The sequence below is a fragment of the Streptopelia decaocto genome, assembly GCF_964273445.1.
Source record: "Streptopelia decaocto genome assembly, chromosome: 1".
NCBI classification, from domain to species: domain Eukaryota; kingdom Metazoa; phylum Chordata; class Aves; order Columbiformes; family Columbidae; genus Streptopelia; species Streptopelia decaocto.
The window spans coordinates 210815113-210870884 of NC_138663.1; the positions used below are offsets into that span (position 1 = coordinate 210815113).

General features: G+C 49.3%; 1 protein-coding gene across 5 annotated transcripts; it reads right to left on the reverse strand.

Moving 5' to 3' along the window:
* Positions 1 to 24904: 24904 nt before the first annotated feature.
* Positions 24905 to 55359, reverse strand: POLD3 (DNA polymerase delta 3, accessory subunit). 5 transcript variants are annotated; one of them, XM_082051395.1, is made up of 13 exons: positions 55191 to 55359; positions 54779 to 54835; positions 53587 to 53642; positions 51846 to 51948; positions 48924 to 48963; positions 47045 to 47177; positions 43202 to 43469; positions 41965 to 42037; positions 39662 to 39824; positions 38303 to 38415; positions 32360 to 32454; positions 31463 to 31544; positions 24905 to 27066 (listed from the first exon to the last, which is right to left on the reverse strand). In XM_082051395.1, the coding sequence occupies exons 1-13, from the start codon at positions 55248 to 55250 to the stop codon at positions 26861 to 26863; spliced, it is 1449 nt and encodes a 482-aa protein (XP_081907521.1). In that variant the 5' UTR covers positions 55251 to 55359; the 3' UTR covers positions 24905 to 26860. The 5 variants fall into 5 exon arrangements, with proteins under 5 accessions (XP_081907521.1, XP_081907520.1, XP_081907523.1 ...); XM_082051394.1 differs by having other exon boundaries at positions 32360 to 32457; XM_082051397.1 differs by lacking the exon at positions 54779 to 54835.
* Positions 55360 to 55772: the final 413 nt, after the last annotated feature.

The following is a 55772-nucleotide window of genomic DNA, read 5'->3' on the forward strand; positions in this document are numbered from 1 at the left end:
GGCTTCCATCAAAGAATGGGGAGAACGAACAAAGCTGCAGTGGACCCACAGGAGGAGCAACTGGGGATAACTGGAGCAGCTGGTGGACACCAACGCGGCACCGCTCACCGCAGCCGTGCGATGATCAAGAAGATGGGGCCGATCTGGTTAAATTTATCCAGGGAAAAAAATCCTAGTGATGTTTTGGGTATTGGGGGTGTCCCCCGTGGCGTGGGGCAAAGGGAGGAGGCTGAAGCCACCCTCTCGCCCCATCACCATCTGCATGACCACAGTGGGGAGGATGCTGCCAGTCCCCAGGCAGAGCCTGACCCCTCACTCATTAGCCTAATTAACGCTCCTTGGTCTGCTCTAACTGAAGTAGAGCCAAGGCCCAATTTACACTCGTTTACCAGAAGTGGCTGCATTTGAAATGAAGATGCTCGGTTGGGTTTCTGGGGATAAAACCAGCACAAAACCTGCGCTGTCCGACTCAGAGGAGGTTTCCTGCAGGTATCTATAGATTACTGAGTCCAGTATAGGTTATGCTGAGCCCATTAGAAGTTATACTGAGCCCATATAGGTTATGCTCAGCCCATATAGGTTATGCTGAGCCCAGACATGGGCAGGAGACCTCTTAGAATCATAGAATCACAGAATCATTTTAATTGGAAGAGACCCTCAGGATCATCAAGACCAACCATAACCCAACTCTGGCACTAAACCATGTCCTTGAGAACCTCACCTAAACGCCTTTTAAACCCCTTCAGGGATAGTGACTCCACCACTGCCCTGGGCAGCCTGTTCCAATGACCGACAGCCCTTTCTATGAATATTTTTTTCCTAATACCCAATCTCAACCTCTCCTGACGTAACTTGAGGCCATTTCCTCTCGTCCTATCACTTGTTACTTGGGAGAAGTGACCAACACCCTCCATGCTCCAAGCTCCTCTCAGGCAGCTCAGAGATCAGAAGGTCTCCCCTCAGCTCCTGTTCTCCAGCTGAACCCCCCAGGTCCCTCAGCCGCTCCCATCACACTTGTGCTCCAGCCCCTCACCAGGTTCGTCGCCTCCTCTGCACTCTCTCTAGTAACTCAATGTCCTTCTAATGATGAGGTGCCCAAAACTGAACACAGTATTCAAGGTGAAGCCTCAGAAGTGCTGAGTACAGTGGCACAATCACTTCTCCAGTCCCGCTGGCCACACCAGTGCTGGTACCAGCCAGGATGCTGGTGGCCTCTTGGCCACCTGGGCACACGCTGGCTCATGTTCAGCCGCTGGCACCAACACCCCCAGCTCCTTTTCCGCCGGGCACTTTCCAGCCGCTCTTCCCCGAGCCTGTAGCGCTGCCTGGGGTTGCTGTGACCCCAGGGCAGGACCCGGCACTTGGCCTTGGTGAACCTCAGACAATTGGCCTCAGCCCATCGATCCAGCCGGGCCAGACCCCTCTGTATGGCCTTCCCACCCTCCAGCACATCAACACTCCACCCAACTTGGTGTCATCTGCAAACTCACTGAGGGTGCACTCGATCCCCTCATCCAGATCATTGATAAAGAGATTAAACAGAACTGGCCCCAACACTGAGCCCTGGGGACACCACTCATGACCAGTCAACAACTGCATTTGGCTCCGTTCACCACAACTCTTTATGCACAGCCCTCTAGCCTGTTCTTTATCCATTGCACCTTGGGTGCAAACCAGCTGGGTGCCATGCACACAGAGCTCCTAAACCATGTTCAGGAGGCTGGTGGATGCTATTGGCTGCTCCACAGCCAGGAGAAACCCTTTGGTGAAGGAACCTGCCTGGCAGAAGGTCCCCACTGTCCCTCACTGAGTAGTCTCTACCCAGAGCATGGGGCTTTATATTTCTTCTAAAAAAGCGTGTTTGAAGTAATCGCAAAGCTGTAGCATCACTGTCAGTGCTGCATCACCCTGGAGCCCTGGCTGAGCTTTGCCTTGGGCATAGAGATTTGGAGATTAACGGGCAAGAGGGAGTTTCTTTGGAGAGAAATTTCATGGAGACCATAGAATAGTTTGGGTTGAAGGGCTCCTCAAAGCTCCCCCAGTGCCCCCCCTGCCATGAGCAGGGACATCTTCACCAGCTCAGGTTGCTCAGAGCCCCGTCCAGCCTGGCCTGGGATGTCTCCAGGGATGGTTCATCTACCACCTCTCTGGGCAAGGTGGAGATGAAGAAGTCCATCCCAAGGACCTTCCCACCAAGAGATGATGTTGCTGCCTGGTCCCTTCCTGGGAAATGTGAATGGCATTGCCCTGGTGTAGATGCTCCAGGATGGATTTGGTATGTTCTCCCCCTGCTGCTGCCATTGTCCTTTCACTGATGTTGGTCCTAGGAAATGGTGTTTGGTGCTGAGCGTACCCACCATGAAAGGAGGACCTGGAAATCTCCAAAGATGACATTTTCATGGTGTGGCTGCAGATGTGATTGTCCCACCCTCCCATAACTTTCTTTATCTCCTGCACCCATCACACCTCCAAGCAGCATCTCAACTTCTCCAGTGTCAGCTTCTCCACCTCCATCAGGTGTTAGGCCACTGCCAGCACTCTGTTGTTGGGAGTCAGGCTTTCTGCTGCCTTTTAGACATCCATTTACTGCAGCTCTGCTTCGGGACGCTGTCATAAAAGGCACCCCATAAATTTTATATGGAACAGTAAAACATTTTCGCCTTGGCTGCTGTTCCCCCTCACTCGCTGCAGCAGCATAGGGGTGAGCTCCAGGGAGGCAGGAGCCAAGGACCATATCTCAGCTGCTGGCTCCTGGCAGAGAAAATTGGGATGACACCGATTTTTGCCTTTTTGGTTGGAGGAATAAGCCTGGAAGCATCTTGCCTCGCTCCAGCCCTGGAGCAGCCTTGGTGTCTGCTGTCTGAGGGACATGGCCATGGGTGGCATGGGACAACTTGTCTCCACTTGAGGAGACCCCAGAGCATCCCCTCTGCTTTCTATGGTGAGCCAGGAAGGGCTGCTACCCATCTGAAGGGATCCTGAGCCAACAGGGATATGAGCAGTGGGCTCAGCTCTCCACTTGACAGAGCTGCAACCATGGGTTTCTTAGATGGGATCCCCTTCCTTCCTTCCTTCCTTCCTTCCTTCCTTCCTTCCTTCCTTCCTTCCTTCCTTCCTTCCTTCCTTCCTTCCTTCCTTCCTTCCTTCCTTCCTTCCTTCCTTCCTTCCTTCCTTCCTTCCTTCCTTCCTTCCTTCCTTCCTCCCTCCCTTCCTCCCTTCCTCCCCCCCTTCCTCCCTTCCTCCCTTCCTCCCTTCCTTCCTCCCTTCCTTCCTTCCTTCCTCCCTTCCTTCCTTCCTTCCTTCCTTCCTTCCTTCCTTCCTTCCTTCCTTCCTTCCTTCCTTCCTTCCTTCCTTCCTTCCTTCCTTCCTTCTCATCCATCCTTTGCCATCCATCCTTATCCATCCATCCTTATCCATCCATCCATCCATCCATCTTTCTCCACCCATCTGTCCTTCTCCAGACATCCATCCTTCTGCATCCACCCATCTTCATCCACACTTTGCCACCCATCCATTGATCTCCATCCATTCATCTATCTCCATCCATCCTTCTCCATCCATCCCCATCCATTCATCCATCCATCCATCCCTCTACATCCATCCCTTTTTCCCTATCTATCCCTCTCCAAACATTCTTCTCCATCCTTCTATCCATCTATCCTTCTCCATCCATCCATCCATCCATCCATCCATCCATCCATCCATCCATCCATCCATCTCCCCTTCTCCATCCATCCATCCTGCCCAATCCATTCTTCTCCAGCCATAATCTTTTGGACCCTCTGGCTTTTCCTTCCCTGCAGTGCGACGGGAGGGAGAAGACATCAGCTTCACCCTGGTTTACCCTGAATGCTGGCCAGTGCCAGAGACCTTCATTTCTCCCAGGATGTTAAAAGCACCCCAGAGGAGCACTGGGGACATGCACAGCGGCCAAGTGGGTTGGTGACCAACCTCTGCCTGGTGACGTGTGGCCAAGGAGGGGCAGAGGGACTTGCTGTGGGGCTGAAGGTGGCTGTGAGCGGTGGGTAATCTCCTGCAACGGTGTCAGTGATACGCCAGACCCGGCTGTCCCAGGAGCCTGCCCTAACTACGGTACCTCTCCGTGGGAGACCTCATAGAGGCTGCTTTCCCCACGGGGGGTATCTCTGGGGATTAACCCTTTTAATTGGATCGGCAGCCAGAGATCAGAAGCCAACATTTCGCGGTCGGTGGCACCACCTCCCTCGCCCCGCTCCTCCTCCCCGCGTCCCTTTGCCTCTGCAGGAATCACCCCGTTTCCACCCCGAGCCGTGAAGACGGGGTTGATTTGGGGGCAGAGCTGGCGAAGCGCCGTGGGACATTTAATCTCTGGTGACACTGTTTGCAGAGCAGGGCTGGGCTTTCTGCAGGAGGTTTGTGGGGTGGCAGGGGACGTTCTGGGGCTCTGAGTAACCTGAGTTGGGTGAAGATGTCCCTGCTCATGTGAGGGGATGGACTAGATGAGCTTTGAATGTCCCTTCCAATCCAAATTATTCTATGATTCTATGACTACCTGGGGACATTCCATGTGTCTCACTGCTGCCTCCGCTAAAGGTGTCACCGTGTGGGTGCCATTCACCACGGCTGGAGGACCAGCAGGGATGGGGACCTTCCCATCACGTGCAGAGCTGGGGGTTGTTCCAGGGAGACCTTAGTGTGGCCTTTCCAGACTTAAAAGGAACCCATAAGAAAGGTGGGGACAGACTTTTGAGCAGGGCCTGTTGCCATAGGACGAGGGGTGATGGTTTTAAACTAAAGGAGGGAGATTCAGGCTGGACATGAGGAAGAAATTGTTGCCCCTGAGGGTGGTGAGAGCCTGGCCCAGGTTGGCCAGAGAGGTGGTGGCTGAACCATCCCTGGAGACATCCCAGGCCAGGCTGGACGGGGCTCTGAGCAACCTGAGCTGGTGAAGATGTCCCTGCTCATGGCAGGGGTGGCACTGGATGAGTTTTGGAGGTCCCTTCAACCCAAACTATCCTGTGTTTCTATGATTCTATGAAAAGGTCCCTGTGTCTGTGGTCATGCCATGCCAGTCATGTTTCCTCCACCTCCCACTCCTCCGTCAGCTCCAGCCCCACCAGCCACAATCTCCAAGGATTTCCCTGTTTTTCTCATCACCGCTTTCTCAACGCCCACCTTCCAGGGGGCTTTTTCCAGTGTCCAGATAGTCTTGACTTGCTGGCAACACTTTTCTCTACAGGGATCATTTCTTCCCCAATTTTGGGAGTGTTAAGCTTCGACAAAGCTGAAGACAGGGAAATGTGATCTCGTTTCTCCAGCAGCTCGGACAACCTGCTGGATTAGGCACATCCTGAGCTGCTCCGGCATCCAAAAACAATGCAGAAACAGGAGAAAAGAGCGATTACAGACACATTTCTATGTGAGAAGGGACAGGAAATATTAGGACTGTTTAGTCTGGAGAGGAGACAGGTCCTCAGTATTATGAGAACTACTTGTGAGCCACTCAACACGGACAGTCCTCTGGTTTCTCCATTTCTCATCACCGAAAAAGAAAAGGATGTTCAGGATGCAGGGAAGACACCCACCACATGTCTCTGTGGAGAGTTGCAAGCGCTGTTTTAAGAGAAATCCCATCCCTTTGGGGAGAAATCCCATCCCTTTGGGGAGAAATTACCCCCTTTGTCTGGGGGAAGGTGAAGTGAGAACACACACCCCAATTCATTGGGAGATGCTTCACCTACAAGCCAAAAATTCAAACCATCTCCAGAGCTATGGGCTTCATACCGGACTTCCAGGGCAGCACCAAACCAAACAAAAATCATCTTTTATGTGACTTAATTTCTCCATGGCAACTTAACGGTGCAGTGACAGCTCGAATTGAGCGGTGCACGTCACCAGCGCCGGTTGTCCCGTCATGCCCGGTGGGGAACGAGGCTCCAGCAAATGTATCTGAGAGGTATTGGCTTCCCCTCACTCCCGAGCCGCCCGCAGGGAAGGGGGCTTCATGCAGATTAAGGTGAAAGTAGATATTTTGCATGACTGAAAATCCAATGCAATGGAAAACAGCAGGAGCCAAGGAAGTGAGTGTAGCTGGCAAATTATATAGACATATAGTTTAGAGAAGTGTTTTGACTAACCTGATAATAGAGCATGAAATAGCATGGCTCTGACGTAAAAAAACCCTGAGACCCCGGAGGTAGAGCCAAGATTTCTGATGGTGACTTGCCATCCGTCCTGGAGCACACAGCCACAGGGTAATTCAGGTTGGATGGGACCCCAGGAGGTCCCAGGTCCAACCTCTGGCTCCGAGCAGGGAGAGCTTTGAAGTTCCACCAGGTTGCTCAGGGCTGCGTCCAGGCAAGGGCTGAGTTTCTCCAAGGATGGAGATGCCCCCCCTTCCCTTGGTCTCTGTTCCAGTGTTTGATCAGCTTGAAGGGGAAAACTTTTTTTGGCGTATCTTCCAGCTGGGCTGGGTCCAGCCTGTCAGTGCCTGCCTGGTGCTGGGGACCTAAACTGGATCTTAGAATCACAGAAGAGTTTGGGTTGAAGGGACCTTCCCAGCTCCCTCAGTGCCACCCCTGCCATGAGCAGGGACATCTTCACCAGCTCAGGTTGCTCAGAGCCCCATCCAGCCTGGCCTGGGATGTCTCCAGGGATGGGACATCCACCACTTCTCTGGGCATCCCATGCCAACCCAAATGTGGTCTGCAGAGACCAAAGGTGTCTCAGCACAGGTTGCACCAGACATAGGATATGCAATGAACTTATTGCACACAAAACAAACCACAGCAAGAGGAGAGAGGGCTTGCAGTAGGGCTGGCAGAAGATACGTGTCCCACAGATGAAGCAGCAGGAGATACGGGTCCCATAGAAGAAGTGGCAGGTGATATAGGTCCTGTAGGAGCAGCAGCCGTGTGCAATTAGAGCACAGCACCTTCCCCTGAGGGACAAGAAGGGACTATGGCCAGAGAATTGCCCCAGCCAGGGATGTTACATTAAACACCCCAGGGATCCAAATCCCTTCCAACTGGAGAGGTGCTGTCGAGGTCTAACTGCATGGATACACCTGCACGTACCCTGAGGAGACCCCAGAGAGTTCAATGGAGCCATTACCCAGCAATTCTCAGAATTATCTGCGTTTAACCCACATGCAAAATGTTACCAGAGGCCGAGCAAATGCAGAGTGGCAAAACCCATCCAAGACACTTCAGCCCTCATGTGAAAACCCTTCTCCTTGCAGGGCTGGGCACACTGATGTCCTCCTCTCTTCATGGCTCAGGGCTGGCATCTGGGTCCATGCCAGGTTCCCTTGAACAGGACATTTTAACCTTGAAAGCCCTTGGTGCCATACAAACTGCATTTCATGGAATGATATAATCATTTTGGTTGGAAAAGCCCCTCAAGATCGAGTCCAACCATTCCTCCACCCCTGGCACTGCCCCATGTCCTGAGAACCTCATGTCCGTCTGTCCAGCCCTCCAGGGATGGTGACTCCAGCACTGCCCTGGGCAGCCTGTTCCAATGCCCCACAGCCCTTGGGGGAAGAAATTGTTCCCACATCCAACCTCAACCTCCCCTGGCGCAACTTGAGGCCGTTTCCTCTGCTCCTGGCGCTTGTTCCTGGGGAGCAGAGCCCGACCCCCCCTGGCTCCAAGCTCCTTTCAGGCAGTTCAGAGATCAGAAGGTCTCCCCTCAGCTCCTGAATTTTTTGCTCTCAAGACTTCAGGCGACCTCTGTGTGACAGCATCGAGACCCGTGGTGCTCATCCAGCTTGGTGGTGTCACCAGCAGGTGCTGACTTTCCACTCGGAGGTTTTATCTACATCAGCAAAGGTCCGAGCTGGCTGGAACTCCTCATGCTCTGTGGCTAGTTCAAGAGAACCATGTGGAAAGCAGTCCAGAGCCGGGGGATATCAGCCAGATTATTCACGGAGGTGTCTATCCTTCCCAAACTGCACATCATCTCTGCAAACACAGGCTGAGCTTTTGCTCATAGATGTGCAAACAAGGGATTGCAAGATTTTGTTCCCAAGCCTTGAACAGATCAGAAAGGAGTCACAGCCAGCACAAATGGACAATGTCAGGACTGCAAACCCTGATAAGAAGCTGTAAGGAAGGTGGCCCAGCTGTAAAGATAGACTACAAAGGTGCTCATCTACCCTGAGGTAAGGGAAGAAAATACAGCCGTCATTGAGGGTTCACAGACACTTATAGAATCACAGGAGGGTTTGGGTTGAAGGGACTTTCCCAGCTCATGTCTGGCCTGAATCTCCCTCCTTTAGTTTCAAACCGTCACCCCTTGTCCTACCAAGGTGCGATGCTTGGGCTCTCTGCCCTGCTCATGTCCCGTGGTCATCCCCAAAAGTGTGGTTTCCAAAGAGGAGGTAGGGCAAACTGGTGGTACAAAGGAGCTGGTGGAGCATCCCATGGACCTCCTGCCCCATGGGATGCAGGAGAACCACCAAAGCCACCTCTGCCTGCCCTCTCCACTTCACAAGGGTTCTTGCCCTCCTATTTTTTGCCCATGGGACCACACAGCACCCAGCAGAGATCCCTGTTTTTACAGGCTAGATAAATCCCAAAGAAACCACTTACTTCTCACCAGCGCTGCCAAAAGACCATGATTCAGTGCTTTTTTTATTTTTTTGGGTAGAAATTAATTAGTTCAGGCCCATCACAATTATCTAACTCAATGAGCACAACAATAACCCACTGTTTAAAGTTCGTTCATGGCCATTTAGCACCATCTGGGTCGTCTGATCAGGGGCTTTGAAAACAGCTGAAAATGAAGTAAGAAGGATTGCTTGGCCCGGACACCCCTTTTTGCCTCCAAGCTGCACAGACAATGAAAATAATCCTGATGAACCCATTAGACACAGAGTAAACATCACCCCCTATCTCGCCATGCTCCTCAGACCTCCGTGTGTGTGTCCCCAAATGGAAAAGTGGTGGCCTTGGAAGAACTAACATGCAAGAGCTTGGCCATGTGTCCAAATAGTGAAGACCTCCACCCTGGACTTGTTTATCTTCAAGCTTTGGGGGTTGAGTTTGGGCAGGTCAAGCTTGAGACGTTCCCATGGAAAGGTTGGGGTTTGCAGAGGTCTCAGTTGGTGCTCAGAAGGACTCGAACAACTTGGAGATTGGGCAGTTTCTTGTGGAAGATGGATTTGAGGGTTTGCCAAGTTGGGCTTAGGCTTCCCCGAAGCTGGGCTTGGGCTTGCCCCAAGTTGGGAAGGCAGCAGGGAGCACTGTTGATTTTTAAGGGTGAATGGCTTCTCACCATGTCCAAACCTGCCTCAAGAAGAGTTTGTAGCCTGCTGGAAGTCATGACAGGGCTAGATGACCTTTAAAAGTCCCTTTAAAAGTCCCTTCCAACCCAAACTTTCTATAATTGTATGTATAGTCTATCCCTGGGGTGGCCACCTGAGAAGTGAAGCTCACCATGTTGTATAAGTCAGGAGATGCCACATCTTGTAGCCCATGTGCACCCTGATGGCCTTCCCAGCACCCAACCTCCAGGCCCCACAGTCTCTCCAGTAGCTGACTCGGACCTCCCAGTCCCACCAGTCCCAACTCACCCCCCCCAATCTCTCCAGTATCTGATCCAGCCTGACAGCTTCTCCAACACCTGTCTGTGACATGTGGTCTGGCTGTTGTTGACACACGAACACAAGTGCACACACAGGAGAGAGCCCCTCACCCAGGAAAATAATTAGAAATCGAGATTAATGAGGAAACGGAGTCTAATTAATGAGACAAACTGCACTGACTGGGGTCGTGTGCAGTGACCATCCACCTGCTTAGATGGAGCTGGCCCATTTATCACCTTATCCCTTCATTTTCACATGCTTGTTCCCCTCCAGGCCCTGATCTTCCCTCACTTTGCTCACTGTTGGTCCAGACGCTCAACATGGTCTTCTACAATCCCAAATGCTCTTCCCTTGAGGTCCCAGCACCTTTCCCCACCTTCCTGCCTGGGCATGTATCCCTGAGGCCCATCAGCCCCTTCCTGCATCATGGGAGGAGCAGTGGTGGCACCATGGGTTTCTGTGTCCCCAGTGCCACCACCTTGTACCAACCACGTGGGATGCATGTCACCCATGTCACCCACACCTCATGTCCCCCAGGCTGGCGTGGGCCTGGGTGTGGATGGGGTCTTGGGTAGGAACAATGCACAGATTTATAGGGATGGTTTTGTTGCAGTCACCATTGTGTGGCACTCTTGTGGTGGCCACAGGACCTGGGTGCCTGGCCATGCCTGGTGGAGGCTGTGCTAAGCATGGACACCACCAGGTCCTCTGCAGAGAGGACATCCATCTTCCTACACCCTGACACAGCCGCAGGAGCACTGATTTGGGACATCTCTTCTTCCATGGGACACTGTTGTGACCACAATTCACACCAGGAGCTTTGCCAGCAGGATACTTTGACCTCTTCCTGTCAACAGAGCAATTGCTTGCGTGACCAGACGGCGGTGTGAGTCATCCTGAGATCCGATCATACACCCATACACCTCCTCAGGATTGCCTGGACATCCCAGAAATGTGATTGTGTGACAAACTTTTGGTCTTGAGGCCCAGAAGGCTGGATTTGTGTTGGCCAGAGGAAGAAAACTGACCTCTTCTCTGCCCCAGGAAGGTGCAGGTCCCAGCTGGGCTGGGATGGTGAGGTTCAACCCATGGGCTGGGATGGACACCACGGCTTCTTGTGATGGCCAAGAAGGTAGATATGAGTTCAAAAGGGCACAGAAGTAAAGTGATGGAAAGAGCTGCTGTGAAACGAGGTCATCCAGTGGCACGAGCTCTGTTCTTGCAGCACCATTTTTCCCAACATGTCATGGGGCAAGCCAAAGTGACTGGCTTGGGAGGGGACATTGCATTCGGGCTTGCTTTTGGGCTGGATGATCCCACTCATGGTGTCCCAAGACACCTGGTGAGGCAGGGGGTTGACACCTCAAGGATCTTCTCAGGTCCCAAGCAGCAGATTGAATACTGCAGTGTGTGCTGGACACTAATTCATAGTATAGATGTCCTGATGGCTTCATTCCCCCATAGCACCGTATCTCACCAGCCTCACCCAGCAGCCCTGGGATGAGCTTGTTCTCCTCTGCAGGGTGATGAACAACATCCTTCCCAACACTTTGTCCCTCTTGCACCATCCTGCAGCACAAAAGAGCTCTTCACCTGTGAGAGGGAAAAAGAAAGGTCTTTTAAGAGAGTGGCTATGCTAAGTTGGTCACCCATGTTGGTGGGACTCCTGCTCACTTCAGGACGAGGTGATTCCATCTCTGAAACAGTGGCTGTGATCTCTGCAACAGAAGATGAGATGTTTTGTGGTGTTTGTGCTCAGCAACGGCTCTCTTGAGCACTGCTAGGGGTCAGAGCAGGCTCTGCTCTCAGTGTGGGGCTTCCACCAAGCAGCATGATGGCTACTGAGAACTGAGTGGGAGATGTTTTTCATCAGTTGGTCCTGTTGTTGATACCCCATGCATCTTTAATCTTTGTGTGGCACGAAGGCCCATATTTTAGGAGGGATCCAGTCCAGTTGCCCACCAGGACTTGGAGAAAGCTGGACATGTCACCATGAGCTTATAGACTGGCTCCTGACAGGTGGGACCTCATTACCTGTTCCCAGTCCCAATCACAAGTCCAGTTTTCATCCCAGGTGAGGTCAGTCCTGAGAGCCCACTCCCATGGTTGGGAGATCCTTCTCGCTTGTCTCCATGTCTCTCCCATGGCAGGCTGTACAGCCACCGACTTCTGGAGAAGTTATTCCCTCAGTGGTGGCTGCGGTGAGGTGTGTTGAGGGTACAGGCAATTCCAGGACAACTTCAGCAGGTATTTGTGCAAATGAAGGAGTCCACAAGATATCAACCCCCCAGGTCCAGAGTGGGATGGACAGGTAGGCCTCCAAGAAACCTGTCTAGGTGGGAAGTGTAGGCAAGCGTTCCCTACCACCAAGACCTACCATGTCAGTGTCAATCCAAACAGGCCCAATTTAGGTCTTCTTTTGTTTCTGCCTCTCTCTGTGGATGATTTTGCTTAGTGACAAATTCTCCAGGCTTCAATTTGCCCAGAAACCCCTGGTAAAGCAGAGTTTTGCTCACCGGTGAGCTGCCTGAGACGGCAGTTTGCAAGCGGGGTTTGGCAAAGGGGCTGTAGAGGGACCCGCTGAGGTTCTTCCAAACCCTGTTCCATGGCAGGAGGATCGGCACGGAATTGCGAACGGAAACACTGATCCCCTTCCAGGCTGCTTTTAGCACGTCTCGAGAAGTTATGCAGGCTCCTTCTCCTCCTCGGCAGAGCCTACTGACATAGCAGCCCAGACGTGACACAGAGGAGAGCTGCACGTTGTCCTTCTCCTGATGACCTCCCGTGGAAGTCAGGAAGACCCAGTTACCCAACGGGCAAAGGCTTTCAGTACGTGATGAGAGCTGCATCAATACGTGACGTGGCTATTAGCAATTGCTACCTGGGCAAAGAGGTCTCAGGGGAAAACTGAAGATTGTGCTGCTGACTTCCCAAGATGGATTATTGGCATTCAAAGTTGAATGTGAATCAACAACACCAACAAAAAAGGTCATTTAGAAGTGGATAGAACTTGGCCCTTCATCTAAATGACCACCAACCCAAAATTACTAGAACAAACCCTTCAGAAGTGTTGATCTGCTAATAGCAGGAGAATACGACTGGTGCTGGAATGCCAGACCAACCGCTGGCCCAAGATGGCCAGATCCCAAAGGCTTTTGTCTGCTTCTTGCACTTGAGCCTGCCCTGCAGACCTGAGCAAGCTCAGCTTAAAATTGGGGCATGCTGGAATCAGAGGGAGTTATGTCCATGTTGGCACGGCAAGAGTTTAACCCTACGCACCCAAAAGCATTTAAATGGGGGTTTAGTCTTTAAAATGTCAATGTAACCCTTTTTAGTTGGTCATTCTCTTGGAAAAATCACTTTTGCATGGCCCAAATCTTGAGTTTTACCTCTCTTCCTTGGCTGGGTGGCATGTGCACTGGTTGGGATGGGGATGTCTGGGCTGACTGGGTTGCACCTTGAATCCTGGAGGCAGTTTTGGGCCCCTCACACCAAGAAAGGCCTTGAGGTGCTGGAGCGAGTGGAGAGAAGGGAACGGAGCTGGTGAGGGGCTGGAGCACAAGTGTGATGGGAGCGGCTGAGGGACCTGGGGGGTTCAGCTGGAGAACAGGAGCTGAGGGGAGACCTTCTGATCTCTGAACTGCCTGAAAGGAGCTTGGAGCCAGGGGGGTCGGGCTCTGCTCCCCAGGAACAAGCGCCAGGAGCAGAGGAAACGGCCTCAAGTTGCACCAGGGGAGGTTGAGGTTGGATGTGGGGAACAATTTCTTCCCCAAAGGGCTGTGGGGCATTGGAACAGGCTGCCCAGGGCAGTGCTGGAGTCACCATCCCTGGAGGGTTGGACAGACGGACATGAGGTTCTCAGGGACACAGGGTAGTGCCAGGGGTGGGTTATGGTTAGACTCGATGATCTTGATGATCTTTTCCAACCAAAATGATTTTATGATTCTATGACTTGGTTCCTGGCAGCTTCCAAGGGACTTGGTGACCCTCAGAGTCATGTTGCAGGTCCCTGGAGAAGACAGCTGATGGGCTGCACATGGAGAAGTGGTAGGAGCTGGGACTTGGAGCTGCAGCTCAGCTGTAGCTCATTGCTCTTTCTTTTGATGAGACCAGCAGTAGAGTAGCCGGATCTCTGCATGGGGCTTCAAAACGAGCCTTGGGTGATGCTTTTACCAGCACTGGGGTCCCCGTTCCCAGGGGGGCTGGTCCCCATGAAGTTTGCACCCCTGGGGAACAGCCGTGCTCCCCACACCTGGCCTGGGAAGAGGGATAACGTCATCCGCAGCTCCTTGGCACAAAAGCAACTACAAAATACCAGCCAGCAGCCCAGGAGAGAGGCCAGCGGGGGGAAAACTGGCGGGTGAGCCCAGCGCCAAGTTTCCCAGCTGAGAATTGGTGGGTAGGGCTCGAGATCGGCTTTTCACAGAATGAACCACAGAATTACAGAATCACAGGATTGCTGGGGTTGAAGGGACCTCTGGAGATCATCCAGTCCAACCCACCTGCTCACGCAGGGTCACAGAGCAGATCACACAGGATCCCAGGGGGTTTGAATGTCTCAGAGAAGGAGACTCCACACCCGCTCTGGGCAGCCTGGGCCAGGCTCTGGCACCTCCCAGCACACAAGTTTCTCCTCATGTTCAGATGGAGCCTCCTGTGTTTCAGTCTGTGCCCGTTGCCCCTCACCCTGGCGTTGGGCACCACTGAACAGAGTCTGGTCCATCCTCTGACACCCACCCTGAGATATTGATCCATTGATCACATCCCTCTCAGCTTCTCTTCTCCAGCTCAACAGCCCCAGCTCTCTCAGTGTCTCCTCATCACAAAGATGCTCCAGATCCCTCAGCATCCCTTTGCATCAAGGTACAGGGAGGGAGGAGACATTTCTTGCAACCAAAAAACCCTTGGATTTTGTTCTGCAAATGCCTTTGTTTGGGATGGTGCGGTGGACCACAGCAGCGGGACACTTTTGGGAAATAACATCCTGGTGTTCCCATGAGATGGACTCAACAGGTCCCCGCGTGTCCTGTTCCTCTCCCATTTCATCTTCTCCACCCTTCTTTAATTCCTCTTTTTAGACATCCTGGAGCCTTTTTAGAGGCCAAACAGAGTGTTGCAAGGGTTCACGAAGCTCCCGATGCTCTGACACGATGCGGATCTCAGGGTTGTCCTGTGCAGGGACAGGAGTTGGACTCAATGATTCTCGTGGGTCCCTTCCAGCTCAGGCTCTGGGCAACCTGAGCTGGTGAAGATGTCCCTGCTCATGGCAGGGGTGGCACTGGGGGAGCTGGGAAGGCCCTTCCAACCCAAACCACTCTGTGATTCGGTGATACTCACCTGGCCCCTGTTGGAACCCACCCATGATTTTGGCCTGCACAGGGTCCTGCAGAAGGTCTGAATTCACTGCTGCAGACCTGCAGGAACCACTGTGGCTCCTGATTATTCCTCATTTGCACCCAAATGGGTGAGACCCCCAGAATTTGGGGATTTAGTTAGAAATGCTGCTTTTATTTATTTATTTATTTTTTAATAATATTTCTAAGTTTCCACCTCAGGAAGCATTTAGAGTCTTTCTCCAGGTCATTGGGATCTGATGAGGGGATGTCCAACCAACCCAGGAGACCAAAACACTGTTCTTCCTCCCATAGGAGCAGGGTTTTATCTCCATCACTCAGCTCTGAGCCAGAATCCCTCTGGTCATGGCAAAGCCAAGCTTTTTTCCAGAGTTAGAGCAGCTTTATCTGCCCAATCAGCAAAGCCAGTGCGTGATAGACTCAGGTGGACCATCCTTGGGCCAAAACCAGGGTGATATGGGGCAATAAGTACAGCCCTACAGCAGGTATCCCTGGGATATAAGGATGGGAGTGGATGAGGATGGCTGAGGGTGATGTTGGGCTCCTTTGTGACACATCTGCTGGCTCAGGTGGGTCCTGTTCCACCCCAAATTGCTCCCAAAGTCCTTTCAGAAGCACAGCCCCGCACTCAGCACCGGTGGATGTGGTGAGTGCAGGTGAAGGGCTGGAGAGATGTGGTCCCTTGGGTTTAAGCGTGGCCATGTAGGGATGTTAGAAATCGATCATTGTAAGAGTAAATCTTATTATTTGAATATTATTATTTAAAAGGTACAGTGAGGATGGGCCGCCCCAGCAGAAGACATTGTGGTGGTGATTGAGCAGGACCTGAGGCAGCTGCAGTGATGGAGAAGGAGGAGCATCATAAAATCCAAGAATCATTTTGATGGGAAAAGCCCCTCAAGATCATCGAGTCCAACCATTCCCCCACCCCAGCACTGCCCCATGTCCTGAGGTTCTCATGTCCGTCTGTCCAACCCTCCAGGGATGGTGACTCCAGCACTGCCCTGGGCAGCCTGTTCCAATGCCCCACAGCCCTTTGGGGAAGAAATTGTTCCCCACATCCAACCTCAACCTCCCCTGCGCAACTTGAGGCCGTTTCCTCTCATCCTGTTAAGGAGGGTGATGATGAGCAGTAGGTGGAGGAGGAGTGTCAAGTCTACTCTTGGATCAACATGCCCAAAGACTTGAAGACCCCAGATTTAGCAGGTTGGGTGACCCCAAATGCTGTGTCCCAGCTCCAGTGCACCCGGTTATCCCCTGGCAGGTGGAACATCCCGTTTCAGTCCCATTCCTGGGGACAATGAGGCTGCGAGCGTGGGGTGGGTGTCCCTGTTAATGCCTCTCCCTGCCCCCGCAAGCGGCTCTGCCTGCATCACTGCCCACACCGGGTGTTCCAAGGACCCTTAGCACAGGGATGTGGCTCAGCCCCAAGGACTAGGTGATGGCCACCCCATGCACCACAGGGGACCTGGGAGAGGCAGGGATGTCCCTGGGGTGGCCGAGACCTCACAGCCGCTCCCCGTGCCCCCACAGTGGATGTGGGTCTCCAAAATGCAGCTACCAGTCCCCATGAGCATCCCAGTCAGTGGGGACAATGAGATGGTCTCTCAGCAGCTGGCGCTGAGCTCTGCCACCCCAGCCCTGAGCATCCTCTTCTGGGTGCAGGACAGGGTGACATCCTTGTGCCAACCCCCCTGGCCATGGGGCCGGTGGGTCCCCCACGCCGTGGTCCTCTCCAGCATCCCCTTGCACAGCGGGGCCAGTAGCCGGGAACTTGCGCTGGGACCAGAAGCCCGTTTCATACAGCCGGGGAATATAATAAAATTAAAGCTCATTAAGCACTTAGAGAAGGGTTTGCGTTGAGGGGGTGCAGGCAGGGGGTCGCGGAGAGTGGGGAGCGTGTATCTCAATACTGGGCTATTTAGAAGGGAGAATTTAATAACGGGTGTGTGGGGGGGTTGGTTTTTATGGCAATAGATTTATTCCACCTGGGCTAAGAAATACATTCCACATCTGCCGAGCCGTGTAACCAGACTCTAATTAAAATCGTATGCCAAGCGAGGGCCCGGCTGCGAAGCACAAAGCTGGCTTTTAGAGCGGCTGGGAACCGCGGCTCGCGGCCAGGCGGCCGTGGGGCGGCCCAGGAGGTGGCGGTGGCCGGCACCACGGGCACGGGGCTGGGGGGACGGCGGCTTTTCGGGGGCTCGTTTTCCCCGTGGAGGGGTGCGTGGCTATGGGGGGTGGTGGGCGGGTGGGTGTAGGGCCCCTGGGATGAGGTGATATCTGTGTGCAGGTAGTGGCCTTGGGGACAAGGTGATGTCCTTGTGTATGTAGTGACTAAGAGGACAAGGTGACATCCACGTGTATGTTGTGACTGGGGACAAAGCGACATCTGTGTGGATGCAGAGACCCTGGGACAAGGTGACATCCATGTGTAAAGAGTCACAAAGGGGACAAGGTGACGTTCATGTGTGTGCAGGAACCCTTGGACAAGGTGACATTCATGTGTATGTTGTGACTAAGAGGACAAGGTGACATCCACGTGTATGTTGTGACTATGAGGACAAAGTGTCATCTGTGTATATGTCATGACTCTGGGGACAAAGTGACATCTGTGTGTATGCAGGGGTGCTGGGATAAAGTGACACCCATGGGCATGTAGTGACCATGGGGAGAAGATGATGTTCTTGTGTATGTAGTGACTAAGAAGACAAGGTGACATCCATGTGTATGTCGTGACTATGGGGACAAAGTGACATCTGTGTGGATGCAGAGACCTTGGGACAAGGTGACAACCATGTGTATGTTGTGACTATGGGGACAAAGTGTCATCTGTGTATATGTCATGACTATGGGGACAAAGTGACATCTGTGTGGATGCAGAGACCTTGGGACAAGGTGACATCCATGTGTATGTTGTGACTATGGCACAAAGTGTCATCTGTGTATATGTCATGACTCTGGGGACAAAGTGACATCTGTGTGGATGCAGAGACCTTGGGACAAGGAAGAAGACAAGGTGACATCCACGTGTATGTCGTGACTATGGGGACAAAGTGACATCTGTGTGTGTGCAGGGGCACTGGGATAAAGTGACACCCGTGGGCATGTAGTGACCATGGGGAGAAGATGATGTCCTTGTGTGTGTAGTGACTAAGAAGACAAGGTGACATCCACATGTATGTTGTGAGTATGGGGACAAAGTGACATCTGTGTGAATGCAGAGACCTTGGGACAAGGTGGCATCCATGTGTATGTTGTGACTATGGGGACAAAGTGTCATCTGTGTATATGTCATGACTCTGGAGACAAAGTGACATCTGTGTGGATGCAGAGACCTTGGGACAAGGAAGAAGACAAGGTGACATCCACGTGTATGTCGTGACTATGGGGACAAAGTGACATCTGTGTGTATGCAGGGGTGCTGGGATAAAGTGACACCCATGGGTATGTAGTGACCATGGGGACAAGGTGATGTCCATGTGTATGTCATGACTAAGAGGACAAGGTGACATCCATGTGTATGTCGTGACTATGGGGATAAAGTGACATCTGTGTGGATGCAGAGACCTTGGGACAAGGAAGAAGACAAGGTGACATCCACGTGTATGTCGTGACTATGGGGACAAAGTGACATCTGTGTGGATGCAGAGACCTTGGGACAAGGTGACATCTGTGTGTAAAGAGTCACAAAGGGGAGAAGGTGACATCCCTGTGTGTGCAGGGACCCTTGGACAAGGTGACATTCATGTGTATGGAGGGACAAAGAGGACATGGTGATATCCATGTGTATGTCCTGATCATGGGGACAAGGTGATGTCCATGTGTGTGGACGGACCCTTGGACAAGGTGACATCCATGTGTATAAAGTGACAAAGGGGACAAAGTGATGTCCGTGTGTGTGTAGTGACCGTGGGGACAAGGCAATGCCCACATGCGTGCAGGGATCCTGGGAGAAGGTAACATGCATGTGTGTGCACAGTGATCATGGGGACAGTGTGACATCGGTGTGGGCTCAGTGACAGTGACACTCATGCGCATGTGGTGACTATGGGATGGGGCGATGTCCATGTATGCATAGTGACCACAGGGACAGGGTGCTGTCTGTGCATGAGTCGTGACGTGGGGACGAGGTGATGTCCACATGTAAGCAGTGACCATGGGGACATGGTGATACCTGGTGACTGTGGGGATGGGGTCACATCTTAGAATCACAGAATGGTTTGGGTTGGAAGGACCTTCCCAGCTCCCCCAGTGCCCCCCCTGCCATGAGCAGGGACATCTTCACCAGCTCAGGTTGCTCAGAGCCCCGTCCAGCCTGGCCTGGGATGTCTCCAGGGATGGTTCACCCACCACCTCTCTGACCAACCTGGGCCAGGCTCTCACCACCCTCAGGCCAACAATTTCACAGAATCCCAGAATGTCAGGAAAGCTCAATCAGTCCAATCTCCCCACCGGAGCAGGAACACCCAGATGAGGTTACACAGGAAGGTGTCCAGGCGGGTTGGAATGTCTGCACAGAAGGAGACTCCACAACCTCCCTGGGCAGCCTGGGCCAGGCTCTGCCACCCTCACCAGGAACAAGTTTCTTCTCAAATTTAAGTGGAACCTTTTGTGTTCCAGTTTGTACCCATTGCCCCTTGTCCTATCATTGGTTGTCACCGAGAAGAGCCTGGCTCCATCCTCCTGACACTCCCCCTTTAGATATCTGTAAACATGAATGAGTCAGCCCTCAGTCTCCTCTTGTCCAGCTCCAGAGCCCCAGCTCCCTCAGCCTTTCCTCACACGGGAGATGCTCCACTCCCTCCAGCATCTTGGTGGCTGCGCTGGACTCTCTCCAGCAGTTCCCTGTCCTGCTGGAACTCAGGGGCCACAACTGGACACAATATTCCAGGTGTGGTCTCCCCAGGGCAGAGCAGAGGGGCAGGAGAACCTCTCTGACCTACTGACCACCCCCTTCTAACCCACCCCAGGTACCATTGGCTTCCTGGCCACAAGGGCCCAGTGCTGGCTCATGGTCATGGTCATTTCCTCCTCACATCCAGCCTGAATCTCCCTCCTTTAGTTTAAAACCATCACCTGTCACTCCATGCCCTTGTGAAAAGTCCCTCTCCAGCTTTCTTGAAGGTCCCATTAGGTGCTGGAGAGCTGGTACCTCCATGTCTCTGTAGTGACCGTGGGATGGGTGATGCCCAAGCACTAGTTCCATGGGGACAGGGTGACAGGGTGACATCCACATCCGTGCAGCTGAAAGGCCGCCCTGTCGCGGGACAGCCGCGCTGTGATTTTACGGTTCCTGCGAAGTCAGACCTCGTATTTACCGAACAAACAGCGGTTCTGTCTCAGGTTTAATAGGCTGGTCCTCCAGACAGCGGCAAAAAGCACCAGTTCTGACGGAGAAAGTAACGAGCCCTTCAAAATGGTTTGTATGGGAGTAGCGAAGAAAAAAAAACCAACCGAAAAACCAACCCAAACGCACTTGAGGCCAAGGAAAATACACTTACCTAGTAAAGCATGAGTAATAAGTGGCACTTTTTACGGTGTGAAGATATAACTTTTCATGAAAATACCAAATAAGGCTCCGTGCAAAAGGTGGACGGACTTTCTGTTGATTTTCTTCTCTTTTTCTTCCTTTTCCTTCGCAAGACGCGCGTGTGTTTTGCTCAGCACCCATTCTGTGGGAGCCTGTTGACGGGGCTGTGTTCCCACCACCCCCGGCGCAGCCCGACTCGGGTTCCTCCACCATCAGATGAAACGAGAAGGGAATGGAAAAACAGGAGCTGCTATTCTGCGAGACTTTCTATTTTTAAAAGGTTAAAAATATCTATTTTCAGACACCAGCCCTCGAAGCGCTGGGGACGTGAGGAGTAAACAAGAGCTGGGCTGTGCTGGATGGTGTGGAAGCCGCTGGGCCGAGGATGCTCATGGGGATGGGGACATCATGAGCCACCATGAGCCGTGGAAGTGGCCACAAGGAGATGTGGGGTCACATGAAAGGGCTGTGGGGCTCAGCACCAGTGGGGATGCTCAGCCCTGAGGGAAGGTGGTCAGCATCAAGGGGGATGCTCAGCACCAAGGTTGGGTGATGCTCAGCACCCAAGGGGATGCCCAGCACCCATGGAGGATGCTCAGCCCCAAGGGAAGGTGGTCAGTATAGAGGGAGATGCTCAGCACTAACGTTGGGTGATGCTCAGCCTTGAAGTAGGGTGCTCAGCACCCAAAGGGATGCCCAGCATCCAAGAGGGTGCTCAGCCCCCTCAGCTTGTAGAAAGGGTGCTCAGCTCCAAAGAAGGATGGTCAGCCCCAATGGAAGGTGGTCAGAATCAAAGGAGATGCTCAGCACCAATGCTGAGTGATACTCAGCACCGAAGAAGGGTGCTCAGCACCCAGGGGGGTTCTTAGCCCCTATGGAAGATGCTCAGCCCCAACGGAAGGGGTTCAACATTGAGGGAGATGCTCAGCACCAATGCTCAGTGATACTCAGCATTGAAGAAGGGTGCTCAGCCCCAAGGGAAGGTGTTCAACATTGAGGGAGATGCTCAGCACCAACGTTGGGTGATACTCAGCCTCAAAGAAGGGTGCTCAGCACCCAAGGCGATGTTCAGCACTCAAGAGGATGCTCAGCCCTGAGGGAAGGTGCTCAGCACCAAGGTTGGATGATGCTCAGCCTCGAAGAAGGGTGCTCAGCACCCAAGCGGATGTTCAGCACTCAAGAGGGTGCTCAGCCCCCATGGAGGACACTGGGCAGGGAGAAAAGGTGCTCAGTTCTGAGGAAGGAGATGCTCAGCCCCAAAGAAAAGCAGTCAGCATCAAGGGAGATGCTCAGCACCAAGTTTAAGTGATGCTCAGCATTGAAGAAGGGTGCTCAGCACCCAGGGGGATGCTTAGCACCCAAAGGGGTTCTCAGCCCCTACGGAAGATGCTCAACCCCAAGGGAAGGTGTTCAACATTGAGGGAGATGCTCAGCACCAAGGTTTGGTGATACTCAGCCTCAAAGAAGGGTGCTCAGCACCCAAGAGGGTGCACAGTCCCCACGTACAATGCTCTGCCCTGAGGAAGGGTGCTCAGCACCCTGGGGGGATATTCAGCACTGAGGCTCCAGGGTTCTCAGCACCAAGGCTCGGTGACGCTCAGCCTTGAAGAAGGGTGCTCAGCACCCAAGTGGATGCTCAGCACTCATGGAGGTGCTTAGCCCCCATGGAGGATGCTCAGCACCAAGGGAGATACTCAGCACCAAGGTTAGGTGAAGCTCAGCCTTGAAGGAGGGTGCTCAGCACCCACGGAGGACACTCAGCTTGGAGAAAGGATGCTCAGCTCTGATGCTCAGCACCCAGGTGGGATGCTCAGCACTTGAGGAGGATGCTCAACCCCGAGAGCCCCAGGGTGCTCAGCACCCAGGCAGAACAGCTCATCTCCCCCAGCACCATGGTCCTGGTGCCCTGGTGGTTCAGTGAGTGGGACAGGATGCTTGGTCATCGCACGTGGTACCCACGCTGGGAATGGGACGTGGTACCTGCCATGGGAGAAGGATGCAGAAGAGCCCCACCTCAGAGAACACCACGTCAGGGCTTAAATATTGTCACCATGATTTTGCGCAGCTTCCAGTTAAATTTCCAGACTCACGGATGCTGGATGGGACCCTCCCAAGCTCACCTGTCTGAGCTTAAACCAGCTTTGAGGCGAGATCCAGCTCCAAAAGTAGAGCGGGGATTTGGGGTTTCTACAGATGAGTTGCCCTTGTGTGCTGCTGGTTTCCGAACTGGGAGCTTTTGGGATGCTCCAGGCATACCCCTTCCTCGGAGGCCAGCAGAAGATGCAGTTTAACATGGGAAACCTAAAAAAATAATTGAATAATTAATTAAAATGTGGAATTTAGTGTACAGTTCCTGGTAGGACATGGTCTGAAAACCTGCAGCCCTGAAGTTCTGCTGAAACTTAGCAACTCTGGCGCCTTTCAGCCAGGGGACAGGAACATGGGCAGAACCACCCAAAACCTTCCTTAAAATAGTCAAAGACTGGGGATGGGTGATGAACTGGACCTCGTCAGAGGTTGGCGTGGCCCATCTTGGACCAGGGACAGCACTGACCGCTCCTCCCTGGCCTGGTGGGACACTTGGAGCTGAGACAAGGATTGAGAGTGTCTTATGGGGGGTTTCCAAAGCTCACTTGGATTTCAGCCCCCTGCTCTGCAGGTTAAGAGAGTTGGGGTGTTCAGCTGGAGAACAGAAGCTCCGGGGAGACCTTAGTGCGGCCTTTCCGGACTTAAAAGGGGCTGAGAAGAAAGATGGGGACAGACTTTTGAGCAGGGCCTGTTGTGATAGGACAAGGGGTGATGGTTTGAAACTAAAGGAGGGAGATTCAGGCTGGACATGAGAAAGAAATTGTTGCCCTGAGGGTGGTGAGAGCCTGTCCCAGGTTGGCCAGAGAGGTGGTGGATGAACCATCCCTGGAGACATCCCAGGCCAGGCTGGACGGGGCTCTGAGCAACCTGAGCTGGTGAAGATGTCCCTGCTCATGGCAGGGGGGGCACCAGGTGACCTGTGAAGGTCCTTCAACCCGAACCATTCTAGAATTCTTTGACTTTCACCAATATGCGCCTTGGTGAAAAAAATAAGGCAAGACAAATCCAGCAGCATCACATCATGTGGGGCTGGTTTTAACCACTGATTTTAATGCTTCTTAAATCCTTCCCCAGCTCGGCCACAAATGGGGCAAGAGCCATTGAGCTTCCACAGGCTGCAGATCTACCAAAGTGCACCCCAACATGGTAGGGGGTGCCCCAAATCCACCTCAGACGCACCCCGGGGTGCTGCAGCCCGTTCCCCGGGGGCGGGGAGCAGCGAGGTGCTGACGCACGGCCCTGGCAAGCGGCTGCTCTCCCTTCCACCGGCGCTCGGCCTCAGCGATTCGCTTCCTTATAAGGTCCTGCTGCTCTCCTGGCATCGCCTCTTCAGAGAGCAAAACAATTCCCCGCATGCTGCTGGGACACCCTCCTGCCCCGCTCGGGCTTCGTTGTCCTACGTTACCACTTCCTTGGATGCCTCCTCTGGTTTGTTTTTTAATCTAGAGCGGGAAATACGGGTTTTTTTTTCCGAGCAGGAATGTTGTAAATCAGCTCAGATGCCTCCTGAACAAAGGATGGGGATTTTTCATCTCTAGAAGTGTTTTTATCCCCTTCCTGGGTTATACAGTTGCTGGTTGGGAGGAACCTTGTCCAACAGGAACCTGGTGCATCAACAGTTTTACCCCAGAGTATCTAACTGGGCAATTTCTTCAGCTTCTCACCCCACTTGGGAAATAAGGATGAAGCTCCTTGCAGCTGAAAAAAGGCTTTTGGGGAGTGTGAGCAAAGAAACACGATAAAATACACTATTTAGCAGAGAATATTAAAATAATAAACTCCTGTAAGGTCTTGCCCTCCTGAGGGTGCAAATGTGGTTGGAAAGGAGATGCAGGAGGAAGAGAAGGGAACCTTCTTTTGAACCAGCAGCCCCATTCCTCACTCCCACCCAGCACCTGGGACACCCCTGGGGACATCCAGGGACCCAAGGCCCCCCTGGGGCTGGCAGCCCATGAACTGCAGGAGCAGGGGGGGGAGTATTAGATCATGATTTTTGGAAGTCTGAAGTTCGCCCATGTCCTGCTTCTTCAGACATTAAGTCATTTTCCTGAGGAAGTCGCGTATGACGTTGATGGGGCTACAGAGGGAGCTACACACGGCAGAGGTGAGGAGCAAAAGCGTTGGGACACCCGTCGCCAATTTGCCAAAGAAATAAGACTCGAGGGGTCAATGCGACAGAGATCCTGAGAGTTTGAGATGTTCTCACTCACATTTCAGATGCTCTAAAATGCTCATTTCGGCGCTTCCAGCTCTGGTTTTGATGGAACAACTCTTTATCCACCTCACCAGCGATATTCTTCCACGGGTCCAAATGTCGCAGCAACCACCACAAATGTAGCACATCATTTAACAAACAGCAAGGACAAAAGAAAAAAACCCTGTATTTAATGGGTTTTGTTAATTATTACCTTACAAAACACACCCCCAATTCTACCAAGAAAAACAGAAATACTACAGCAATATTTTTTGGTTTTGAACAGTTAAATATTCTTCACAAAAGTCAGAACAAGGTGGTTCATTCTTTCCCCGTGTCACCCAAACAGGCCACAAGAGCATGAAAACTTCCCCAGCTCACACAGGCGGCTCGGCCTTTGGATGTCTGTGAGTACCGTGCCAATTCTGCCTTCCCTTATCATCTTCCCATCATTTTTCCTCTAAGTTTCCAATTCCGAAAGTCCAGAGTTGAAGTTCTTAACGCTTCCGAGGAGGCGCATTGTTCAGGTGAGCCCCGAACAGCTCCGGTACGATCAATCGGCGCAGCGAGCGGCCAAAATCCCCAACCAAGACACAAATCCAGCGACACGGCTCATTATAAGTAGATCGTCTCACATCTGAGGGTGACATGACTTCAATTGTGTCAACTATGGGTCACTTGCAGGCGCATGGTTCAATTTCTCAAGTCACCAACTGGATCTCCTGGTCAGAATGATGTGTAAATACACTTGGTTGGTCCTTCAGTCGGCCACGGGTTGGAACGCTTTCAGCGGGGTGCCTGAAGATGTTTGTTTGTTCCTTGGTTCACACTCTTTAGGCTTTATCTACCTTACAAACACTTTATAAACCACTACGTACATACATATCCATATGTACATTGGCCTAACATCAATCAGAAACAACCAGTGATGGTGCCGGTTGCCCATTTGGGAGCTCTCACCAGGCCAAGCTTCAGAAATGCTCAGCACCTGTCCTCTGGAAAAAAACCCGACCTTTTGTATCGATATATCTACCAAATTTAGCACCAGAACACCAGGAGGAATCCAAAACGATGCCTCATTTCTGATTAACAGGACCTCAGTGCCTTATTAACCTCCAAAACCCGGTTCCCTGCAGCAGGAGGATGACGAGACGTCCTAGAAAACAACTCTTCTCTTGCCTGCTTTGTGCCTGTAAAAACCAATTTCAGGCAAAGCAAAACCTTCGAAACCAAAAAGCGGCGTGAAATTCATCACAGATAATGACAGTCGGTACCTGACTGGTGTTATCAGAAGTGCTCTCTAATTACCCTTCCCTTTGACTCATTAACTTAAGGATACAGTTGCTTTCCCAATCATGGCAAAGCCTCCCCCCAGTTACACTGGAGCCAACTGTGTGGGAAGCCTCAAAGATGATTTTTTTTGCAAAGACAGAGCACCAACAGCGTTCCAATCTATAATTAGGCATCACAGCCGTTTACAGAGGATATGTTCAAGGATGAAAAGTGTCAGAGAATTTTATATGCACTGCTTTGTCCAAAAAAGAGATTATGAAAGGCAGAGTAAAAACTATTTATCGGTCTTTGGGGGAAAATGAAGTTTATTTCATTCAGTTAAAGCTGAAGCAGATGTTCAGTATTTGTGCGTGTGCCTGAAGACCTGCTACATTACAGCTTCGGACCAACCTGAACGTTTGGATCAAGCTGGAGAGCTGGGGTGTAAAAAAGAGGGGAAAATAAAAAGACGGGGGGGAAAAAAAAGCCACAACTCAACTCCTAATTCAGTTCACCTACTACTTGTGGAACCCTTCAGCGCCGAACAGGTGAAGGTGATATTAAAAATATAAAGATTTGGGTGAATAGATTAACAGTCTGTCAAGAGTTCCTCTAGATTTTGTTTCTAGTTGTCGACTCCCAGACTGTTTAGTAAAGAAAATTGAAATTATTGCAGTAACAAATAAAACTTTCCTCCGATACAAAAAACTAGTCCAGAGGGCTTACTTACACAGTAAGCAAGATATCTTACGTAACTGAAGGTTGCGTGGTGTTCTCCTCAACGCAGCAGCTTGCAGAAAGCCACACAAAACCAGTTAACGCTCCCAAGAGGGCTGGGAGAAGGTCCCAGTTCATTTCTTCTGAAAAAAGCCCATGATGGAGACCTGTTTGTTGGCTCTGTTGGCAGCGCTCGGTCCTTTCTTCAGGTTCTTCTTTTCTTCCTTCGGTTCTTTCTTCGCAGGCAGCGCGGGTTGTTTCTGTGGAGGCGGTGGCTTGGACTTGGTGAAGTCGTCCTCGCTGTCTGTACAGGATTCGCTCTCGTAAACCTTCTCAGTCACTGGTTAAAAGAGAAGAAGAGAAGAGATGATGATGGTTTAACAAAAATCAGAGACCTCCCCGCTGCAGCCTTCCCTCTGCATTTCTGGAAATTAGCATTTTGGGTTCAAGGAGCACGTGTCATGTACAGGAATTCAGTCCGTTGCTCAAGGTTATGCAGTAGATCCAGATAACTGGACTCGTTTTCCATACACTGAGTCAAACTGCCGCCCCTCTATTTTAAGTGTTAGATGGCAGGTTAATGACTCAGGAGCTTTAATGTCATCCAGTTCTTTCAAAATGGCTTCTTGTCTCCACACACATTTGTTTGCACACCTCAATATCATAGAATCACTTTGGCTGGAAAAGATCCTCAAAATCAGTGAGTCCATCTCTACCCCATGTCCTGAGAACCTCATGTCCGTCTGTCCAACCCTCCAGGGATGGTGACTCCAGCACTGCCCTGGGCAGCCTGTTCCAATGCCCCACAGCCCTTTGGGGAAGAAATTGTTCCCCACATCCAACCTCAACCTCCCCTGCGCAACTTGAGGCCGTTTCCTCTGCTCCTGGCGCTTGTTCCTGGGGAGCAGAGCCCGACCCCCCTGGCTCCAAGCTCCTTTCAGGCAGTTCAGAGATCAGAAGGTCTCCCCTCAGCTCCTGTTCTCCAGCTGAACCCCCCAGGTCCCTCAGCCGCTCCCATCACACTTGTGCTCCAGCCCCTCACCAGCTCCGTTCCCTTCTCTCAACTCGCTCCAGCACCTCAAGGCCATTCTTGGCATGAGGGGCCCAAAACTGCCCCCAGGATTGGCGGTTTGGCCTCCCCAGGTCCCAGCACAGGGACGGTCACTGCCCTGGGCCTGCTGGCCACACCAGTGCTGGTACCAGCCAGGATGCTGGTGGCCTCTTGGCCACCTGGGCACACGCTGGCTCATGTTCAGCCGCTGGCACCAACACCCCCAGCTCCTTTTCCGCCGGGCACTTTCCAGCCGCTCTTCCCCGAGCCTGTAGCGCTGCCTGGGGTTGCTGTGACCCCAGGGCAGGACCCGGCACTTGGCCTTGGTGAACCTCAGACAATTGGCCTCAGCCCATCGATCCAGCCTCAAACATCGGCAGCCCAAGGTTCCCCACTGCAAAGGGCTCCTGAGAGACCAGTTCCTTTTCCAAACCTATTTGAGTGTTGCCTTTTTCTAGAAATAAAGACCCAACTGCGCTGACAACCAACAATTCATCTTGCAGAGGCTGCCACGCAGCTACCAGAAGGTGATGAATCTGAACAAGATCAGAATCTGCGGTTTAGCATTAGATGATGGAATGCCTATTTTAAGGTTAAAACCCACCATTCTGACTTGGCCTCATTTCCGCAGGGGTCAAAGTAATCATATTATCCTGAAATCCAGACAAGACAAGGCAGAGACAGACCCAGTATTTGCTCACCAGCATCATCAGACAGCAGGGAATAAAGAGGCAAACGAAGCACAGAAATGAGAGAAGGAGCACAAAACCTCAGGGGTAGCTTCTTTCTATACAGGTGGGCAAGCAGGGCAAATATAAAGACATCTCTTAAAAAACAAAACTAAAACAATAGTCCAAACCTGCGACTGAAATCAAGGACTGAATGGGATTGCCAGCTCACTGCTGCCAGCGTCCGATGATGGAAATCTAAGGGATATAAAACAACGCTCGCGGAAATTAAACTGGAGTCAGTTCCGCTGATGAAAGCCATCGTTAGATACTAGTAAATGTTGTTGTATCAGCTTTCCCAGCAGCGCTCTGGTATTCTTCTAGTAAGCCATTTTTCTTTAGCAACTTTATTCTTTTAAACAGATGTCCTAACTTCCCGTCTTCTGGGAAATTGGCTTTCGCTTGCATTAATGCATCAAATTAAATAAGGTTTTCTACGTAACCAGAGACCGGGAAGAGGAATGGTATGAAAATCCTGCTCCGCGGATGCTCGACAGGGACTGTAAATCCAAACTAAACTCCCTTCGGAGGCCACTGGCTTTTCAGTCAGCAGCTTTAACAGACCACTGGCCACCTACTGAGCTTCAAAAAGCCGTCACCCCTGTCAGGAATCATTGATAACGTGCACTTAATCCTCTCCAACTGCAAGATAACGCAGCTTAGATCAGCTTTGTTTTATTGAGATTTCAGCCTAACTTAAAAATTCTGTATTTGCAGCAACTATGGGGACACAGATAGTTACTGATGCTCAGCTCGCAGCCAGACTCAGTCAAGAATTATTATTATTAACTTGAATTATGTGAGCTCTAACTTAAACCGGTGCTGCAAGATTAATTTACCAACAATATACAACCTATATTTTAACAACAAGTTCATCTGCATCCTTTCAAGCTTTAGCGCCTTTCTGCCTTGCGTTTTTTAGCTTAAAGCTCAGTAATTCCCCTTTGCTATAGATTAAGAGCAGGCACTGATTGAGTCCCAGTTGACACGGGTGACGTGCCCTGTGCTTAACTCCACCGGTACATTAATTGCTCAATTTCCCTCGGGGCTAATCCCTAAATTAGTTGTGCTTTTTGACACCAATTCCTTGCTATTGCAGCTATTGTGAAAATTGGCGCTTAAAATCACAGCGAAATATAAAGTACAGCCTAATCTTAATGTTAGGATTTAACATCTCTACAACCTTGTCCTTGTTTAAAAAAGGCAACGACAGCAGGGAGAGGGGGAAAAAAAACCCCATATTTCAAAGAATAACAACAATTGACGTTAGCTTGGAAGATTTGCAACTTATTTAGCCTAGGAGTGATTAGGCCTGTGCATGGAAAGGGTGGGGAAGGTGGGGAGAGGTGACAAACTGGACAATAACCAGATATAAAAATCTGTGCAACAGGCTGGTGGGTTTTTAGTACAGAAAGCAGCATCTCCCTGCCCAGTTGCCCAGTATCCCAGCTCCATCCCTCCCCTCTTTCCTAGAGGATCTGTCTCCCAAAGGCACAACACTTCCCTTTTCATCATATGGTGGTGGGTATGAATTACAAAACCAAAGGTCTGGGTTTCACAAGAGATTATTAAACCCCTTGAGTGTGGGGAGAAGAGAAACAAAGAGGATTTTCCCAGCCCTGGTCCGTTTGGAAAAGGCTGAACAGAAAAAGAGCGAGAGCGCTGTTTGCTGGAAGCTGAACCCGGAACAGTCGTTTCTGAGAGCTCTGGACGCAGACCTCGTTCAACTCAACTCCCCAGCTAATGCTTTTTTTTTGTTCCATTTTCCTTCCAAGTGTTTAATGGCTCTATCTGGGATGGAAGAGAGCAAAACACCCCATAACGTAACCAGCCAAAGCAGTCAATAACTTCGTGCAAGCCCAATTCTTTGACAAAAATCCAGTATTTGAGATTTCAGTGACGAGCGCAGCCAGTTGCTGAGTGCTATTTCTTTAAAGGAGACACACAACGTTAATATGAAACATAAGATAAAACTACGCGGGCAGGTGCAAACAGGCACGAGCTGACTCATGGCCAGGCAGCTCCAAATCTGGGCCAAGCGAACAAACCTGTGTCTATCGGCGCTTAAAAACCTGCGGAGCAGCAACAGATCTTCTCTGAGAACTGGCTGAGCTCCCTCGACTTCGACTCAGATCAGCAAGGCTGGAGAGCGTTAAGCATCCCGTAACAATTGAGCTGACAACAGCGTTACGAAAAGAAAGCATTCCACCCTCTTCAATTTTTTAAAAACTTCAAGGAAAAAAATAAAGAACAATATTCTGAAGGCCTGCAGCTCTACTTCAATGTCAGGACCCAGAGGAGGAAACAAGGAAATCGGTGTTATGCAGCTTTCTCCAGGTCACAAGAGGTAGCAGCGTCCAGTCAGGCTGGAATTCAAAGCCTCTGGCTCTTGGTCCTTCTGTAGAGACTCTTTTTTCCCCCCTGAAATCAGAGCTGTCCTTATCAAAACCAGAAACCCTCTCAAGGATTTAATCCCTGATTGATTCCTTGTTAATTCGGGCTAAAGTTTATATTAACATATAATCAAGCTCTGCTGCAAAGCTCTGGATTTCTCCCCACAAGAAGAAGGAAACAACCCCACTAAAAACCAACCAAACGGTTAATTCCAGCCAGGATTTCTCTCCAAACCTAGATCTCTCGCTGCATCATCTTTAAAAGCTCCTGTCTTTGGAGAGGAGAGAGAAATGAAGGAGGTGCTCACGCTGGCAGGAGGGAAGAGAGAAGATCTGAAAGAAAAATCTGTGAATAATCAAAAAACAATAAGGATTCAGCTACAGCCCCACGACTCCCAGGCCGTCAAAGGGCAGGAACCTCTATCTGGGAGCACGAGTTGAAGGGGAATAACAAAGTGGTTTTGTGAACGTCTTTCTAAGCCTGAGAGAAGTCAGCCTGTAAAAATCTTTAACGCTTTTCAATGAATTCAGTTCCACTGAGGTGTGGGAGGCAGCCAGTCTTACCCATGCAGCCTTCTTCTTCGTCAATAAACATTTTGGATTTCAGCACGCGCTTCCGTTTCCTCTTCCTCCCTCCAGCCGAAACCTGAAGGACATTGTAGTATTGTAAACCAATCAAGAATTAAGGCCCCGGGCACGTATGCAGGTCATAAAAGCATCAGCCCCAGGAGTGAAATCTGGTCTGACTAATGAAGCGAAGCACGATTTGATAATTAACGCTGTCCCTTCTCAGGATATCCTAGTCTCGTTTTTCGCTAATGCCACAATTCTCCCCGTTCTACTGGGACAAATCTCGGAGAGATTTACACAACGTAAATGAGACGGCGCAGGGAGCACGTTTCTCTTCTGCGACATTTTGAAATGCGTTTAAGTTACGTGAGAAGGTGGCACCGGGATCTTCCCGTCGTACTTCTGAAGAACGAGGAAATAACAAGGTGCTTAAGACACCGGAGCTCCCGCTGCGACAAACGGCTGCGCTTTCAGTACAACTACGTGTATTTTCTCAGCTCAGAGGTTAATTCTTGCCAACCACAGCCCACCTCCCTTACGCAGCAGCTTCGCTGTGATATGAGGTTGAATACCACGGGTCTCTGGTTTCATTTCTGGCCCCGAGGCCGTGATTCAGAGGGAAGAGCGCTCAAGTACAAGCCACAGTTCATAAGAACCATTAGAAAGGGAAAAGAGAAGAAAACTGAAAGCGGCGCTACGTCGGCAGAAAAGCAAGAGTTTAAATAACCATCTAGAAAATGAATGAATTGGTGAATATGGTGGATTTTTTCAAGCAGGATGAGGTGACGAGCTTGATAGACAAACAGGATGGGCCCCTTTGCATCTGAAAAGGGGCTGGACGACCCCCATGGAGTCAGATAAAACCAGCTCATCACCCTGATACGCTCTTACCTCTGTGGGTACAGGCTCCAGTTCAGCTTTCAGAGCAGGTTCAGGAGGTGGAGATGGAGCTTTTTCTTCTTCAGGTGTGGGAGACAGGGGAATATCTGCTGAAAAGATGAACATCATGATAGCACGTGGCCTAACACCCCCTTTTGTCTCAAATAATTTCACTTAACTCTGAGCCATTGCTTGTAGCCTGTATTTAGATGAAGGTTTACAAGTTCTCCCTCAGATTTGTTTAATTCAAGCCAGGACAAACCGTTTGAAGGCGTCGGCGTCCAGCCAGCCGGCTCAGCCCATGCTAAGGTGCTATGTGCTGCAGTTCCCGGAGGAAGGAGGTTGGGATGGGATGGGAGAAATGCTTTTGGGATCTTTTGGTAAGCCAAAAATCAGTTCCACCAAAGGAAACGTCAAGAATGGGCACAGAAACTGGCACGTTTCAGCCATATATTTCACAGAGAAGGACTGTAATTTGTTTAGAAATTGAAAGAGTTGGAGTTGAAGAGTACATATTTCCCAAAAATGGGATGACCTTAGTTTCTCTACCTCTCTCCCATAGTTTAACAGGTGGTGCCACATATCCCAAACAATCAATGCTATTAGCTTGAAACTACCTTAATCCAATAATTAAGCGCAATATACTATTACCCACCCTAAAAGATTGTTAATGGACGCTGCGGTGCTTCATTTGAAAACCAAACCGCCCCAAAACACTCAGCCCATCATTTATGTTCTCCCCTGGGTGCAAGGACAGAGACAACAGAATCATTTCGATGCCAAACTTGACTGAAACGCTCAAGGCCACCTTCACAAATTTATAACAGAGCAAAAATCAGCTCTGGAAACTCTACCGGAGGGTTTGTAGACGTGAGAGAAGGCCGGGGTTGTTCTTCCTGTGACAGAAAATCAGTGCAGGGCAAGAGGAGAAGGAGCAGCACCTCGCACCGCACAGCAGGCACTGTGACTCATTTAAACGGCTTTAAGGAATCGTCTCCAAGTCCAAGCGAGAAACGCTGCCACGCAAAAGTCCTCAAATGTTGGGGGAGAGCTGGGAATGCAGGAGAAAAACTCCTCGGCTGACCTGTTGCTTAACAATAACAACGATGCCGCCTGCTTGGCTTCTCCTCCCGGCCGCGCTGGCTGCTGCGCCGCGTTCATCCTGTCATTGTAACACGAATTCTGGATCTGTAGCTGTCCCAACCGATTAGGTCAGGATTAAGAGTTATGATTATGCCAGGCGTGGGGCCAACTGACCTTCGTAGGTTAAGAAGGGCTCAAGTGAAACAGTGGTTGGCTGCCAAGGCTAAATAATAAATTACATTCTTCAAACAAGGGCTCAGCCTCCTAACTACTTCAGTAAGCGAGGCACAGAAATGCCAACAGAGCGGGGTAACGCGACTCGGTATTTCACCTTGCTCCGAAGAGCTGGGTCTGGCAGCCGCGCAGAGATTAAAACCCAACGACAGACCTGGTCTAAGGTGTTAATTGCCGGGGCAGCCGCGACCGCGACGAACTCAACGTTCTCAATATTTAACGCAGTCTCGCGGCAAGCGCGGGCTGAAGCGCTCACACACGGCACTTCGGATTACACAGGCCGCTCGCATCCATTTGAAAAGATTTTTAAGATAACACAGGCTAAGCGGGTTGAAAACCAACCTGGTGAAAAACAGCCGTTTTTCAGCTTGTTTGGGGGAAATCATGGAATCATTTTGGTTGGAAAAGACCTTTAAGATCGTTTCTTCAGCCTTCTTCAAATGAGTTCTCCCGGTTTTTGGCAGGCAGAAAACACCTTCTCCCCACGTCAGAGTGTTTCGGACTAACAGCAAGTTGCATTTCTATTACTCTATTATCCTCTTCAGGCCAACACAGCCCTCTGACATGTGAAACTCCTGAGTCAACCTCTAGTTGCTGCCCACAGTTTACTCAACAGCAACAGCTGCATGAAATGGATACAGGAGTTGGGCAATTGGATGTACCAAAGATGTAAATCCTGGCTTTGTTCGGGTTTGCTCTGACCCTGCCTGGAAAAGAAAACTGTGAGAAGCTTTAGTGCTTCTGCGAAACCGATAGAGGTTTTTAGGTTACAGTGCCACTGAAATCACCCTCCAAAGTGGCTGTAAAACACTTGTCAACACCGTGAAACGCTGCCTGTGTTGGTATAAGTGAAGCTGCCAAAACCTCCTGTCCTCTGTGGACACACTTGTGTAGTTTATTCTGGCACTGGAAGCAAAACAACCTGCAGTGACTAAGGCACCCTCATACCAATATAACTTTTTAATGAAAAATCATTTAAATGGAGAGGATTGTGCCTTATGCCCTCTCTGGATTTTCAGCTCGGTACAATGTGCTGACGCTCATGTAAGAAGAGCTTATTTTGGGCTCATTTCAGTACATTAAGAGCAGACGAATATGGAACGACGCAAAAAGACCCGCCCTGACATAAGAGCGCTCACAGAGCACTCTGCATCGGTCGGACAGACCTAATTTCAAAGCCACAAAATGTCGCTAAGTCTGCTTGAAAACAAATAAAATAAAATCAAAAAAAGGCAGCGGTTTTAGCAGCAGCTGCCCAGGTGGAGCCCCATCTGAACGGCGTTTAATCACAGCGACGGCTGCGGACAAGCGTCCCCTTGTACCTGCGGCTGCACCCGCAGGGAAGTTTAGCGCCGTGCCTCCTCCAGCACCTCGAGCAGAGGTCAACCGGGTTAGCGTGAGCTGAACCATCAGCCTTTGAGACCTGCTGCGGTGGTGCAGCATCACATATTGCATATCGAAATCTTACCCCTCGATCACCTGCGGGGGAATTATGCAGGTGGTGGATGAGCTGTGCCCTATCTGGCTGTGATTTCCAAACGCTGGGGAGCACACGGTGCCGTCTTCCCTGCTCCCAAGCGTGGAAAAATGTCACTCCAGGCCCCATTTTGCTCACTGATGCTGATTAAAACTGCCCCTGCTCACCGGAGAAACATCTTTCCAAGGATAAACGCTCTCAACGTCCAGCTGCTGTACATTCTTGCTAAAATTGTTTTCTATATCCAGCTTATATTCTTATACTTCAATACCAATATAACATCGCCAGGTTGAATTTGGTATATTTCAAATAATTCAAATCTACCTTCTTTTATCTGGCTGGATTTTGAAGGGGCAAGCAGCAGAACCAGACAGCTGAACACAGACCTCATCAGGACGGTTTGTACAGCAATTCGCTTAAAAAAGAAGCAGGGAGAAGCTCTCTGGATTCTAATCTTTCCCTTATGGAAGAGGGAATAGAACTAATATACAGATTTGTAGACACAAGCTATAATTTGCAGAAATTTACCATTCTAATACACAACACAAAGTCAGTTCTCAACATGATGGAAAGAACAATGAGGATGCAGGAGGAGCAACAGTGACAAGAAAATTCTCCAAACAGAAAGTCAAGCTTCTGTGTACATCTCCAGTAGGTTAGACAGGGGTAAACCAAAACCCAACCCGCCTCACGGACAAGTGGGTAGGTTTTTTCAGTTATTTTTAATGTCTAGAACTACTGAGAATGAGGATAACAAGACAATTGGGTCCCAACCTGACCAGAGGACCAGACACATGGTTTCTGATTTGAAATCCAGCAAGGCCAAGTACAAGGTCCTGCTCCTGGGTCGGGGCAACCCCCGGTGTCAATCCAGGCTGGGGATGGAGGGATGGAGAGCAGCCCCCAGGAGAAGGACTCGGGGGTGCTGGGGGTGAAAGATTGGCCATGAGCCAGCAACGTGCGCTTGCAGCCCAGAAATCCACCCGTGTCCTGAGCTGCATCCCCAGCAGCGTGAGCAGCAGGTGCAGGGAGGGGATTCTGCCCCTCTGCTCCGCTCTGGTGAGACCCCCCTGCAGTGCTGGTCCAGCTCTGGGTCCTCAGCACAGGACACACATGGACCTGCTGAAGAGGGGCCAGAGGAGCCCCAGGAATGATGCGAGGCTGGAACAGCTCTGCTGGGGGACAGGCTGAGAGAGCTGGGGTGTTCAGCTGAAGAACAGAAGCTCCAGGGAGACCTTAGTGCGGCCTTTCCAGACTTAAATGGGGCGAGAAGAAAGATGGGAATGAGCAGGGCCTGTCGCGATAGGACAAGGGGTGATAGTGTTAAAGTAAAGGAGGGAGATTCAGGCCAGACATGCGGAAGAAATTGTTGCCCTGAGGGTGGTGAGAGCCTGGCCCAGGTTGGCCAGAGAGGTGGTGGCTGAACCATCCCTGGAGACATCCCAGGCCAGGCTGGACGGGGCTCTGAGCAACCTGAGCTGGTGAAGATGTCCCTGCTCATGGCAGGGGTGGCACTGGGGGAGCTGGGAAGGTCCCTTCCCACCCAAACCTTCCTGTGATTCTACGACATGCAGCAAGCAGGAGTTTGCATTACTCTCTCTATAGCAAGTGCTCCTCAATTTATCAGTCTTACTGCACTGCTCTTAGTCTCAGGAGATTAAAAGGCCTCTAACAGAGATAGAGAAGGAAAACAGACCATGTGGCCACCTCTCGGTTGCTGTGTGCTCAGAGCACTGTCACAAACACACGCTGTGGGCTCCCCAACTCACGGCAGCACCGGGAAAGCCAGAACCAACAAGCCTGAAACACAGGGCTCATTCCTGCCTGCTCTCGTTAGCAGAGAACGGACGAGTCGAGAGATTCCAGCCCAGCAAGGAGCTGCTTCAAGTGGCTAAACAGCCTGATTTCAATCTGCCCTCTTCAGAGCAAAACAACGCAGCTTGTCAGTAGGCTGAGTGATGAGCAAATGGAAAGACCTGATAATAGCTTACAAACATTTCACGAAATAAATACCAAAGAGTGTGGGCATATGTATTTTTTTTTTTTTTATTATGGCCAAACAAGGAGCTGCACACAGGAATGTGATGAAATTAAGGCTGATCATGAAGAACAGCTTCCTGAGAGATTTATCATCCTGGGCAATAGCCTGAGCAGCAGTGATGGATGCCTGATGACAGGGATCACTTGAAATTAAGCTGGGCAGACGAGCAGCTATGAAAATAGGCCCAAGGTGGCATGGCGACTGCGGAGATACCCAACAATATCCGCCTCTCTAATTTATATTACAGATTCTCTTCAGTTCACGGTTGTTTCTCATGTGCCAGCCACACTAAACAAGCAAACAGCTCCAGTTGTCCTGCTGGAGTTCACCTCCTCACTAATACATCCTATTTACTGCTTCACCTTTTTTCACTGGAGCTGTACACCAAACCGGTGGTTTCAATTATCTGTTCATAACCATTTCCAAATTCTTTTCCTGATCAGCTTGTTGGATGGCTGCTCCATCTCGCACATACTCCCTAGCTTGATCCCCGCTCATTTTCCAGTTATCTATATTGAACGGCATTTGTCGCCTCAATTATCCAAATTCTTCGGAATCCGGCCCTGCTGTTCCTCATTATAAGCCCGAATCTTGCGACGTTCTGGGCACCCTGCTCCTATCAAAGCCAACAGCCACCGAGGAGACGCAGAGTCGCATCAGATATGTTTTGCCTCCAATTCCTCTATTATTATTACTATTTTTTGGAAGTCTTGCCTCCAATGTTTGTCTTCCAAATCATTTCTATAAACAGACAGAATAAAGATACTAAAAATGACCCTGGGAGGTGGGGGGAGGTCACTTTGCGAGTGCTTGCTCACCAAATAAACTGGTTATGACCAGTCCTACAGTTCTGGAAGGCGCGATATCTTTCGTAAGAGATTGGAGAAGCTCCTTCCCACACGGCAGCGGGACTTGGCGAGGAGACAGACAGATCTGAGCTGAGACCGACTGACCGAGACATCTCCACTTGCAGCACAAGATAAACACAAAACTCAAGGCATTTGCACGGTCTTTAGGCCTCTAAACTGTCCCCTCAATTGTTGACCAACAGCCTTGGATAAGAATATTGTCAAAACCAGGCCCCTGAACAATGCGCTTGGGTGTTTAAACATCTTTTTACCTTCCTCGTCGCTGCTGTCAGACTCAAGTTGTTTGATTCGCTTCCTCTTTTTCTTTAGATTTTCAGGTTCTCTTTCTTCCTCGTTATCCGACTTGTCCACCCTCTTCATTTTACTGCCATAAAAAAAGAGAAGGAAGGGAATGAACACGTATTATCTCTTGTGTGCGCGTGAAAGCGTCAGGTACGCTTAGGCAAACGTGTTCCTGATAGAAGCACCGCTAGCAAGGAAATAAACTACTACTTAAAAACATGAGAGCATCACGTACGCTGACGGACACTCACCTATACAATCGCGCATTTTCAAGCTTCTCATCCAAAACAAGAAGGATTTCTTCAGCCCCTTTGCAGCTCGACGTTTTGCCCAGTACCTCACCTAAGCTTGGCCACAGCCACCTGGCAAGAGCCCATTTCTGATCTTGTCTCTATAGCTCAGGCTCCCAAACACTCGTGTCCCCAACAGCATCGCTCAGAAGCTCTTTTGACAGGCTGCTCGCCACTGACTGACTATGAGGTAGTGTCTCAGAATCCTGGAGCCATTTTTTTTTTAAGACTACTGGAAAAATAAAATAGCTTCTTTCTTTTTCATGTTGGCGAGACGCGGCAGACTAACAAGCCTGGAGGCTAAAGGCCCACGTATCCTCATCGAGCTGGTACAGCCCAAGCGGCCTTCCCAACACCACGCTGCCAACACGCAGCCTCCTTGGCTTTTCGAACGAGACTATCAATAAGACGACCGACTGCGCCGGTGGGCTGGGCGGTGCGCTTACCTATTTAGTTAGAAACAGATTGAGACCACCAATTAATTACTCACAGGCCACCAGAGAGCCATCAGGCTGTAACGATTTTTTGTCTCTGTCAGTTTGGGTTGGATTAAACACAAAGGATTGAACTTGAAATTTACTCGGAGTCTCAGCCCAAAGTAAACCGGCGGCATTGAAAGCAGCAGTACATGAGTGATGGAAGCAACAAGTAGAACTTTGTGTGCTGGAAGCTGTGTACATATAAGCTGGGGAATATACTACCATCCCTGGAGTATAGGTGCTCCTGCCAGCCCCCACAGATCGCCTGCGGGGTCTACGCTAAGTCTGCTCGCAGCGGGAGGTTGCCTCATGGAAAGCCACCCCCTCTAACCTGGACCGTGTCCCTTCCCCTTTGCAGTGGGGCACAAATGGCCCCGAGGCACCCACAGCGCTAAATGGAAAAGAAATAGTAGGAAAGAATTCTAAAGAGAGATCATTTTAGCCAGGTTTCATGCAGTTTAGTAGCTAGAAATGGGAGGGGAGCCAGCATGGTGTGACCAGCCAGCACCACCAACCAGCAGGTTAAGAGATGACAGGGACCCTGAACGGTGTCACCCACCTTTTTTTGTCCTTTTGTTGACTTTTAACAGACTCTGTTTTCTTCCCAGGTTTCTCTACGACAACATTAGAGGATGACTCTGGTTCTGCTACAGGAACTGAAGGCTTGACCGCTTCTTTCTCCTCCTTTGGCTGCTCTGGCACAGAGTTGACTTTGAGTTTATCTGTGAATAAACCATGAAAAAAGAACAAACCCAGAGGCAATTCAGTATGGACAACTTACAAAGGAGTCGGCTAAAAACACCATGCACCGAGAATACAGAAAACACTACAGATGATGTGTAAAAACATGAGGGATCTAGACTGAGCAAGCTGTTTTATCCATAAAGAAAGGGCATGCTTAAAACACCAAGTCCATCTTAACAGTCAGTTTATCCCTTCTAAATCAAGCATGAAAGAGCTCAGAAACAAAAGAATCGGGACTGAAGAAGAGCAACGTGCAGCCTTCATCCTGTATGATTTTAAAGCCCACGATTAGCGTTTTCATTAACGTAGCAGCTTCTTGTCCCAGCCCAATGTGATCAAGAACCAGCCTCTTTCGCCTATATGGTACCACACAGAAGGACAATTCTGCTTCAAATCCTTAATCTAGTACCAGAGAAGAGAGAGCGGGTGGGAGCGTACAGATAAATAGTATGTTTATCAACCTGATGGATGGTGCTGTTAGCACACACTTAATCACAGCCTGTGAGCTTCATTCAGCACACAACTGTTGCAGAAGAGAGGGACACACAAGTTAGAAACCTGCATCATCCCAAGTACAAGATGCCCCAGTGAAGAAGAAAAATATCCAAGAATGAGATCAACTAACTTGTCAATAGAAACAGAGGCTGTTGAGAGGGCTAAAACTTCATACCAACGTCTTTCCAGCTTGGAGAACAGGCCGGCTGCTTCGCTGAGCAAGGGAAAACATCTCAGATCTAAGAACTTGATTGACAACTCTTATTTATGAGCAACAGCAGAGAGCCGAAGGACCTAATTACGGTTAACTGGGGACTTTGAGGCACTGGTGAAATCCTTGAAGCCAGAAGAGATGTACAACATGTAGGGAACGAATCTGACTCGTGGAATCATCCTTATCTCTTCCATACACATAATCATTTCCAGTTCTGCTCGGTTTGCTCCTTCCCTGCAGCCACCACACGAGTCTCCTTGAAAAGCTCCTCGACAGGACTCGGCAGAGAAGAGAATCCCACTGGAAATTGTGGAAATCCAACTGCAAAGCTTTCCCCATCACCATGGGGTTAATTTGACCTTCCCGGGTCTTCAGAATAATAAACTTTAGTCTAGGGCTCTTCTCAGATCTTAAGAATTTTCCTTAATTGTAGTAACTGTGCTTCGGCTTATGAAGCTTCGGCTCAAAGTGTCCTCAGCTCCCTCAGTCTCATCAAAACAGGAACTCAAAGCCGTTTTGTGTGCTCGGCGCTGGAACCGTACGCTGCAAACTCCGACAGATGGTTGTTAGAAACTGAATTGTGCTGTTTACTCTCTCCCTGTAACTCTTCTTTGACTCCTCTCATACTCGCTATTATAAGAAGAGCTTTGAAGAAAGTCCTCCCGTCCTTTTCCAACGTCTGTTTAAAAGCTTCGCCGTATTTTCTTTAGACTTGGCTAATTTAGGTCAGAAGGGACCTCCAGAGGCCACCGACTCCAAACCCCTGCTCAAAGGTGAAGGTCGCCCCTCATTTTTATCCCTCAATTATTAGCTCTTCAGTTCTCAGTAAAGAAATTAACCCCAAATCTAACTAGAGACTCCTCGGTGATTTGTGATGAAAAGCAAGCATCATTAACACACTCTGCGTAACGGCTTTTGGCAAACGTTTTACCAATAAGCTGCTCTTCCAGCCAGAAGTACTCACTTGAAATCAGATTTCTTCTGCACTAAAAATCCTTCCTGGGTTAGTCTGCACAAATATGTCATTTTAATTGATCTCCGTCCAGCAAGCTTTTTGTCCGAAAAATTCCACTTACGACTTAATTTTTGCCTTAAGAGCTGCAGAGAAAAACATTAACCCCTTTGAGTCCAAAAGAGGAGAAGAATAGTATAAGAAAAGAGGGGATTTAAGGAAAATCCGAGAAGTTTGGTGGGGCAGGAGTGGGAAGAGTTCTGCTCCTTTCCGTTTGTGCCTCTCGCAGCTGTATCGTAAGATACCTGATATCACTGATTTTATTTTAATTGCTACTTACATTTCCAATATTTCCAATCTCCCTCAGGATTTGTATTTACTTTTTGAAAAGCTCCAGCAGGCTGGGCCCTGACCACAATGGTTTTCGCAACACAGATGCGTGTTATAAAGCACTTACTCATGGCAGCTTTGCCAAAGAAGTTGTTCATGATGCTGCTCTTTGCTGGTGGTTTGCTGCTTGCTGCCGACACCTAGAAGCAAACAGAGGAGAAACCACAGGAATTATTCACGCCACGCGGCCCTCAAAAAACATAGCGCTGCTTCTAGACAAGTAAAACAAACACAGAGAATCTGTTGACTACTCGGTGTCTTAGATTGCAGTGTCTGTTCAGGAGAATTTGAAGATATTAGTACATGCAAAGGGTCGAAATAAGTTAATTCTGCCTTCAAATCTAACTTGGGTCACATTCCCATCTGATGGCTGACAGTGTTACTGAAATAAGTGCTTGGGACTTGGGTTAGTTCCCAGTAAAGAACTGTTCTGGGTTCAACTGTTCAGTGCTTCAATTCACAGTAAGCGACAGGGGAAAGAACACAGATCGGCCAAACCATGAGGACTTTATCCAGCTCCTCCGGCACGTACGCTGGGCTGCCGAGCGTTTTCAAAACATATCGCTGCTCTATCCCGCTAATGTAGCCACCACCGCAGTGAAAAATCACACGCAGACGCAAAAACCACCTACGTTTGGCCTCCTAATCCCATTTATTTTCATGCAAAAAAAAAAAAAAACAACAGGCAACTAAACCACTAAAGTTCTCAAAACACTCCGACAGGAATATTTCACCAGTTCTAAATTCACTACAAAAATCAGAAAAAATGAACCAAAATGTATTCGGCTGTTGTAAAAAAGCCAAACCACACGCAGGGAATGTTACCATTTTAATACCCATTTACTGGCCGCATCGCTTTAAAAACAATTATACCAATTAAAATTAAAATGTAATCCTACCCTGGAGAAAAAAAAGCAGCAGTTGAGAAGATAAACAATTTAGTCTGCACAGGTCAAGCTCTGAAACTCCCCTCACAGACCAAGTTTAAACACCTTGATACTTTTAAGACCTGGACTTCTCCCATTTCACTTATTGCTCAAAACAAATCCTTTTAAGCACAATGGAGAGAGCAAGATCCTCAACCGGTGTATATATTGGCGTAACCGAAGACAATGGAACAATTGTCTCAATAATGCAGCTATGCCGGTTTGTACTGGAGATCTGGCTCAACGAGGAACGTTAAAGTTATGGCAAATCTGCTTTTTTTTGATATATGGAGAGCGTAGCACAATATATTTTTGCCCAAATGACTGACAGAAGCCACGACTGCACTATATGGTTAAATTAACCCAGAGGGAACTTACACCTGGGGTCTCCTTAGACTCCGTTTTAGTCTCTTTATTTGCGTCGTGGCCTTTGGAAGCCGCTTTCGCTGCAAACATCTCCATGATCCCTTTGGGCTGCTGCGAGGTCTGTTTGGCGGCCGAGGGAGCGTGGCCGTTGACCACGGGTGCGCTCACAGCGCTGGCGTCGCTCGGCGCCTGGGACCCGGCCTGCGCGGGCGTCCTCTGCGCTTGAGGGGCCTCGGCCGGCGCCCTGGGGACGGCAGCGGCGCACTGGATGGCGCTGAACCTGCGTGAGGAAGCGCAAGATCTCATTAGCCTTTTCACTTAGTTCTCACCTTGGTTTCTACACCAGTAGCACCTCAATTCTCTCTGGTCTTGTGTTCTCCTGTTATGAACCTGTCAGCGAGAACCAAACGCGAAGCATGCTGTGCACATTTTGGGGTGGGGGGTAAGCCTGTCTCCACACCCAGGGGGGAGATAGAATAGATGGCATTTTATTCCTAAATGGGTTACGCTCTCTAAAGCGTGCAGCATAAATTCTACGCTGTCTGATGTTCTGAAGCATTTACAACTTTCAGATGCTTTGACAGAATTGCTGCTGCTGCAATCGCACCAGGCAGGTGAGTAAATCACAACTGAAACCGAACCACTTAAACGGCTCAGGAAATACCCACAGCATCCAGACTTAACTAAATAAAGTCATTTCTATGTAATCACTGGTAGATAAAGATGAATCTCAGCTTGTAACAGTCTGAAACGTGATTGTTTGGGGATACAGAGATATAAGAAACTATGTGCTCACAGTTCCAATACAATTCCCTGACAGTCAGGAATAGCAGGACCCAAAAATAACCGAACTCCGCTCCCCGCTGTGCAAATCACAGGCGAGGCTTTCCAGATTTCCTACAGGAATCCCACAGAAGAGCACAGACTCACGCCTTCCAACCCGCCCAATTACACAGCGTATTTTTATTTGCATCACAAATAAACAAGAAATAAAGCAGCCTTCTGCCAATTAATTTCTGCGCCTCAGCATTAGCAGCTCACATGCACAATTCGCTTCTACTCAGATCAGGAACTGTAATGTATGAACAAAACAGCTCTACAGCATTTCTAGGCTGCAGCAGCAATCTCTTGACATTCAAACCTTTAAAGGAAGGAAAGATGTTGAAGATATTCCTGCTTTCTTTTCTACTTTTAATCTGTTTTCAGCAGAGCCAACACTGTGCTCTGAACAGCTTTGACTCCTACTCCACACACACCAAGAACCCGCCAGGTTACAAATAACGTTGTATCGTCAATGGTTGTATTGATTGTGCAGCAAACATCTGAACCTCACACATCGCAGGCGCTTGAGAAGCTGGCTTGTCTCAAAGCTCCTGTGTGACTGTAGCTCGTGGGCTTGATCCAAAATTCACTAAATAATCGCTGAAAAAACAAGCCATGTTTGGACTGTGCTCCGCAAGCAAGGAGCCGCTTCCGCTTGGAAAGCTGACACGAGCAACACGCATTAAATCTGATTATTTATCTTAGTACAACATCTAGCTACCTCCACCATCCTCACTGCATAACAGGTCCTACATGAACACAGAAGAGACTAAAGATCCTTGCTCCAGAGCTTGTGAGATATATGGACTGCAAAGGAAGCATAAGAAGCCAGTAGGTTCTTTCTGCAATAAAGATGCACGTCTGTCTTTTCTAGGTGCTGCAGGAACCGTGTCTCATGCATAAAAAAAGCTTCATGCCGTTGCAGAGGCAATATGGTCAGTCTGAATTTAGTTCAGCCAGGTCTCAAGTGAAGAAGCTGAATTATTCTTAGCTTGCTTGGGAAATTCTGCTCCAAAGCCAGGCAGGGATTCATACATGGGCTGCAGAAAGCTACGTCAAAAATGGAATTATCAAAACCTTCTGGATGTACAAGTTGCAAAGGAGACGTCTCTAAGACACAAACATCACCATGCAGGGGTGCCTGAAAGTAAATAGACTGGAACGAGGCAACTGCAGCCAAGCCCAAGGAACGCGTCTTCATCGGGACAGAGTTTTCCAGCACTTCCCAGGGTACTGATATTCACATTTGAAACACACGGCTTCTAGGACATTTATTTTCAACGTTTTGAAGACGGCTACGTTTCTACTTGCAAATTCTATACTCTATGACACAACATTCAGGCATCCCACTTCTAAACCAGATTGGTCATGGCACTGTACGTGCTGATTACATCACGCTGAAGCTGTCGCGGTGGAAACACATATAAATGAGAAGCCACAGCTGCCAGGCTCTGTTCAGGAGGAGAGATGGTGACCCCTGGAGACTGAAGGACCTCTGCAGCCCAGAAATCCACCCGTGTCCTGGGCTGCGTCCCCAGCAGCGTGAGCAGCAGGTGCAGGGAGGGGATTCTGCCCCTCTGCTCCGCTCTGGTGAGACCCCCCTGCAGTGCTGGTCCAGCTCTGGGTCCTCAGCACAGGACACACATGGACCTGCTGGAGAGGGGCCAGAGGAGCCCCAGGAATGATGCGAGGCTGGAACAGCTCTGCTGGGGGACAGGCTGAGAGAGCTGGGGTGTTCAGCTGGAGAACAGAAGCTCTGGGGAGACCTTAGTGTGGCCTTAAAAGGGGCTGAGAAGAAAGATGGGGACAGACATTTGAGCAGGGCCTGTTGCCATAGGACAAGGGGTGATGGTTTTAAACTAAAGGAGGGAGATTCAGGCTGCACATGAGGAAGAAATTGTTGCCCCTGAGGGTGGTGAGAGCCTGGCCCAGGTTGGCCAGAGAGGTGGTGGATGAACCATCCCTGGAGACATCCCAGGCCAGGCTGGACGGGGCTCTGAGCAACCTGAGCTGGTGAAGATGTCCCTGCTCATGGCAGGGGGGCACTGGGGGAGCTGGGAAGGTCCCTTCCAACCCAAACTATTCAATGATTGCACGATTCTATGAACAAACTTGGTTTGCAGGTAAGGCCTGGGGTCAACACAAGGGTGGGAAGAAATAATACATGGGTGAGACAGGAAAGAGGGAAAATTTGCAATACGGAAAGGGAATGGTCCAAGGGGAAAGATCCTGTTAGAAAATAATATGGCTAATTAGTACACGGATAGAATAGGCTAAACTGGCAACCATCATCCTCCCAAACACCTGCAGCTGGTGGTGCCTCAGCTCTGGTTTTGCCACCACCGGATCTTTCCTGGCTCCCCCTTCCTCAGCACAGCAATAAATCAAAACTTGCTTTGGACTGGATGAGCTGTGAAGGTCCCTTCCTACCCAAACTATCCTATGATTCTATGAATTCCAGAACAACCTTTCTGCAGTTCAACCAAGAAGGATGCTTTTGCTGCTTGGTCTGTTTCGTATGGTTCCCCTACACCTCAGGCTCTCATCTTATATACGGAGAATGAATTCCTCTAGAGGAGGCCAGTGAATAAAGACATGGTCACACAAAACAGAAAGCAAGCTCACGTTAGTGCTTTACTAGGCATATCACTCATGTTTTTCTAAGTCTGTTTCAATTTAGTCCTCCTGTGTGACTGAGAACCGGATAAAAATGGTTATGATTAAGTGAGGCCTGGAAATGAGAAAAAGGTTTCTAGCCATCAGAAAAGGAAGGTGCTGGAACCGTTTGCTCATTGGTGTAATGGAGCAAGTGAACCAACCATCAGCTGGAAATAGCTCTGCTTACAAAAGAATCACAAAATGTGCTGTCTGGGGACTGGCCTGGCATGGCTTAGGAGGTATCTCTTCCTAACTTCCTAGAAATCCAGGCATTTCTGGTAACTGTTGACTTCTACCAAAACGCATTATGTAGCAACATCTCAATCTCAAATCACAAACCTTAAGAATTAAAAAATAAACCAAGACGCAACTCACTTGCTGCAGTTGTGCAGGTTTGTTTTGACAATGTCATAGTCCGTGTTGTAGAGCGGCGCGCTGTCCTTGAGCAAGGCTTTCTGAACGCTGTAGACGTGCACGCTGGCTATCGTGGCCAGTTTGGACTTCATTGCTGGGGGGGTGAAAAAAAGGAGGAGAAAAAGCCCTATGTTAGTAGAGCCTTGACAGAATCTGGTGACACCTTTAAGTAGGAGGCTCTGTAACAAGGATGGAGAAAGACTGACAGACCGCTTGACAGCAAGGACCTGAAAATACTACTAATAAAAAAGTATAAATCATAGAATCATTTCAGTTGGAAGAGACTCTCAGGATCATCGAGTCCAACCATAACCTCACACTATGAAGTCCATGTCTCTGAGAACCTCATCTCTGCATCTTTTAAACCTCTCCAGGGATGGTGACTCCACCTGGGCAGCCTGTTCCAATGCCCAACAGCCCTTTGGGGAAGAAATTGTTCCCAGGATCCAACTGCACCTTATTCAAGTGCTCACTGATTGTAAATTCAAGGTAACAGACCCCACAAGCCTCTCAAACATGTTTTCCACTGTACACACTTGGGTCTTACACAAATTAAGAGCAAGTTGTGCGTTTACCTTGAAAATATCTAATGTTTGGGATCCAGAATATCTATAAAACTACCTAAAACTAAGGAAGAAAATAGACGGTGGTAACTCGGCCCTGCTGGAACCGCTCTCTGCCATTAAGGTAGCGTCCGCTGTACCAGCTACTGTCACAGCGTGTTCTCCAGCAGCCTCCTGGAATCAACGTTTTGTCTCTTCAATGCTATTTAGACCGTTATCCCCTTGAGATGAGGGCTGGGTTTTTTAGGAATTCTTTGTTCATTGCTTATATTGTTCCCTGCACACAGCCCTGGCCTGTGACAGAGCTTCTAGGCACTGTAAAAATACACACAGGAATCATTTCTCGGGGCCAGGCCTGGACTGCGCAGCCCTGCTCCCATCACCAATCTTGGCCTCTTCCAAATGTAAGTCATACCTTTGGCCTGGCTTCTCATCCAAAAAACACGCACAGCCCTTTTCCGCGCGGCAAAACAGAACATTACGCAGCGCACGCAGTCCAACAAACACGACAGATAGTAGTCGCGCTGTTCGGCAATTTACTACCCTGAGGAAGACAACTTGAGCTAGAAATCAAATTCAGATCTCAAAAAGGAAAATATGGCAAATCCTCCGAGCAAAGTCGGATCATTAGGATGGATATTTAAGGCCACAGATGCCACAGTATGTTTTCAAACGCCAAAGGCGTTATTTGAAAGTGATGAAGAGCCTTTAGTTGTGTTTCAATTGCTACGGATCAGATCTCATTAGCAGGGCCAGGACTGGAAAGAGAAGTATGTTATAGTTGTGGGGTTTTTCACCTTCACTATCAAAGCAAATACCCCAAACAAAAGCCACAATGTTCTTGTGGGACATTTAACCAAGATTCAAGTCACTCAGAGCAAACAAAGGCATTTAAAGTTGAATTTAACCAATAACCAGAATTATCTGCTTCAGCATCTGTGGGAGCCTGAGGGCTCACGATTGTTCTAAAAGTTCTAAACCCACTCAGATATTGTTGCCCTTAAGGAGGAGCCGCGGCAGGGAGGTGGAAAAGAATCGCTGACTGAAATATTCAACAGCAAAAAATCCCAGACGCAAGCTGCAAGTCTCAAGTTAAACAGCTGTTGGCTCAGATATTCAATGTTCTGAGAAAAAGCTGGTACAAAAAGTACATACCTGAGCCCAAGAGCCTGACCGGGCACTTACGCGCAGATGGCAAGTTCTGAGCTTTACTCATTTTGCTGTTATTTCAAAGCAAAAAGAAGTTAGAAACCACATCATTTTCAGGATCTGCTTACCTTCCAGCTTATCCTCTCTCACTACTGCAACCTTGTGGCACTGTAAAAAAGAAACAGCACTCTTAAAATCTGAATCTGTTGCACGCAAGACCAATATTTTCCATTATCTATTGAATAAGAAAGTCTAACGATTCGAACTGCAGCTTTATATTGGTGCCTTTAAACAGTTTTTGAAGCTCTTTTAAACCAGTTTTTAAAGGTTTGTCTTCCTACTTTTCCAATAGACTGTGTCACAGGTCACTACAACGCTAAAAAAACCCTCTGCCCTCCGTTCCTGACACTGGGAGATGAGACACGGATGAAATGAGGATTAAACAGCTGTGCAATATAGTGGAAAAAAGCAAAATAAGGCAGCTGATATGGAGAGGAGCCAAAGAAACAGAGCGGATGAAAAGCCAGCTATTAATTTAGTGTTTAACTGATACCACAGACAATAATAGGCAAGAAAATGTAGGCAACCTGAAATTGTAAATGACCATTGAGAGTCTCGGTCCCTCACCGAGGCGGATAAAAAATTGCAATTAAGAGCGTGCAGCGCTTAAAACACAATGGGAATTATTTGTGACCAATTTCTACCCCCATTTCCCTACAGATCAGTCTTGCAGCTGAATGCCCAGCCTGTGGCTACATCTACTGACAGCAGCCAGTAGTGCAGGGTTACCGGCAAGCACAGGGTTGTATCAAAAATACGATATTTAATACAAAAAATTTAAAAAAGAGTGACCTTTATATGTTTACCTTGGTAGAACTTGTTTTAAAAATATACAAGCTGCTAAGAGTTAAAAAAAATTATTATTTGTTCCTATGTAGGAATTCACTTATTTGTTTTAAACACATTCCAGTAAATTTAAATACTATAGGAAGCATTGACAAACTTCTGGGTGGTTCTAGTGCATCAAGAGATGCTACTAATACCTTGGGGAAAACCTGTTAAACTCAGGCTATAAATGTGACGCTACCTGTACAGCTATAAATAAATATATTCCATTATACAGAACTAATGCAATAAATTATTACCTTTGATTTCAGGCAGATTTGGAGATTTAAAGACAATATTCTATGCATGTGAAGCAGTTTATGAGTGAGGAAAGCCAAAAGGTGGTGGGGTTTATTGCCTTTTTTTTTTTTGGTTTGCTTTTTTGTTTTGTTTTGGGGTTTTTTGTTTGTTCTGACACCAAGTTGGGAGGGAGTGTGGACCTGCTGAAGGCACGAGGGCTCTGCAGAGGGATCTGGATAGACTGGAAAAATGGGCTGATTCCAATGGGATGAAGTTCAACAAGGCCAAGTGGCGGGTCCTGCCCTTTGGCCACAACAACCCCCTGCAGCGCTCCAGGCTGGGCACAGAGTGGCTGGAGAGCAGTCAGACAGAAAGGGACCTGGGGGACTAATGGACAGGGAGCTCAACAGGAGCCAACAGTGTGCCCAGGTGGCCAAGAAGGCCAATGGTGTCCTGTCCTGTATCCAAACCAGCGTGGTCAGCAGGACAAGGGCAGTGATCCTTCCCCTGTGCTCTGCATTGGGGAGGCCACACCTGGAGTCTTGTGTTCAGTTCTGGGCCCCTCAGCTCAGGAAAGAGATTGAAGTGCTGGAGCGGGTCCAGAGAAGAGCAACAAGACTGGGGAAGGGACTTGAACACAAGCCCTATGGGGAGAGGCTGAGGGAGCTGCGCTTGTTTAGTCTGGAGAAGAGGAGGCTTAGAGCTGAGCTCAGCACTCTCTAGAACTACCTGAAGGGCAGTTCTAGCCAGGTGGGGATTGGGCTCTTCTCCCAGGCATCAGCAATAGGACAAGGGGCCATGGGCTTCAACTCTGCCAGGGGAAATTGAGGCTGGAGATTAGAAAGCAATTCTGTGCAGAGAGAGTGGTCAGGCATTGGAATGGCTGCCCAGGGAGGTGCTGGACTCACCAGCCCTGGAGGTTTTTAAGCTGAGATTGGACATGGCACTTAGTGCCATGATCTAGTCAATGGACTGGAGTTGGACCAAGGGTTGGACTGGATGATCTCTGAGGTCTTTTCCAACCCAGTCCATTCTGTGATTCTGTGTGATTCTGTGATTCTTGTTGGCTGGTTGGTTTTGTTTTTCGTATTTGTGTGTGTGTGTGTTTCCCCAATCTAGAAAAAAATGCCAGGACACCCTGAAAAGTACTAATTCTAAATGAAGACTATGGATTGTAATTGGTATTAGGCTATTTAAATCTATGAATAGCTAAATTTGTATCTAGATACTTGTATATAAATATGGATACTTAGTGGAACGTCAAAGGCATTTAGTGCTTGGCTACGAAATTCTTCTGAAAGCAAAGAGAAACGGGCACTCCGTTTGCTCATCTTTTAAAAACCTCTGGGGTGCCCGTCTGAAATTGTCGATTATATTCTCGACAATCTGACAAGAAGCTACGAGAAAAAAATAAATACATTAAGTAGCTATTCCTTCGCTTAATAAGTCGAAGCATTTTAAACACAAAATACTGTTAATAAATGTATGTTTCTCTTTTATACCAGGATAAACAAGCTGCTTTAATTAACAAGAACTATCCAACTATTTATTATATGTATTACTATTGCAGCTGAATTCCAAGCTCTCTACTCCACGGCAGATCCTGGGCAATGGATTAGCTGATTTCACAAAGGTCCCTCCAGACTGTTTTATTGATTGGTGTCCAATAGTGACAGCATTGAGGGACGACTGGTAAGGGGATTTAAGTTAATTAAATAAAAACCCTGGTGAGTTATTCAGCGCTGTATTATCAAATGATGTCCAACCGCTCTTTCCTCCCCATCATTCGTATGCTTATTTTGTACACGTACAGAAGACTTAGCCCACTGGAAAATGAGAGATAGCTCAGCTTTTGACCAAAAGATCACCAAAAAAGAGAGACAGAAGGCGCAAGAACAAAGAGAAAAGAGAAATAAAACACTCACCGTGTGTCCATTCTGGACGAGGCTTCCTGCTACTAAGTAGGTGACGTGAAGCTGAGCTCCCGAGTTCTCCTTTCGTTTCCTTTCTACATAATCGTACAGCATCCTGCACAAAAGAAACCAGCGTTAATCATCTGGAAGGAAATGACCCTTCACCACCCCTTCCGTGAAGCTGACATGAAGAGAGCAAATACATAGGCACAGTTATTCTAACCAGGCTTAATCTTGCCGAGACACCTTTCTACTCTGCCACTTTGAAGAATCTCAGTCAAATAACTAGAGAAACCACAGGTGGAAAGAACACAAGCCCTCAAATCTTTAACAGTTGGTTGCAGATGGTCTCACATCCTCTGGGTGGTTTGTTCCAACGTCTCCCCTCAAGAAAGGCCGTTTCTCTCATTAAAACCCAGCGTTCTGAAACACCCAAGAGAGGAACTGGTGATTTTGGGCACGTAATCACGTTGCCAGGCGTATATATACAATCCCAGCTACATCCACTGATGCGGAGATCAGAAACAGGAGGAAAGAGCAGGATTAGTGGTGATGAGATTGAGCTGACACTGCAGCTTTCAGCTCCCACTGATTTATCGTGAGTCTCCCGTGTAACTGCACAGAGACGCTACCGCACACCCCACGAGGATGTTCTCTGGTACAAATACTTGAAGATCCTCGTGGTGATGGAGACAGGCAGCGACTACTGTGCTACCCCAGGCAGCACAACTCACTAAACTAATCCATTTGCCTTATCTCCAGCTTCTAGGAGAGAGTTTTAAGCGCAAAGATGCCACAGGAGTTCTCCATCTCCAGTTTGTGTTTGAAGGGTATGAGAAGGTGCCTCGGTTTCACCTGGGCCATCTCCTTCACAGCTAAAAGGTCTCCGGCTCCTTCTAGTTTATTGTATGACCAGAATTGTTCCCAGCCAGGTCTACACCATCACTGAAGCACCCTCTGATCTACACAGAGAAAATTTTGGTATTATGGGACATAACACCCTCATAGAGCCTTCAAATCATATGCTTAACTCTACTTTGTAGTGTAGCAACAGCCCCAGAATCCTTGGGAGCTCGTTCTTCGTCTTTAAAAGGCTACAGTAATTTTTATTCTTGAAAATACAGCAACACACTGTTATACATTTAAACTGTTTGGAGAAATAAAAATGTGACAACAGAACTGACCTCCCTGTCATTCAAATACTTACCTGTGCCCATCAAGCCTGGTAAGCAGATATTAATAAATACGCAGCAGGGTGATCAGAGTGGATGAGAATTTGCCATGCACATGAGATGTTCTGCATTTTCCTGACTCTGCTCTCAGCAATATCCTTGGATAATGCACGGCATCCTAAGCTGGGCTATGCAGCAACAGATTCTCACAGAGACACAGCTCTGCAGGGCTGGAGCCAAGTTCGGAAGAGACATTCACATTTTAGGAGCTATGTAATGATGCTGAAACATCTATTCTGACCTAAGTACTTAGAGAATCATAGAATAATTTTGTTTGGAAGAGAGCTTTACGATCATTGAGTCTGTATAAAGCAGCACAAGGTGTCGAGCTGAGCACTGCACAGTCACATCACAGTCAAGGCACAATTTGTCTACATGTTGAATAACATAACTGGCTGTACCTGAGGATTTGTAAATATTTCCAGGAAGGTAATTTTAATACAGTAACCACAATAATGAAAGTGGTAATTAACAAGGCTTTGCCGCAAAACAAAAAGTTTGTGGGTTGCATAAATACCTACTGTTTAGCCTGGTTGACGTGAACTCCCAGAGTATAGCTGAGCCATTTGTATGTTACCTGTAACAAGAAAAAAAACCAAAACAACACTTCAGTAGGAAAACGTTGGTGTTTTGACTTGTTTCACCTTCCATCCTCCGCTTGTTTCATGGGTAAATCAAACTCTTTAGACCCTCAGCAGAACCTGTTAGAAGTGAAAGCACACGGACACGCACCCACCTGAGGAGACTGAATTCCTGAAACCTGAACAAATGACCTACCCTGAAAGGTGTGGTTTTGAAAACGCCTTCTTGAAGTGCCATTACATAAATAAAAACCATTCAAAACGCAAAAAAAACCAGCACAATCTTTAATGGTGAGAAGCTCTTACTGCTCTCCCAAACAACTACCACATATTTACTGGATTTCTGACACTCTTGCCTGTCACGGGGATCTCTGGCTACAACATAAATCCAACAGCATGATTAATCACAGGAGGCTACCGCTCTAAACCCAGCCCTCTTGCTGTATTATTTAGGCAAGGTGTGTGTTTCATACCTGTTTTTCCTCCTGCTCTGCCTTTTCAAACTAATCCTCAGGCCTCTCCTCCCTCATACACAATTAAATTGTCTAACAGCTTACTGAAATAAATTACAACAATGTAGGCAGCGCACATTGATACAACCACTTTGACGCGACCAACTTTACTGTATCACTTTCTAGGCAAAAATAATCTTCATTTTGAAAGAAACACAGACACACATGCCTACTGTTTTTCTGGATTGTCCTAAAAAATAGCCGGGCTTCGAGAAGCTGCAGTCAATAAGTAGTAATTTGAGTTTTAAGCTGAAATAGTGGAACAAACTGCCTCAAACTTTCATGGGGAAGAACTCACTGTTTCATCCACTTCTGTCATTTATACCTTGAGTTAAAACGCTGCTGTCACTACGGTGGTTTTTGTGGGGTTTTTTGTTTGTTTGGGTATTGGTTCGCGGGTTTTTGTTTGTTTGTTTTTTGTTGTTTTTTTGAGGAAAAACAGCTCACCTATTGGGGAGTATAAGGAATTTGGGGAGAGCTCTCTTTCCCATCATATAAACAATGCAACCACCAATTCTCTTCAGAGGTATTAAATTAATTTAAAGGCACAGAGCGGGGGAAAAATCCTGACAAGAAAGTCACCTCTTGTCCAGCTTGACAAAAACCTGTATTAACTCTACCTTGCGACCTGTGGAAAAGCAAACGCTGCAAAACCAGCCAGGCAGCCAACGTACACCCTGAAAATGAGTAAAACTTGAGTAAACAAGGCGGTTGCAGCTGCGGAAATCTCTGCCGATGGGGGGCTGAGCACCCACGCGTGTCCCGCAGGTGGGTGACACTGGGGCGGCCTGAACCGGTGTCACCTCAGCCTTGATTCCAGCACCCCCAGAGCCGGGGTTGGGGCCCAGCCTGAGGTGGTCCCCCAAAAATACAGGTTGACCCCCCACCCCAACGGCAGCCACGCTGGTGGGGAGGGTAGGAAGTGTGTGGGGAGGGTAGGAAGTGTGTGGGGTCGCTGCCTCACGGAGGGGGCCGCGCAACCGTGGCAGCCTCCCGCCCCCCCCACCCACCCACCCCGCTGGCGGGACTCACGATGCGGTTCTGATCGGTGACGAACTCGTCGATGTTCTCGAGGTAGAGCTCGTCCTCCATGGCGGGGCGGGGCGCGGCGGGCAGGGCCGCGTAGGCCGCGGGCGGGAGGAACCGCCGCCGTTCCCGCGCAGCTCAAGGCCGCGGCCGCCTCCCCGCTGCCATGGCAACGCGCACACACGCAGGGCGGGGGCGACGGGGGCCGCGCGGGGACAAAAAGGGGCGGGTTGGGGTGAAGAGGAGACGCGCGGTCCCTGTGCCCGCCCGCTCCGGGCAGGCCACGCCCCGCCCAGGCGGCGCTCGCCGTCCCCTCACATGTCCCCATGGGTTGACCTGACATGTCCACACGTTGTCCCCTCACAAACACATGCCATCCCTTCACATGTCCCCACGCCGTCCCCTCACAGACCCATGGCCCCGTGCTGTCACAGAATCCCAGAATCCCAGAATGTCAGGGGTTGAAGGGACCTGGAAAGCTCATCCAGTGCAATCCCCCCATGGAGCAGGAACACCCAGATGAGGTTACACAGGAAGGTGTCCAGGCGGGTTGGAATGTCTGCAGAGAAGGAGACTCCACAACCCCCC

Excerpts from the sequence above, each read along its gene's own strand:
- POLD3 (XM_082051394.1), bottom strand. The coding sequence starts at position 55,250 with ATGGAGGACGAGCTCTACCTCGAGAACATCGACGAGTTCGTCACCGAT. Across the intron at positions 47,178-48,923 it reads GAGAGAGGATAAGCTGGAAG|CAATGAAGTCCAAACTGGCC; the intron begins GTAAGCAGATCC and ends TCACCCCCCCAG. Across the intron at positions 38,416-39,661 it reads CAACAAAAGGACAAAAAAAG|TAAAATGAAGAGGGTGGACA; the intron begins GTGGGTGACACC and ends TTTTTATGGCAG.